The 55857-nt window shown below is 40.9% G+C and overlaps 1 protein-coding gene across 1 annotated transcript; it reads right to left on the reverse strand.

Annotated features, from left to right (window-relative positions):
- Positions 1-972: 972 nt before the first annotated feature.
- ACBD3 (acyl-CoA binding domain containing 3) lies at positions 973-35355 on the reverse strand. Its single transcript, XM_082351933.1, has 8 exons — positions 34998-35355; positions 19028-19169; positions 18242-18382; positions 15132-15290; positions 13222-13396; positions 8901-9087; positions 6680-6964; positions 973-3112 (listed from the first exon to the last, which is right to left on the reverse strand). Exons 1-8 carry the CDS (start codon positions 35281-35283, stop codon positions 2901-2903), a joined length of 1587 nt encoding a protein of 528 aa, XP_082208059.1. The 5' UTR covers positions 35284-35355; the 3' UTR covers positions 973-2900.
- Positions 35356-55857: the final 20502 nt, after the last annotated feature.

The raw sequence follows: 55857 nt of genomic DNA on the forward strand, positions 1-55857 counted from the left end.
TAAGGGTGTTGAAAGGACAATAATCGACTTGGTCTTAAAAAACTTTCAATAAGAAAGTTGAGGAACCCTAGGCAAATGTATGGAGATAAAAGTCCAATATTGATTCATACACATTTTGAAAAGTTAGTGAATGGAAATGAAATTAGGATTTGTGCTACCCCAAGAATACATGCATACATTTTTAGGTTGCTGAACTGTGAAGAAGCTGGGGACACAAACAAAGATGGCTTTGGCTATAGACTACTGCACTCTAAGTCCCAAGGAACTATTAGCAATCATTTGCTATTTTGAACTAATTGTTTAGTCTCTTCCATAAAACAGATGGTCAAGACTCGGTAGCATGGTTTCTAAGACGTGCTCACACATCAACAACTCTCCTTAACTGTTCCATGATCTGCCTTCACGGTAGCAACAAACTACACAGAAAGGAAAAAAAAAAAAAAAAGACGGTAACCTCATCTAGCCTCTCCAAATTTCCAAAGGGGAAAAAAAAAATTAATGTCCAAGTGACCATGCATTTCAGTGGGGTCATTTTTATTTATTTATTTATTTATTTGCGGGGGGATCATTTTTAGAATAGTTTGTGGCACTCCACATCACACTGACTGGGGCATGCCTCTCATTGCTGTTTCCCAGGCGCCACACCTCAGGAGATATTTTAAAGCAGCATATTCCGTCTTCAAGGAACAAGGTATACAAATAGTTTGGAAGGGTAAATACTTTTATAACGTCACTGTCAATAAGAAAAGTCAGCGCTTTCCCTTCCATCAAGAAGTCTGAAAAACTGTTAACCTATTTTAACAAACTAGGGTAATTCACAGCAGAAACTAAATAATTAGCCAGAAATAGTTTGTTGTTGTTCAACTTTCTAAAACAGAAAAGATCATTTAAAACATTTCTTGTCCTACCCAAATGATGAAATATAGAACTAATGCTTCAAAGAGTAACTATATTAATGAAACATCAACAAGATACAGATAAACATTTTAATTGATTAAATATATTATTTTCAAGATCTTTTTGAAATCGCACTTGTAATATACTAATCAACAGCCAAAGGCAATAAAAAAGTTTAAAACCAAAAATGTTCTGACATGAACATGTGACAGGAATTGCCGCTATGTCAAGTAACATACACTGCTCCCAAGAACAATATTTTTAGAGGATAATTCATCTTAACATGTGCAAGGAGAAATCTGTAATCAAAGGCTGGAAGAAATATATATTAGTGCCTGCTTTTTAAAAGTTTATTTTACATTTTAAATACAGTGTTTTCTCATTAAAAAAAAAAGCCAGGAAGTGCCTAACCCCAAGGTTTCTACACCATGTACACATGGGAGCTGATGGACAGCTTGACAAACCTTCTGGTGTAACAGTACGGACATCCATAAGCTGGGACTACTGAAATCAAAATTAAAAAACACACATTAAGCATCGCTTAGGAGAAAATAATCCAGTTTCTGAACAACCAAAAGACAACAGAGTTAGATATGTACAAAACCAGGTATTGAAAAACAGAAAGAAATGCAGCACACGAAAAACAAACAGCCTCATATGTAGTGAATTGTATACGCTGCAGCTAATCAATGGAAACCCTCCTACAAGAAGTGATTTGTGATTTGAAATTTTAAAAATCTAAGTATTTCAGTAACAACATATAATAACAGCATTATGTGTATATTGCCATCTTTGTGATTCTTCTATCTATACCACCCTCCCTTCTGAAAACAAGAATCTCCAGACGAGTCAATCACTTATACAAATTTGAGGCAATTAATCCATATTTGTTTTCAGTAAGGAAAACAAAGATGTACCTCTTTCCATCAATGAAGACATAATACAGATTAAAGCTATAAAAAAATTTAAGTACAGGCATACGCATTTCCAACTCTTTCTCGTAATTCCCCACTGGAATCATGTAGGGTGTATGCCTAAGTAGTATCAAATCAAAAGAAAATGGACTATCTCTGGCAGTGATTTCCATATTAGTGCAATGTTATTCCCCATACACTGAATTATATTTAAATGATTTTATATATTTTAATTCAGTAGGTGTCATTTTAAGTTTACAAAATCCCTAACTATATGCTTGTGTAGAAAACAGTTTCAATTTGAGATGCTCTATAAAGCCAAATCAAGGCAAAAATGAATCAATTTTGCATTGCTACTGGTAGTTATGAATACCAGATGAAGAGAAAAGGGCCAAGAGTTTGTGGAGGCGTGCTAAGATGGATGTTTGAAGTGTTCTATGTATCTTGATACTTCAATTATCAGGTTTGAACTTTCTATATTAAGGTTATTCAGAAAATAATTATCTGTAATATAACTCCAAACTAAACAGCTGCACCCAAAGCAAAAACAATCTGGGTCATTCAGAACAAGATCAAGTTGAGGCAATTTCTTTTTCTATTATAATCCGTGAGGTCTTAAGTTTTTAAGTTTTAAAAATGGTGACCTTCGATCAAGGTCAGATGTACCTCATGTAGACTATTAACACAGGATTTCAACTCAGAGGGCACTGTAAAGGAACTATGTGCTCTCATAAAACACAGACAGAGCAGGCAGCAATGCACTAACCATCAGCCAGGTGGGGTCAATGTGGAGCTGTTTTATTTCGGAGACTTTAAAAATTTAACATGTAGCTCATGTAACATCAGCATCCACTTGTGACTCTGCTGGTCAGCACCAAAGGGCTGGATGAGTCTGAGGAGTCCCTTTAACCCCAAAGTACTAATGCTCAAGAGTTTCAAGGAAATCCTGATTCCCAAGAAGAGTCACAAACCATCAGACCGAAATCAATAGGGTAAACACAGACTGCAGTGCTCCACCAAAGTCAAAAGATATTTCCAAATTAAATGCCATCTTCTGCCCAACCCTAGACTCCAGCCTCTGTAACATCTTTATCTCGTGTAATAGACTCTGTAGTAGACCGATTTTGACCTCCACAAAGAGTAGGAGTTGTCAAACTTGAGGAGGTAGACTCCTCTCCCTGGATACTGGTGGCTGCCGGCATACACCTCTTCATGACAGTCCCGCCGGTACACAGGCACAATCTCGTCCAGTAGAGGCTTGTTGGCATTCTTTTTGGCTTTCTCTTCAGAACTGATGTTTTCTGTGAGAAAGAATGGAGACATGTCAGTGTGAACAGATCCAGGAAAACCACATTTGCCTCAGGCATCTTAAACTCCATCCTTTCTTTGAGAAATTGCTCATTAGGAATTCTCTCAATCCATTCTACAACTTATGTGCAGGCAAACATGTGTTAATTTCTTCTATACCTGAGCAGCTGCTACGTACCACTGTCTGGGCCCTGGGAGCCCAGTGGCAAACATCTGGTGGTGGCAGCAGTCAGCATCCTCTCTCCCTCTCTGTACTCAGACCATTGCTCCTATTTCTGAGCCCCACTTTTTCCCTTCCACATCCGCTCAATTCCTAATTCCTCCTAACAGGTGGAATCTCACTGATCTGAGTGAGACCAGGGAAAATGTTACTCTGATCCTCCTCTTCTCAACAATATGAAAGTCCTCTTTTGTTTTAGGAAGGTGGGAAGGGAGCTTATGAGGACTATTATTTTCTATTTATCTGAAATATAAAGAGTAAAATGAGAAAGCCACACTAGAGAGGTAGACATTCACAGACACTCTGAAAATTCAATTATTTTCACTAGGCCTGTGAAACCCAGGGATGATCTCAGTGGCAAAAAATAAGCTCTGATTCTAGGTTTGCCCCAGTTAATAGTTTTCTGAACTGTAATGATATGAGGTTAGGAAAAAAAAAATACCTGTAGAAACCTATAGGAATGAGAACTATGAACCAGTTTAAAAGTCTCAGTTTAACATATTAAATATAAACAGCCTCAAGGAAAATAAATCAAGGGACTACTCAGCATAGATTTTAAAAGCCTTTCAGGTTTACAACATGGCAGAATGAATTAGAGAGACATGAGTCAATTATGTGACGACTGTCAATGGGCCACTATTAGGAATTTAAACCAGGAAGGTCTAGGAAACTCTTACAGTCTAGAGGAGCTTAAGGAGACGTGATAACTGTAATGTGGCATCCTGGATGGGATCCTGGAACATTAGGGAAAATTAAGGAAATCTGAATAAATATGGACTTTAGTTAATAATATATCAATATTGGTCCATGAGCTATGATGAACACACCACAGTACAATGTAAGATGTTAATAATAGAGGAAACTGGGTTGTCAGGTATACAGGAACTCTTTGTATTATCTTTCCAATACTTCTGTAAATCTGAACCTATTCTAAAATGAAAAGTTTATTTAAAAAAAGTAGATGACACTCTTATAAACGGGCCCAAATCAGATTTGCTTTATCACAGCAATACTACTTGAAAATTAAATGTCCTCCATTTGCAAATGAGAAACACAACCCATTCAAATTATAGACTATTGCCCATAAGAATATCCATGAAACAGATTATCAGGCCCCACTAATTCAAGATCCAAATTTTGTTCAAAATCTATAAAACTAAAGGTTACTGGGATAGATGAACAATGCATCTTTCATCAATCTAAGCAAAGACCTGAGACCTGGAAACAATCAAGTGGAGAATTACAGCAGGAGGATGGATTACCATTATGTTTTCTTCAGAGAAAACAAACTCCTCCATCTTTCAATCTTTCAAGACCTAATGGAGAAAAACTAAAGCAACAAACAAAAAAATTGGACTCCTCTTCCATCTTACACCAAGCTAAAAGGACCCCCCATAAAATAAAATACACAATGTGGATAAGACATGGTGGCACAATAGCCTCCATAAGGAGGCATATGACTAAAAGCCATTTGTGAGATAAATCTTCAAAAAGGAGACAGGCTCACTCTTAGGAAACAATTCTGGGGAGCAATAAATCCTCAGTGTTGCGGGGTTTTTTTTGTTTTTTTTGGCCACACCACACAGCTTGCAGGATCTCAGTTCCCTGACCAGGGACTGAACCCGGGCCATGGCAGTGAAAGCCCGGAATCCTAACCACTAGGCCACCAGGGAACTCCTCTCACTGTCGTTACTGTTAATGTAGAGGTTTTAATGGGTTAGTTTTAGTTGCAAATCATTTTATGATTAGGAACAGCACAAGGATAGGTAATGCCATTTTCCATTTGAGGGCTATCATACATTAGAACAAAGGTCAAGGATGTCTTACCTCTAGTCAGGCACTGGACCCCAGCCATTTTATACCAGTGCTCTTCCCAACAGCAATAACCCCAAAATGATAATCAGCTGAGGGCTCAGACTAGGAAGTAATCTCCTTTAAAAGCTACCTAGCTTACAAGCCAGGAGAAATATTTTACCTCAACCCATTTCTTAACAGAGAATTCTCTCTTATTATTCACAAAGTGCAGTAATTTGCACATGCAACAAAAACTTCCCTTCCCTTGACATGTATACTAATATGTATAAAACAGATAATAAGAACCTGCTGTATAAAAAATAAATAATATTAAATTAAAAAAGAAAAAAAACCCAAACTTCCCTTCCCAAACATTTGCAAACCATCTGATTTTAATGAGTCCCCGTGTGCATCAGAAAGGCTAGTAAATGGCTTAGTTACTGGTCCTGATGTTGCTGAGGGGCACTTAAGACAATGGTAGTCGCACCTGCCCTGCAATCTCAGGTCTCTCTCTCACCTCTTCTTTTTTTCCCCCCATTCTTACATTTTTTTTCTTTCTGGTTCTGTTAGTAGTATTTATGGGCAATGCTTTACCTTGCTGGTGGTACTCAGAAATAAAGATAGCTGAAAACAAAACACCATGTAAGATAAAGTAGCTCCTAAATGACACTGGCCCATGTGTGTGTGTTGCCATACACGACCCTAAAGGGCCTAGACTGTCTTGGTGATATAACTGAACTTGTATATCAAAAGCTGATTGAACTTTTAGCCCCCCTCCATGCACCTTCAACAACTACCTCTTTAAACGTATCCCAATGGAGTCTCTGTGATTACCAACACTCTTCAAGAATAAGCAGTTTGTTTACAAGTCACCTGAAAGGTTAGTTAGGGCCAAGAACTGAAGGTGCTTTTCCATTCTCCCAGTCAGGGCACTCTTTCCATATTACTCTCAGTCAAGTCAACAGATACTTAAGTGCTTACTAGGTGTGTACAAAAGCCCTGCATTCTAACTTTTCTGGATAGTAACAAAACTGAAGAGACCATCTTCTCAATTAGTAAGCAATACATTTCACAACCTACTTCCTAGACCAAGATAGTTTAGACGGTCATTGGAAACACTCTATTTTGTCTAGTTAGAGAAAATAAATCTTAGAATAACAACGTAAAAAGCTGATATCAGAAATATAAATTTAAATAAATTCCAGAGTTGGCAGAATTTCTTGCTTGCTCTTTTAAAATTTTTCAAAATGGCCTTGCACATTTGGCTTTTCAACACACAAGGCTGGAAGTAAAACAGCATTTAGAAAGCGGTAAACTAAACTGTCAAACAGACATTCCTGGTGTTAAAAAAAATTCACGTTCAGGCCCCAGTCCTTTAAGAGGCTAGCTTCTCTCGCAATCTTTTCAGCCCAAGGTCCCACTAATGAAGTGACTGATTCCCATCCAGGAAGTGTTAATTAGGAAGCATATGGCTGGCTGACATCTGAACTGCTACCATGTTTGCCAACACACAACCCAGCTACTGAATATGGACCAACGGCTCTACCTTCTTCCTCCTCGTCGTCATCGCTGGACTCACTGACATGCACGCTGACAGCAGTGTTTGGAGAGTCTGTCCATTCAAAATACACCCCAAACCCAATGTCATAATTGTCTGTAGCAAATTCCCAAAAGAGATATGATCCTTCTTCATGGGTGGGTACTCGAACGGTGACTACTTCTCCTCGGCCCACTGTAATCACGGAATCCGCATCCTGCCGAATCTTCTCTTTAAAGTCTTTGATCTGGGGTCGTGTCCACATGGATGGAGCTGCTATTACTGGAAGAGATTCTAAAGGCAACAGGAATTACAAAGGCTAAAGAGGATGAGCCTTCACCTGTAGGCAGCAACATTTGCATAGGACGACCTGCTCAGCCACATGAAGGCACCAAGTGCAATGTGGTCTACCTTAGATCGAGGACTTTAAAAGCCTCCCCATGGAAGTCACCCCCCAAATTACTACATTTAACAACACCACAGGTATTCAGAGGTCATCATACCACTTTAAGTAACAAATGCAATCCACAGTCTTAAGCAGGATTTTTTCCAACACTCTAATTGCATATGGGCATTGAAGAATGACCTTGGAAACTTCCTAGCTGGAGACAGGGAAACATTCTAACAAAGTAGAGAGATTTGGACTTGAAATAAATTCATTTTTGGATGTAAACAAAGAAAGCTGGGCTTTGACTTCAGTCTCTCTATCAGAAAAAAGTCTTGACCTCAGAGTAAACCAAAGTTCTAGGGGAGGGGCTATTCTAAAAGAACTCAAAGAAAGAGAAAAACTTGGATAGGAATGGAACCGCTAGCGACTGAGTAAAAATGGGTAAAGTCTTGTTACTGAGCAGTATCTATGTGTACTCAACAGGTTTTCCAGAGTTATTCACAGAGCCTTTGACAAAAGATTCATTTGAAAATACTGATAAACTCTTAATAGGAAAAAAAGGGGGGGGGCTGTGTGAACCAAGGTATTTCAAGGTCTTTTCTGAAACTATTTTCTGTTACTTGTTCTAAAAAGAACAAGGAAGAACTCTGAAATCAACTTTCTTATGAACCACACCACCATCTCTGATCACCATCACTGAAATGTTCTCTTCTTCCTTTTTACTCCTTCTTACTTCTCTTTTACTTTTTACTTAGTGAACTCTTGCTCTTGCTTCAGATCTCTCAACTCAAGTGTCCCTTCCCCCAGGAAAACCTCTGGTGACCTCTCTAACTCGGTCATATCCCCCATATTATGTGCTCTCACATCATAATAGATCTTTCTCTCCAGCACAGTACTTACCATAGCCACAATTTACATTCTATGTGTGTTATTTTGCTTCACCATTGTAGCCCAACACTCAGAAAATCTTCAACCAATTGTTGAATGAATGAATGAGCTGCCCATGAAAAGGTAAGCAGACCTTTGAAAATCTAAATTCTTATTGGTAACACGGTACTTTTGTCTCACAAATATATTGTAAATATATGGTAGCCAATCTACAAGATGGTCCCCAGTGATCCGCACCTGTGGGTATTCATGTACTTGTAAGGTTACCACCCAAAATGCATCAGGACCAACAGAATATGGCAGAAGTGCAGATGTATTACTTCCAAAGCTAGGGCATAAAAGACACTGACGCTTTTGCCTTGTTTTCCTTTGCATCACGTGCTCTGGGGGAAGCCAGCCACTGTGTTGAGATCACTCAAGCAGCCCTTTGGAGAGGCTTCATGGGGCAAGGAATTGAGGCCCTCCTGCCAACGGCCAGCACGAACTTGCCAGTCATGGGAGGGAACCACTGTGGAAGCAGAGCCTCTAGTCCCAGTCAAGCCTTCACATGACTGCAGTCCCAGCCGACACCTTGACTACAACCTCATGAGAGACCAGAGCCACCACCACTCAGCTAAGCAGCTCTCAAATTCCTGACCCACAGAAACTGTGAGAGATAATAAATGTTTATTATTTTAAGCTGCTAAATTCAGGTACAGTGTGTCACATAGCAATAGATAACCAATATCTAAAACAAGACAACCCAAAGTGTCCAAAGGACATCTGATTTGCTCTTCTAAACTATTCAAAGAGTCACCAGAAGCACCAGATTCAGACTAAAGAGTGAAAAAGCATTCAACTCTCACAAATATGTAATTGCTCTCAAAAGCTAATTAACCTGACTTCCTGACTTTTGCTTTTCATGAAGTCTGAATTATAGCATGTGGATGGAAGAGCACATATGCCAAACCGTACCTTTTGGTCCATTCTCCAGGGCTTCTTCTGCGGCTTCTGGTTCAAGCTCTTTTTCAGAGTTGTCAGTGTGGGTTTTGGCCTGTCCATTCACTGACATCATATCACTTGGCGTAGTTGTATTCACTTTTGATGATGTAGGCAAAGAAGCCCCAGCTACTGCTACTTCCTGTTGTTTCTGTAATGCTGCCTGTAAGTCAGGAAAAATTGAAGATACACTGACCAGGAAGGCTAATAAACCAGACGTTTGCCCTGAAATGCATTCTGACCCTATGTTTTTGCCCCATCAAGTAGCTCCAAGAAATTACTAATAAACTTTATCAGTTTTTATCCTATCTATAATGAATATTAGTATCACAATATCAAACTGACAGCTAAAAATGTCAAAATATTAACGTGGACAAAAAAACTGTAACTGAGGATCACATTTTTGTGACCTGAGGATCATTAGAAAAACTAACCAGGAAAAATTAAAGTAGGTAGAAATAATCAACCCAAAATAAAATTATTATAGGTAAAAACTGAACACAGTAACATCTGTTCTTAAAATTGATAAAAGAAAATCTTGATAAAATTCAGATACATAAAATTTGAATCAGAAAAATTAAACTTGGTAGAAATAAATGGTCACAGAAGAAAATTCATAAAGGCAGAAGCTATAACTGGTGAAACCTGATAAGGGCCCCCAAAGTAACCAACAAATCAAATATTGACAAAAATAATCAATAAATTAAATCTTCACTCTAAACTATATACAGAAAAATTCTTATCACAATTAAACTAAAAAGTGTTAATCATGTAAAAAATATTGACCTAAAAATTAAATAAGCTTATAAAATGGAGTTTGAGGTCAAAATACTTTCTTAATGAAAATTCATCACTGTTTACATAATTATGATTAAAATATGTATATTCATAAACATGAAATCAAAATGCCCTCTGAGTCAAAATGGAGAATAAAAACATCTTAAATCTAAAGGACAACTACTTTAGGACATTCCTCTCCTATCAAGATGAATAAATATTAATACTACAAGAAATGCCTAAATATTACTTGAGTAACTTCTGGGGGAACTGTGAATTATAATGTACATATAGAAAAGTATACAAATCATAAATGTACAGCTTGATCAATTTTTATTAGCCAAACATACACATGTAACCAACGCCCAGATCAAGACATTACCTGTGGGACTTCCCTGGTGGCGCAGTGGTTAAGAATCCGCCTGCCCATGCAGGGGACATGGGTTCGATCCCTGGTCCAGGAAGATCCCACATGCCGCGGAGCAACTAAGCCCGCGAACCACAACTACTGAGCCTGCCTGCCGCAGCTACTGAAGCCTGCGCACCTAGAGCCCATGCTCCGCAACAAGAGAAGCCACTGCAGTGAGAAGCCCGTGCACCACAAAGAAGAGTAGCCCCCGCTCGCCGCAACTAGAGAAAGCCCGCGCGCAGCAACAAAGACCCAACACAGCCAAAAAAATAAATAAAATTAAAAAAAAAAAAAGATATTATCTGCATGTCAGAACCCTTCCTGGTACCCCTTTCCAGAAAGTCCCCCAAGGGTAACAACTATTCTAACTTGTAATATTACAGATTTGGCTTTGCCTGTTTTTGAACTTCACATACATGAAATTGTATAATATATGCTCTTTTTTGTGTCTGGCTTCTTTTACTCAACATTTGTTTGTGAGGTTCATCTATTAAGTCACAAGTAATTATAACTGTATTTTGTTTGTTCGCATTGCGACAGGATATGCCACTGTGAGAATACAAAATTTATTTATCCAATCTACTGTTGAGTGTTGGGGCATTTCAGTAACTTTTTAAACTAAAACACTAAGTTATAATAAGTAAGCATACATTTACAACAGTTAAAAAAAAAAAAGAAAGAAAACATAGGAAAAAAAGCCTTTATAATATAATTTCATGGTTTAGGGATAATGATATATTTTGGCATATCTGCATATACACTTCATTTAACATCTCATCTACAAACCAGTTACTTAAACAGCAACGCCTCTCTCTGCTGCTAGTGCAGGTTGGCAAAACACTTAAGAGTTTAAAATACCTTCTTCCAAGGCCTAGATTCTCAGTAATTTCCACATCAGTTTTCTAAAAGAGTACCAGCTTCCAGAAGAAGGGCATACAACCAAAACAAGTCAGCACACTCAGAACATTCACTGCATGACAGGAAAGCAAAAAAAGCATTTCTGTTGATGATCAATTGGTCAGCTCAAATGGTCCCTCTCCATTTCAAGCCTTTCTTGAAACTCTATAGCAGAATGAACAACTCCCTACCCTGGGATCCCACTGCCTATGAATATACATCTATTACATGTAATAGATTGTAATTATGTATTTACATAATCTCTCTGCTATACTCCAGGAAGTTTTTAAAAGAACAGAAAGGCACAGGAACAATGTAACAAACACCCATGTAACCACACCCCCAAATTAACAAGTGTTCCCATTTTGTTATTTTGCTCAGTATTTATATAAAAATTAATACTTTATGGGACTGAAGTTCCCTTTGCTCCTTCCCCAGTCCCTCTCCTTCTCTCTTTCCAGAGACAACCAATCAATTTGATAAACTTGAGTTTGTTCACTGCAATCTAAACTATGGCTTTCCAATTCTGTTTCAAAGATTTTTGGTTTTCCCCTATATGACTGACTTTGTTATGACTAAGTGATAGCAACCTATAAGCAGGACAGTGTGTATGAGCTAGCCTATTAAAAAATTATCTCAGTGCCCATCAAAGAAGCAGGAAACAGGGAGTGATATGCTAAAGTAGAAACAGGCTTTAGAGGACAGAAAAGAAATCCCTCCAAAATACCACTTATTATCTTGTAATTCTAGTTTGACATCCTTTTCCTCTTCTCATGGATTATACAAAACCTGCAGCGCCTTTTAGCTGCTCACTAAATGCTAAAGACTCAGGGGAAAATGTATTTTAGGTGAGGATATTAATTTTCAAGGAATTTAAAGAGCTTGGCAAAACAACAAAGATTACTTCACCTAACAAGAAATGTGGAGCGACTATAATGCAACACTTCTCTTCCTTTTTTTTTTTTTTTTTTAAAACATTTTATTAAAGTTACAGAGAAACATAGTTTGTGTTTTTTGGTTTTGTTTTTTTTTTATTATTATTATTTTGGCCATGCCGTGTGGCTTGCGGGATCTTTTTTTTTTTAATTAATTAATTTATTTTATTTTTGGCTGTGTTGGGTCTTCGTTTCTGTGCGAGGGCTTTCTCTAGTTGTGGCAAGCGGGGGCCACTCTTCATCGCGGTGCGCGGGCCTCTCACTATCGTGGCCTCTCTTGTTGCAGAGCACAGGCTCCAGATGCGCAGGCTCAGTAGTTGTGGCTCACAGGCCTAGTTGCTCCGTGGCATGTGGGATCTTCCCAGACCAGGGCTCGAACCCGTGTCCCCTACATTAGCAGGCAGATTCTCAACCGCTGCGCCACCAGGGAAGCCCCTTGCGGGATCTTTGTTCCCTGACCAGAGATCGAACCTGGGCCCCTGGCAGTGAAAGTGCCAAGTCCAAACCACTGGACCGCCAGGCAATTCCCTGCAACACTTTACTTCACTCAGGTATTTGGACAGGTAGTAACTGCTTTATAAGTGAAAATTAATTAAATACGTAAACTTAGCTAGGTTAACTTTAAGGAGGCATTTTATGCCTCTGCAAGATGTAAAAAAAATGAATGTAAAATCAGTTATCTTCCCTATGTACCAAATACTTTCACAGAGTAACTATTTTCTCATTTCATTCCTCTGATAGTCCTGTGAGGTTAACAAGACAAGTACCAGGATTTTATAGCCCATTCTTACTGACTGGGAGAAAAGGTGGAAAAATCAGAGCAATAGGTAACTTGCCTGAGATCAAACAAGATAATGGCGAAGCCAGGACAGAATCCAAGTGGTGTGTGACCTCCAGTCGCATGTCCTTCCCCTCAACCACATATTCCTATGTGGAAGCAAAGCCTGTGGGGGCACGAATCACCCAAGTCCTCGTGGTTCCAGGACCACTATTAGAATCTACGTCAAACTCACTGGAATAACACTAGGTCCATACAAATCCCAAATACATTTATGACAATATAATAGTGGCCACATCATTTGTTGCTTCGATATCATATGCTTCCTTTCATAATTGCCAGTGCAATGTTAAAATCTCCCTTAATAAAGGTCATCTAAAAGTTACATTATACCTGAGAGGCTAACTAAAGCAAAATCCATCAGCAACTGTTAGAAAAGACCTTGCGTTCCAGTGAAAGTGAAACCCTGTGTGAGGCTGCGCTCGGGGTCAGCTGTCGTACCTGCTGCTGTGCAAGCTGGACTTGGTACAGCTGCTGCATATACTGCTGGTAGTGCTGCTCCTGCAACTGGCGGATGAGAAGCTGCTGCTGTTCGTAGTTCCCCGGGTACTGCTGGGCGGCATACTGCTGGAACTGCACGGCAGTCTGCGAGTTTAAGGCTGCCATTATCTGCTGCCTAAAAACATTAAAAAATATACACTAGTCTGACTACAGGAGATTGACTGTGCATGACAAAACAGAATGTCCTTGTTATTGATTTTTATAATGCATAACTCTTAAAAATGCCTAAGGGAGTAATGTATACCAATCAACGTGTGTCCTAGGTCCAGAGAAAGATTAAGAAACTAAACTCGGCCCCTAATTTTTCACATAGGTTTTTCAAGGAAGATTTGGGATGAAGAGGGAGAATAATAAGCATATCATCATCACCATCATCATCATCACCATCGTAACTGCTAACATTTATTGTGCCCTTACTATGTGCCATGCAGTGTTCAGAGCACTTCCATGCACTAACCCACTTAGTTCTCACAACCACCCTCTGAGGTAGGGTTTCACAAAGCGGGAAATGGAGGAGTTCAGTAACTTGCCCGAGATTACACTGCTAGTAGATGCCAGAGCCAGGATTCAAGTCTAGGCAGTCTGGCTCCAGCCTATACTCTTTACACATGATGTTGTAAGAGGATGGGTTGTCATCTATGGCAGAGATGAGATATTTAACTGTTGGCCATGGTTTCTCTACCTAAATATATGAAAAGGCAGAATAGCTAAAAGATGTTACAGATGGCTCTGGTAAGTATTAACGAAAGCGAGTGAAAATCTGAGTGCCCTTGGCATTTAATGTAAAGCCTGCCTTAAAGAGGAATACTGAAGACAATATCTGGGCACACTTGGTTTAGAGATACTGATTTCTGTAAACTATTACTCTTCTTTTTTTTTTTTTTCCAGAGGAACCACATGCTTAACTAAGTCATGTGACCAAACATAAACACCTCAAAGCCATCTGTTAACAGATAATAACAAAGCAGAATCTCACAAACTCCTGAATAGAACATGACACTGGGTCCGTCTAGGGCACCCCTCTCCCCTCAAAAAGAGTAGGAGTCATAGTCTCTCTCCAAGGTAGACTGAGGCCCTGGGGCAGTGTGAAGCTTTTCTGAGGAACCACTCAGAAATAATGGGGAGAAAACAATGGAGCCGCATGTCCTCTGGTTTAATCTATATGCCACGCCACCTCTAGAACCCTAGGCCTTCCTCCCACAGTGTTTTATGGGCATTAATCCCTTCCTCCTATTCCCACGGCTCCCTCTGCAGTCCCTTCTGAGACAGCTGCTCTCACAGCCCTCACTGAATAAGAAATGGCTTCAGCTCCCAAGTTCTGTACTAGGAGACTAGGAACAGACACCCGACACAGGCTGAACCAACTAGATCCTTTGGCCTTGGAATCTGTAACTGGGTCTCTCATATGCCAGCCAGTCTCTGTCAGATGCATGAAAACAAAGACCACATAAATCTTGGCTAGGATAGCCTTGCATATGCCAAAGCAGAGTGACAATTTGCAGAGAACAGGAAGAATGAAACAGAGACACAGCTGAGAGAAGCAAAGGCAAGAGATTGTGTGGACCCAAAGACAGAGAGCAAGCAACCTCAGCTCCTATTCTAGTGCCTGGGTTCTGGGAGCAAATCCCAAATCCTTCTAATACATTCTTCATTCACAACCAAATGATGCTTAAGATGAGGCCTTCCTTGGTAACACCTCATTGGTACAAATGGCAAGTAGCTAATGCTGGTCTACTTCCCAGTCAAACAAATCAGAGAATTAGTCCAAGGCACACAATGGTAAACGGTCAAGCACAACAGTGCGGCAATCCGTCACTCACTGTTAAACACAAGCCACACAACATGCGTACTTTTGCTGCTCCAGCCGAAGCCTCTCTTCTTCTATTCGCCTCCTCTCTTCTTCCTCCCGTCTAAGCCTTTCTTCCTCTTCTTGCCTACGTTTCTCTTCCTCCTTTTGCAGACGTTCTCTTTCTTCCTCTTCACGCCGCCTTCGCTCTTCCTCCTCCTTCCTACAAGGTAAAGGACAGAGAGAATGAACCCTAGACAAAGAATCCCGTTTGAAACTAACTTAAGACTATTTCCCAGTGAAGAGTGACGCAAGCTTTTTAGAGAACCATGTGATAATTTTATCACAATCTGAAACACACGCACCTCACGAGGAGACATTTATCACATGGAGTCAATCTCGCAATACACAGATCACAGCACCTCACGAGGAGACATTTATCACATGGAGTCAATCTCGCAATACACAGATCACAGCACCTCACGAGGAGACATTTATCACATGGAGTCAATCTCGCAATACACAGATCACAGCAAGAACAATGACTGCTGCACAGCAACAGGAAAGGAGTCCAGCAGGAAGGCGCCACTGAAAACATTACGATTCCCTGAAACCTCCCTTCTAAGATATGCTCACAGCACCACAAGCTCTTCCTTCATACTGCCTGCTGTGGTTGAAATTAAATTTGTGTGATAAAGCTAGCAATACATCTGCCTTACTCACTAAAGTACATGCTCCGTAAGGGCAGAGACTGCCCATCTCACACTGCTATATCCTCCGGGCTTACCACAGTGTGGGAAAGAATAAGCACGCAATAAATGTGTAGAGAAATGAATAATCCACCCTGAAATGCCATGTAGCCATAAAAAAAGAATAGGACTACATGGCCCAATATGTAAAGACATTTAATATATATGTTTAATGGAAAAAGCAGGTAAATAAATAGAAGAAGGCCTGGAAAGATATACCTTAAATCTGTCCGCTATTATCTACGGAGAGAAGAGTGAGACTAAAAGTAAGGTGGGAAGGAAGGTTTTCAGTTTGTGCTTCATATACTGACATAAATGGAAAATCATTTATATTGCTTATATTCGTGTATAATTTCTGAAATTTAAAAAAAAAAATTAAAGCTTTTAATTTAAAAAAAGAAAAGAACAGTTGGGGATCTAGGTGCAGCCCTTAGCCACCTCTTGCTCACCCCCACAGTCCCTCTCCCGAGGGAGAGCAGACTCGGTGGCACTAGGAATGGATGCCGTATAGGCTGAGAGTTGCGAGGAGTGCAGGGAGGTTGAAGATGGGATGAAAGAGAAGACTTCTGAGGGGTCTCAGAGAAGACACCATTTCATGGCCCTACCATGAGAAGTGTCTGGGTTACCCCACTTTTCTCCCCAAACTTCTATACGTGATTAACACACCAGAGCCACGACCAAGTCTCAAACTACAGCAATATAACATGATCTACTTTTTATGTGTCACAGATAGTACACGGGGCAAGATGTTCCATAAACCAGAGCTTAAGCTTCAGGATAGAGGAAGTCTAGTCTTAAATGCTTTAAAAGAATTCTACATGGACCTCATCTCATGACAAAGGTATATTTTTAAAAGGAAAAATACAGTTTTACATGTTGAGTAGTAACTTAAATATTCAATTTATCAGTAAAAAAGAACTTAAGGGACTTGACTGGCGGTGCAGTGGTTAAGACTCTGTGCTCCCAATGCAGGGGGCCCGGGTTCAATCCCTGGTCAGAGAACTAGATCCTGCATGCCGCAACTAAAAGAGCTCACATGCTGCAACTAAGACCCGGCGCAGCCAAATAAATAAATAAATAAATAAATTTTTTAAAAAAGACCTTAAAAAGCAATATATCCTACTTCCAAAGACACAGCTACACCTCAATGATCCAATATCACTACACAATGGACTGCAGCACATAAATCAATTACAGTAAAGGAACCTCATTCCATTCTCATAAGAATCAAAAGTTTTTCTCTGGCTAAAAACTATGTTCCTTTGGATAAGTATCTTCTGGAAATGTATTAAGATATTTTCTATTCTCTTAAAGAGAAATAAATTATACCTAATACTCTGTCTCTTGATAACTCAGGAGTTATAACTGCAAGCATAAAAATTGTACACGTCATAATACAGTGATAGAGAGTTTACTTTCACATTAGCCCTGACTGCCACACTTTTATCATTCTTGCATCTATTTTTCATGGTTTCTGTCTTCTCCCTCACTGTTAGGCTATTTTCTCTTCTAATGTTATTTCCAATCCAGGTTAGGGTGGGAAACCAGAGAACCAACTGTTTCTAAAGTAAGTATAATATAATCTGAGGGAAAATTGGTGTTACAGCATTATTTTCATTACCTAGAAATTTTGGACTGTCAAAGTTCTTGAAAATATAACCTCTAGATAAATAAAGTGCTGGGGGACTTTTCTGGTGACACAGTGGCTGAGACTCCATGCTCCCAACGCAGGAGGCCCGGGTTTGATCCCTGGTCAGGGAACTAGATCCCACATGCATGCCGCAACCAAGAGTTTGCATGCCACACCTAAGGAGCCTGCCTGCTGCAGCTAAGACCTGGTGCAACCAAATAAACAAACAAATAAATAAAGGGCTAACTATAATTCTGCTGAGTTCACAATCATGACAGAGAATCCCATAAACATACAAACAGCACATTCAACAGCTCCCCATGCAACCTCTGGAAATAATAAGCCATCTGGAAGCCATAGCCAATATGAAATGCCTATATAAGGTCTACCATGTAGCACAGCTGATAACCATGATATGAAGTATGAATATTCTAGAAACCCAAGGGAGGCAGCAGCAAAGGGTGTATCAGACCAGAGGGTAAGGAGGAGGGGGGTGGCTGAGCTTACTGTGCTTGCTCAGAAACCTAGTGTAGTGACACAAAAGGAATGCTGCCATGATGGATGGGTGGTTAATTTTAAAGGTACAGCCAGACGGAAGCAGCAAACCCTCTTCCCTCAAAACTCATAATAAAAACACCTGCTCACATCGGAAAGTCTGAGCAATTGCCATAAGAAGTGGGGATCCAATGGAAGTAAGACACCTGATTTAAAACAGACATTCCATAAAGCAAAAGCATCAGTATACTATGCAGTAGGCTGCTCAAGGATAAAGTATTCTGTGCCCTCAAACTTCACCTTTTTTTTTCTTGCTCTTCCTTCTCTATTTTGTGGGATGCAACATACGTTGAAAAGAGATGGCAACACCTATTTAGGAGCTTGACAAACTCTACCATGGCATCCTCTTTAGACATGTTTCCCAGGGCTGCCCATTCTCTCCTGTAAAGAATAACAAGAAAAGTTACTTCCCCTTCTTAATAGAATGAGAATTTGATTTCATTTAAACCTAAATATGAACAAGTCTCAATTATAACTAAAATGAAGAATGATTCTACTATAAACAAAAGGTTCAAAACTTCAACAAGCATGTACTGATTTACTAAATTAGATATGCCACATACAAACCAAACTTACTGTCGTAAACCACAATTTAACTGTACTGCTGATAATTTCCATACCAGTAAAAGGTATCAAAGTTTTACTTTTCTTATATCATAGTTTAGCCTTAACTGAATAAAATGCTTAATATATTCTTTCTTGTCACAACTCTGTATGTCCCAATAAGGGAATCAATTACTATATTGTAAATGGCTTTTTAAATATTATTTAGGAAGAATCAAATGAAGCTGTACTTGTCGTATGTTCATAAACAGATGAGTAAACTTCTTCCACAATATTTAGCCATAAACATCTCCGAGCCAAAAACAGATAAACGTCTGAAGACTCCAAAAGCTGCAAGCAAAAATGTTTGTTTAGTTCTTATTCTAAAGCTAACGAGCCAGCTATTTACATCTTAATCAATTTACTTCGTACCCTTTTCAACATTACTCTCATTAAATTCATTATACAATAAAACACCGTTACCTCCTGTCATTGCCCAACACATCAAAGAATCCAACCTCAGGACAAGTGTCTGGATTATATGGACCCATAAGAACCTGCTTAGGCAGTGCCACAAGCTTCAGTTTTTCTTCATACGTTGGATGAAATGCTTTGCCATCTTTTTCTTTAAGAAAAATAAATACAAAGAAAACAATTAGCACTGGCAAAATACCTAATTTTCAGCATTATATGTTGAAATTCTGCCGTAAGGTATATCACAAATTGCCTGTGATATATATAAACACCACTATAGGGAGATTTTAATTTCAAGTACTAAATTTTAATAGTCAAAGCCAAGATAGAAACACTTTATGCCGAATTAATTTTTTTTAAATAAAGCTTAAGTACTGATATTTATGTTAAAACTACTTCAAAGAGTAAATCAACTACAGTTAAATTAAAAAAAAAAAAAAGCCGCTACTAAAGAAAAACCAATCTGTCAAGCTACAGTAGGGACACACATACTAGTATACCACTTGACATATTTTACAAATGTTAAAAATGTTCAGCAATCATTTCTTAAAGTAGTTTAAAAAATAATTTTATATCAAGCACTTTTAACATAAGAGACAATTACATATACTTTGAAAGGCTATATTCAAAAAGTATCCATCCCACTGAGGCACTATGATGTGGTAGAAGGGGCTTTGGCATCAGACAGCCTAGGTTTAGATCTCATCTCAGACACTTCCTAGCTGTAGGACCATTTAACCTCTTAGTCTGTTTACCAATAAAGTGAAAAGTTGCCTGACACTTCAGAGGTAATAGGATAGTATTAATGGTAATAACTGTTAGATCCCTTTACTTCCTTCGTATTATGGCTGGCTCTGGCAGATTTCCAATGGGCAATTACGAGAGAAGCCAATTTGACCTGTAGAGACTTAACTACCACCAACAACATTCCAAAGTAGTATGAAACTGGGTAAATGGGAAGTCCTTACAGAATAGTTCTACTTCTTTGATAAATGGCAGGATTAATTACTGGTTGGTTCTAATGATAATAAGAGATTACCAAATTTCAAAACAAACAAACAAGAAAGGAGGTAGAAAGTAGTATATATTGCCTACAAATTTTATCCATGTACAGAGGTCACCAAAAGAAAATCACTGATGATGGGAGAAGAATATGGTTTAAAGGATATGAACAGGAAACTCAGAGGAGAAGAAAAAACCAGAAGTTGCCAATAAGCATGCCAAGATACTCAATTTCCCTAGTCAAGGAAATGGAAAGTGAAACCATTAGATACTAAGACGCTTTCTGCCATCAGATAGGTTAAAAAAAGTTAAGTAACATCAAGAGTTGTTAAGAACAGGACAAACAGGTACCCATTCTCATACACTAATGTTCAAAGTATAAACTTACAGTTATCTTGGAAGGAAATTTGGCAATATATTCCAAAATTATAAACGTAGATGCCCTATGGTCCAATAATTCCAATTCTCATCATCTACCCTTGATAAGCACTCTCAAATACACAGAAGGAGGTGGATATAGGGATATTCTTGCAGCACTCTTTTCTTGTTACTGTAACCAACTTAAAAGTTCATCAGTAAGGGAACAGCTAAATAATGTGTCATATTCAGCCTGTGGTATAAATGAAGCACATAAAGGGAACACTGTTAAATGAAAAAAGCAAGCTGCAGAAAACTACATACAATCATACACAAAATATATATCCTCAATTCTAAGTACTTCTGCCACCCACACTTTTAACATCTCTAAAATCAGATTAGCTTTTACAATCTACTGTATGTTAGTTATAATTGGCAGTTTTTCTTTCTTAAATTACATAATAGTAAGTCTTAGAATTGATGAAATACATCATGTCAACATACCACATATATATTCTATAGGTACATTTATATGAATGTAAATGCAAAGAAAAAGATCTAGAAGGAGTCACACTAAAAAGATAAGAATGGGAAAGTGGGAGGGGCTAAGATCAGGAGTGGTGATCAGAAAATTGAAAACTGGAAACATTTTATAGTTCTTTTTTTTTTCTTTAGGCCACACCGTGTGGCATATGGGATCTCAGCTCCCGGACCAGGGATCAAACCCGTGTCCCCTGCATTGGGAGTGTGGAGTCTTAACCCCTGGACCGCCAGGGAAGTCCCCAAACTAGAAACATTTTAATCTTTCAAAGGAAAATATGTGGAAGAACAAACTAAACTGTTAAGAGGTACTGCCTCTGGGGAAGTGATTGGCAAAACTGTGGGTGGGAACTGAAGAGAATTATACATATGTACTTCTATCTGCATTTTTTTCAACAAGAACAAACTCATGTAATATTTGGAAAAAAGACAAAACTGTGGCACTGACCTTACTTATGTAATAAAAATCAAAACAACTCAGAAACCTGTGGACCTGCCATCTGTCTTGGCTACTGAGCAAACAGTATCACTAAACAATTCACGAAGAGTAGGAATTTCCCCTAAAGCTTTTAGAACAGGATTATCCATAGGTCTATATTTACCAACTAAAAGGCAATCCTCATTTTAAAATCTAACTCTTAGAAGTCTATTTCAATCAATGATGGAAATTATAAGCCCTTTTTTACATTCATTCATTCAACTTAATAAATATTTATTGGGCCCTTGTATGCAAATCATTGTGCTAGACACTAGGATTCATCGCCCTCCTGGAGTTTACAAACTACTGAGCTCAATTAAAAATGTATAGCTTGGCAATACAGTATACAATTGTGTTTAGGTGCATATTTCAGGTATATATACTGCAAACAAATTATTAAAAATTATATTGAGATAAAGGAACGATTATTTTAGAGTTAAGGAAAAAATAAAATTATGTCAGAGAGGTAATAAAATGACTTGTTCCAACTTTTTAGGTTGGGCCAGTACTTACGTTTAATTCCAACATAGTATATAATCAAAATAAAGCAAAATAGATGAGAGCTTACAAAACCAAAATACATCTTTACAACATCTTTCACGTAAAAACCAACAAGCCTAGGGACTTCCCTGGTGGCGCAGTGGTTAAGAAGCTGCCTGCCAATGCAGGAGACACGGGTTCAAACCCTGGTCCGGGAAAATCCCACATGCTGCAGAGCAACTCAGCCCGTGTGCCACAACTACTAAGCCTGTGCTCTAGAGCTCGTGAGCCACAACTACTGAAGCTCATGTGCCTAGAGCCCGTGCTCCGCAACAAGAGAAGCCACAGCAATGAGAAGCCCTCGCACTGCAACAAAGAGTAGCCCCTGCTAGACACAACTAGAGAAAGCCTGTGTGCGGCAACAAAGACCCAATGCAGCCAAAAATAAATAAATAAATAAGTTAATTTTAAAAAATAAATAAAAAATAAAAACAAGCCTAAAAGAGGTGCTCTTTATTTCATTCACTTCCCAATGAATCTTTTCTAAATACAGCCTTGAACAATTATCTTAGCAAGAAACACGGTGTTATACCTGTTCACTGCTGCATCATTTAAAATTAAAAATCTAATTATTCAACAATAATGCAATGCTTATAGTAATCCACTGAATAGATTATACAGCTATTAAAATGACAATATAAGGGCTATATAGCATTTCAGAGAATATATTTATGATGTATTAATTTAAATAAGTAGAATAAAAAATTAGATACTAGGTTTATAACCATGTAAAAATGGGTGATTACACATATAGATCTTTCTTTTTAAAAATTAGTTTAAGATTTTTTTTATAAAATTAGCTTGCCAGAACTCTGTATTCTAAGATGTTAGGGTGCTAAAAAGTGTGAAACAATAGTGGCAACTTTTTACCAAAAAGCCTTTCTCCAATTTTAAAGATGCCCATAAGCTACCTTTACCATCTACCTTAATTTTGTACATATTAATCACCAAAAGTTTTCTTATGCTAATTATGTCTCAGAGAAACATAGCACAAACAACTTTCTTCTTACTTCCCCCAAAAGTGATGATCTGAAAAACAGCTCCAACCTTGATCTCAGCCTATTAACTGAAAGATTATTATTTAGAAAGTTTTTGTTTTTTAAAACCAAAATGGCACCACCCTAACTATTCATTTTATCTTGAGTCTTATAAAAGAAAAATATGCTGCTGGTCATTCAAGAAAAAAAAGGGTGTAGTGAGTCACTCAAGAAAAAAAAAGGTGTAGTGTACAGTGGGGGTAGAGTGCAGAGTAGAATATAACTTCCTTGTTTTGTTCAATCAGGATCCCTGAGATTTTGTTTTGTTTTTTCCTTTAAAAAAAAAAAGTCTAAATTCCATGAAAGTGGTTGCTTTGACCCAAATAAACGTCAATAAAGATAAAATCAGATAGAAACTTTATTCACTGGAAGACCAAACACTTTTCTGAGTAGTCATGTAATACAGCAATTTTCAAACATACACACACAAGAAAAAATATTTTAAAAATATGACTACTATAAAATTATTCTAATGGAGGGAGGGTCCACTTCTTATGAGGTGATAAATTTGCTCCTTTATTTCAAACTAGAATCAGGGACCATGGGAGAGGGTGAGTCAACAAGGAAACTGTACCCGTTATTCAGCAAGGTGTTAGTCTAACCTTGACCCTAAAAGGTGACTCATCAACAGAGGGAGGGGGGTTTCAGGATTTTTGGATGTCATTTTAACATCTGCCCTTTTTATGCCTGACGGAATTAATTTTTCAAAAGGGCAATATGTTTTTAAGTGTAAGTTTTAGTCAAGCACTCACATAAATTTGTTCACCACCATGAACGCCAGCACTAAGCACACGCTTTGTTAACAGGCACTCACCACACCAAAACCACGCCCAACAAATCTCTCTAAAGAAGAAACTGACTGTACAGGTCAAGTTCTGTGAAAATGAGCAAAACAGTACATCCAATCTTGTGAATTTTACTGGCCTTTCCATAGAATCTTGTATGCATTTGCTAGTTTTAAGACTTGCTCTATAATCCTTCCTTTAATATGTATTACTGAATCTTCAAATTATTCATCATTATTCTAGCTGGGAACTAAATCTGTCTTAAAAAAAAAAAACAAACAAACACACACACACACACACACACAAACCAAAGAAAAGGAAACACACCAAAATGTTAATTCTAATAATTATTTCTGAAAGATTGGATTACAGATTTTTTTCTTTATTCATTTTTTATTTTCTCAGATTTCCGGTGTGTATATGTACTTTTATATCAAATACACATATGTTTTTTCTTTTTTAACAAACATTTTTAAAAGGTCAAGGCAACTTAGCTTTCAGCCTTTGGGATGAGATTAACAGATCAATTATTCTCTCCTGAGGAATATACAAAACCCAGGAGGATATACTAAGAATCCCAACCACCTTTAGTACAGGACAGTCCACATCATGTTGACATTCTAAACTTCAATGAAAACAGAAGATGAAAACCCTTCACAATCAATATCATTAGGCAGACTATTATAGTATTACAAAAAAGTTACTTCTCTCCTACTCTTCAGATGGCTCTAGTTCACACACCACAAAGGTTTGTTTTATTTAGTTTTTCTGCGTTAGATGAGAGTAATTTTCTCCTAAACTATTTCTTTTTTAAAAAATATATTTTATTTATTATTATTATTATTGTTTTTTAACTTGGCCTTGTTTCACGACTTGCGGGATCTTAGTTCCCTGACCAGGGATGGAACCCAGGTCCTGGCAGTGAAAGCACCAAGTCCCAACCACTCAACAGCCAGGGAATTCCCTCTCCTAAAATTATTTCTGGTTCCAAGGGCATTAAACGTAGTTAGCAGGAAAGAATTTATAACTACCATAACTACAACAGACAGAAAAGCCTTGCTGAAACTCAAAGATCTTTAGCCAAGACCATATTCCTAAGGAAAGCTCTTTCAGTCCTGCTGGTAAGGAAGAGCGGCATCATCCTCGGTCCCTGCACTTACAGAGTTAATTAGTACAAAGTCATTAAATTCAATCAATTTGGAAAGGTGCTTTCTATGGTAACCGAAAAGACAAATATAAATTATGCTGGAAAGAAGCTGCAGAGCTATTTTTCAGATGCAAGTGTGTGAAAACACATCAATGAAAAGCAGAAAATGACCATCTCTATTACCTGGAGAAGCGTGAGTACAAAGCTAGCCATTTTCAATCAAATGGACTAAAAGGGATCACTTGTTGGCATCTGTCCAGTAACAATTATATTAAAAAGTTTATTTTCTATAAAATTGAAGACCAAAAGTCAGGTTAAAAATATATTTTACCTAAAGCAGACAGACTAAAGCAGGGATTGGCAAATTAGACCAACTCTGCCCACAGCTGTTTTTTAAGGCCTGTGAGCTAAGAATGGTTTTTATCTTTTTTAAGAATTGTTAAACAACAACAAGCAGAAATAGACAAAAAGCAATGAATATGAACACAGACCATATATGGTCCTTAATGCCTAAAATATTTACTGTCTGCCCCTTTACTGAAAACGTTTACTGACCCTGGACTAAAGGAAGAAGTAAATGCAAAAGCCAAATGATTTCTAAATATTTAAAAAATTCGAATATAATTAAAAGGATTGAAAACATAAAATTCAACTTCCCGTTAAACATGGTGAATTGAACACACACAATTACATCTGATCCTCAATGAAACCCCACTAAAAGGAAAAAGGAAGCCAATTCAGAGAACCCTGGAAAGGCTCAGGAATTGAAGGTACCAGGTCCTTTAAAAGCTGAAGTCTAGATAAAAATAGGGGTTTTGGTTTAAAAACTATCTAGGGACCTCCCTGGCAGTCCAGTGGTTAAGATTCCACGCTTCTAATGCAGGGGGCTAGGATTCGTTCCTGGTTGGGGAACTAAGATCCCACATGCCTCGGGGCGTGGCCAAGAAGTAAAACAAACAAACAAACAAATAAATATATATATGTATATAAATAAAAACTATCTAAAAAGCAGGTACCCCTACCTCCCATTTTGTTTGGCAATCCCAAGCAGGCAGAGGGCTACCCTGCCCCTACTCAGCAGAGATCTGGATGTGTATACTAGAGAACACGAATCACAGATACTCCAGGTGGGAGAACACCAGCCTGAGAGTGAACTGCAGGACTAAAAAGAGAAACGAAATGAAAGTTACGCTAGTAAATGGTAAACAACTTCCACCCACCCTCCCTTCTCCTGTCTAGTGCCTAAATGCTGGCCAACTAGATTCATACATTCCAGGCAGAGACAGGAATATTTCATGAAAAACTAGCCCAAAATAAAAGACCTACACATACTAGTTTGAAAGATACTGATGTTGAGGGTTCCCCGATGAAACTTCTGCCTCATTATCTACAATAAAAGCTTGTACTCAAGGTTACAACTGGCTCTCCAGTGCCTCACCCTTTAACAAGAATGAATACCCAAGGATCACCGGACATTTGAGAAAGCTCCCAACATGGGGGGAAAAAAAGGCTGAAAGAAATTTCCCAACAGAAAAAAAGAAAGTCTAAAAGAAAGTAAGGAATTCCAACACCACAGAGAGGTGAAGGTAATTTTCAGGATGACAGTGGGGAGAGACTCAGAAGGTAGAAAGCTAAGACTGAATCAAAAATTTAAGGATATCGGGCTTCCCTGGTGGCGCAGTGGTTGAGAATCTGCCTGCCAATGCAGGGGACACGGGTTCGAGCCCTGGTCTGGGAAGATCCCACATGCCGCGGAGCAACTGGGCCCGTGAGCCACAACTACTGAGCCTGTGCGTCTGGAGCCTGTGCTCTGCAACAAGAGAGGCCGCGACAGTGAGAGGCCCGCGCACCGCGATGAAGAGTGGCCCCCGCTTGCCGCAACTGGAGAAAGCCCTCACGCAGAAACGAAGACCCAACACAGCCATAAATAAATAAATAAATAAATAAATAAAATTAAAAAAAAAAAATTTAAGGATATCTAGGAGAGATGTCTCTTAAAAAAAAGAGTTTACCTGAGGACAGAGAAAAAAATGATAATTACCTCTAACTACACAAAAGACAAAGAGTTTGCATAAGAACCAAAATATAATCAAAGTGCATGATCTGTCTCAGGTATGAATAACACAAAGAGAAACAACTGACACTGATTTAATCACAAATGTGATATTATAAAATTAAGAGTTTGGGAAGGAGGAAGAGAGAGGCATACATGTGTAAGTTACTTTTTTTCTTTTTCTTTTTCTTTTTTTTAAATTAAAGAAGAAGGGACTTCCCTAGTGGTCCAGACTCCACATTCCCAATGCAGGGAGCCTGGGTTTGATCCCTGGTCAGGGAACTAGATCCCTCATGCCGCAACTAAGACCTGGCGCAGCCAAATAAATAAATATTTAAATAATAATAATAATAATAATTAATAAATTAAAAGCAGCAGCAGGAAAATGGAGACAAATACCAGAAGAAACAGTTAAAATAATGGAAAGTGGTTGCCTTGGGGGAGAAGGTCTTGGAGATGGGAAAAGAGAGAGACGAGGTTGGCTATTTTTCCTTATAAATTTTATAGTACAACTTGACCTTTTAAATTGCCTTGGTTTTCACTTTGATAAAAAGGTAAAAGGAGTAAACTCATATGCTCAATTTCAGTAATCAGCTCATAAGACATTATAACATGTGGTAGGCATAGTAATACCACCCTCCCAAAGATATCCACATCTAATCCCCAGAATCTACATCCCAGTGAATATGTTAGGTTACATGAAAAAGGGGAATTAAGATTGCAGCTGACCTCATCCTGGACTACCCACGTGGGCCCAAAGTAATCACAAGAGTCCTTATAAATGGAGGGAGAGCAAGAAGAGTCACATGGAGATTTGAAGATGTTATGCTGCTAGCTTTGAAGATGGAGGAAGGGGCCACAAGCCAAAGCATGCAGCTGGCCTCCTGAAGCTGGAAAAGGCAACAGATTCTCCCCTAGAGCCTCCAGAAGGAACAGAGCTCTGCTGACACCTGGATTCTAACCCCCTGAGGCCCATTTTGAGCTTCTAACCTCCAGAACTATAAAACAGTATGTGCTGCTTTAAGCCACTAAATTTGTGGTAACACATTTTCCCAATAAAGACAGAAATGGCTTCTAGATTACATTTCTATTAAATTCATAAGTATCTAACTTTACAGTTCTAGTAAGACAGCATAAATAATTTGATAATAGCGTTATAATCACAGTTACCAAGATTATCAAGGGTAATCTGAAAGATTACCCTTCCATCTGAAATTAATTAAACAAAAGGTTATTAGTCTCACATGTCAACTGTTAGAGTAAGTTTACTGAGAAATATTTTTCTCTTCTCTCTGGAGGTAAAGATAGAGGAAGGTAACAAATTATTTCAATGTTCCTTCTAGCCTTTATTTGATGAAATGAAAGCCAATAAAACCTATGGGTTGGAAAGGATATTAAAGATAGACGACTGAACTGCACAACCAAAGTTCAAATCCTCTCTACATAACCACTTGCTCTACAATAATTTGTTATTGGACACACTATATAAAAAGATGTATATTGTAACATCAATAATCTAAAATGTGAGGGAGGGAGAAGTGAAAGAATAGAGTTACTGTATGCTATGGAAGTTATCAGCTTAACCTATAGTGTATTTTTATACTACAGTATAGTATTTTATAGTATAACTATATTATATAAGCCTCACGGTAACAACAAAGAAAAAACCTGAAGTAGATACATAAAAGATTAAGATAAAGAAATCAAAGCATACCCACCCAGTTACTGCTAACGTATGCTTGAACACTTCCTGGTGATGGGAATTCATTGTCTCAAACAGCCTATTCCATGTTTGGATAGCTGTGATTTTTATTTTAGCTCTTTATTCTGAGTAGATCTGTCTCAATTTTATCCACAGGGTCTATTTCTAGTCCCTGGCATTAAATAAAACACATCTAACAGATCAGACCTCAAAAACAGCCACAAAATACTGTACGTCATATTTGCCCTGAGTTCTCTATTCTTTAGGCTAAATATTCCCAGCTTATTCACTCATACATACCTCCTAAAGACCCAGCTCTGCTATTTACTAAGTATATAACACAGACACAGATAACCTTTCTGAGCCTCAGTTTTGCTATCAATAAAATGGAGATAATAACTTCTCACATTTCTTGTGAGGGTTAGAAATAATGTGTTCCAAAGTCTTGATACAGTGCCTGAGTAGAGCAGACACTTACTAAAGAGCAGCTATTATGATAATGATGGCAGGGATTCGAATTCCCACACTATACAAGTTGCTCTCTTCTGAATGAGCTCCATTTTGTCTTTAATCCTAAAGAATGATGCCTCAAACTGAAAGCAGTATCCAGGGATTGTCTGAACTGTGTGGAAGATAGCAGGACCACCTCTCCCTTCTCTCATTCCAGATACAGAATTTCCCCCAAAGCAGCCTAAGCTCAAATCTGTTTTCTTTCATGGCCCTATCACTGTTGCCTGGCAGAGAATACACTTTGAATAAAATCCGTCTTTTGGAAATATTAAAATTAAAACCACATCTCGTCCATGTTCAATTGAGAAAAAAACGGATACATTCTTATACTACTTATAAGAAAGTATAATAAATGCAGTATTTCTGAGTTAATGAGTATGAAACTCTGGAAACTGTCTAGCATGTACAAACTGCTTAATAAAAGTTGATCTCCCCCCCATTAATTCAACACACTCTCTAATAAATTCTTGGTAATCTCTCCTCTTCAACAATATAAGCAGTCACAGAATACCAACTGCTAGGTACTCTGCTAAGAGTTTATATATATATATATATATAATTCTTATAATTCTTACAACAATTTGAGTAAAGGAAGGCAGATTTTAAAGAACTGAGTGGCAAAACTAGGAAAAGTACCCCAGGTAGTGTTCACTCTTGAACTCAACTTCCTAAATACTGAGCCAGAGTAGCTCTTGTTTTAGCTAACTGATGAAAGTAAACATTACCTCCTTCTGGTTGTTGGTTACCAAAGTGTACTCACTTTGTAAAAATTCATCAAGCACCACTTATGATTTGTGTACTTTTCTGCACGTGCAGTAAATAAAGGGGAGGCCTCAGGCAAATGTTAAAATCAGTTACACTAAAATATACACATATACAAAATATATACAAAAAATACACATATACAAACATATATAAACATATCCTTGAATCCAGTATTCAAAGGAAAATTTTAGTTCAGCTCAAATCTAATATGAAATAGCAAATTAAAAAAGTAGATGTTTAAAAGGCATTACTATTCTTGGTAGCTATAATTTTCTTTCTTATAAGTGTCTCTTAGGTCTATTACATCCTCCTACGCTATACATGTATACCTAAAGATAAAGACAATAAAGAAAGAAGGGAAAAATAAACTCAAAGTTTAACAGATATTCAATAGTAACAATTAAACTTGAAATTATCTGAAGCTAGTCCACTTAAGTCCAGGAGGCACACACTAATTATTATGTTACCAAAGAATAAATTACAGTTGTACAGTATTTTAAAACATTAATGGAGCCATTTATAAAAGTTCTTGGAGATGCGTATGTTTCAAGAGGACAAAAGGAAATGGAACTATTCAGTATGTCCATATGATTGCTTCTCTGCTATCAGCAACATAACACAGTGTCATCGACAGCAATGCTAGTGGAAATTCATTAACAATTCCACAGAGAAACTGAGTCCTAGACTTAAGTTCCTCCAAATTCAACAACAGCTTCCTTTCACAAATCACACCCTCAAAAATTTATCACTCTCCTCACACACACACACCCTAGATCTGTCTACTGAAATAACGACCAATCCAGTAGCAATGAGCGCCCACTGCTAACACCCAGATTACGGCTCTTCAAATGCCACTTCCCACTAAAGGAACCATGTCTCTTTGGAGAAATGGCTGATTCCTATGGAGGCAGGAAATGCATAAGATGAATCTGGAACGTCTCATCATACCAGATACCAAGGAAGCTACAGAAGACTACTAGTCATGTCAAAGGAACTTAGGAGCCAATCTTAAGAGGCTACCACTTGCTAAAGATGGTACAATTTGAGCATCAATAATAAGAGCCTAAGTAAAAAAAAAAAAAAAAGGTTTACATGCATGAGTATATAACATTTTGAAAACTGTCACCTTTTGAGGCTGCTAAGGGAAACAACTCATTATTTTGAAAACTAATAATGGGAAAGAAGCATTTATCTTTTCTTTCTTATTTAAGCTGTACCCCAAACCAAATAGCATGTGAGGAAAAGTATTACAGTGAAGGAAAGACAATTAGAATATTACCATTTTTCAATTGCTAATGAATTACACATCCATTTTCAATTTACCAAGAGTAAAACACAATCATTATGTTGGCTAAATGCAGGCCTCTCAAAAGGTCTAATAATATATTAGTAGCAATGAGATTTAGCATTTATCAATATTTTTGATGGGCACATTTACTTCAGTCCTTTGGAGGGGATTTTTTCATAACCACCAAAATTGGAAACCGGGTAACAATGTTATGTAGGAGTTTAGAGTAGATGATTCTCCCACACTTTACCTTTCCAGATATCTGAAGAGATTCTCGATAAAGTGATCATGAGCAGAAAAACAAGATCTTTCCATTAGCTCTTAACATTTTCAAGCAAATATATTAAAGAAGTTCTAAAATGTGATAAGGCAACAAGGTAGGTAGTTTTGAATATTTTCCTAGGAACACCATCAAAAAGCAAGGTTCCTATTTGCTTTTCATCTCTTACAGTGGGAAGAACTGCCTTTGGAATCAGACAGACCCAGGACCAGCTCTGCCTCTTACTACTAATAACTAGTGGGCCTAGGGCAAGTTTCTCAACTAAGAAGCCAGGATAACACCCCCACTGAAGGGCTTGTAGAGGATTAAACAAAACAGTATATATACAGCTCTCAAAATAGTACCTGATATTTAGTGAACATCTGCTCAATAACTAGTGGCAATTATCACTCTGGAATTTTAAATTAATGCAACCATCTACCAGCTTAATGGAGTGAGGTAACAAAGTATTAGAGGAGGAAAAACTCACCCCCAAGAACTCTAAAAACCAAAACACAACTCCCCAGGTTAACTCCATCCAAGAAGTATAAAGGCTACAATAAAGCCAGCTGATTCATTCCTTAACCCAAAGAGATAAGAAAACCAGCTTAATCTTCCTAAACTAGAACTGGGCAACTCTGCTCCTCCTTTTAAAAACCTTCAATGGTTCCTCACTGTCTGCTGTCAAAAAGGCTACTTACAATAGCATTCCAGTCCTTCCACGGATCTGACACCAACTCACCTTCCCAGCTCTCTCCATCAAACTACAGTACCTACTTCCTATTTGCCATTTCCCCGACACACATGCCTTGCCCTTTCATGGCTCTTGGCCTCCCCCCTTCTCTGGAATGACATTTGCTCTCTGGATCCCCCACATTGTATTGCAGTAGCCACTGGGTCTTTAACTCCTCTTTTGGACTCTAAGTTCCATAATAGCAAAAGGGAATATACTATTCATTTACAGTGGTAACCTTATATAAAACTTGATCCATAATAAGGATTCAACAATGTCTGGAGCTTAGATGGTAAAATGCTAACTTACATTTTCCAGTATTTTCATCTATTATTTTACTTTTACCTTCAAAAACTAAGAGGGTTACGTAATTGACACAATGGGTTCAGTCACTGGCCTATCATCACTGTGACAGGGATAGAATGAGAAACAGGGTTCCTAATTCCCAATCCAAGTTATTTTCAATGGAAAAAGATACCCATGCTTTCAAGATTCATATTTATTCCACAGCAAAAGATAAAGTGTAATGTTATTTCTAATTCATGTGAGATACAAAACCACAAAATAGTGATTTATTAAAGTCCTTGCAAGACTGATAAAAATGCCAAGTATTATGCAGGAAAAATTCACACATTAAAACAAAGGCAGCAACACTTGACTCACCCTACTTTCCATAATTCTTCTGACTGTTTTTAGATCCTTCCCCTCCACCCCAACTCAGGAACCTCATACACTAATAGCTTCTTCATTGCTAACATGTAGTGATCCATGCAGAAAGGGAGCTTTTGATTGCTAGACTGTTATTTCTCCTTTTAAGTACTTGGATATTGCTTTGAGAGCTTAACTTAGGAACTTAGTAAATCATAACTATCAATGTAGCTTTTTTCTTTAAGGTGACTGATAACTAGGTCCCAAATTACAGGTTCCCCTAGGAGTCCTACCACTCAACAAACATGTTAAAATAATGTTAGGTTTAGAGCACTAAACCTTAAATCTGAGATGTCAAATTTCATTTAATCCAGCCATATTATATCTCTATATATAAACAAACTGAGTCTGGAAGAGAAAAGTTAATTGTCTAGGAGTACATGGTAAATAGAATCCAGAGGGATTCCCTGGAGGTCCAGTGGTTAGGACTTGGCGCTTTCACTGCCGTGGCCTGGGTTCAATCCCCGGTGGGGGAACTGGGATCACGCAGGCTGCGTGGCACAGCCCAAAAAAAAGAATTCAGAGCTTCCTGACTCCCAAGCAATGCTAAATTTACTGCACATTAAGAGTGTTTTAATCTTTCAAAGAAGACATTACTACCATCTTCAAATAAGACAGACTCAGAAGATAAAATTATCCATTGATTTTTTTGTTAGTTATATGGCGAAAGTTAGGATTAGAAGTTCATTCTTTTCTATTCTTACCCGTTATTCTGCTACAATATACTTTAATCTTATTGTACACCAGAAAAGTAAGTTCCAAGAATAAAAATTTTAAGTAAAATGTAGTTATATGAATTGTACAGAAACCACCAGATTTTTACATAAGTGGTAGTATATCATCACCTCAGGAAACTCTAAATTCAAGCCAGTGACCTAAGGGTCAAGTGATCCAAAACCCATTAGCCATTACCAATTCCCCAAGCTGGCACGGAGGGCTGAACTCATCGTGTAATGATGATGAATATTTCAAGGGTAAACTTTTTAATAAAAAATGCAATGAAAGGGAATGACCAAATATTCTGGAAAATTTATAAAAGACTTTCATTAGTTTGCATAATTAGAGTCATTTTCAGAGAAAACAAATAACTTTCGAATGTATCACTACTTTCAACGACCCAACTTCAGCTAGTAAAATATGTACTCCAAAAGGTACTCCCTCTGGGAAAAGTGTCATAAATATGCTGTTCTGGAATGTATACGGAACCTAGCAACCACGTCTAAAGTTTCATTTGCCGATGTTTCTCCTTGCTCATCTACCCCACAAGATCTAAGTATCTCTTCTCATCAGTTTTCCCCACTGACGAGGTCATGTGACTGGTACCACCACCATCTGACTACGTGAATCACCCAATTAAAAAAACCCACACACCACAATCTAGCTCTAAGACAAGATTTATTACAATTAATTCTGTGAGAAGTACAGAGGGTACTTTTAGGCCTTAATCTGAGAATTCACTCTTGGACATTGCTTATAAGGTAAAATTTTAACCATCTAGAAGTTACTAGTTACATGGTGAGCATCCCTTCTCTTCAGAGTTTGACAAGCCAAGGGGGATTAATACTTTACTTCTTCCTCTCTGCCACATCAATACTGCCAGGTGATCAAGTCCTAGGCTCTCCAGAATGAATGGAAAGTATATGTATGAAACCCATGGAAAGATTTCTTCCACTGTGGAAAAAGGGCAAAAATCGGTGGTTCTGACGTGCCAAGCCATAAGAAACAGGAAAAGGAATGCGACAGTTAAAAAAAAAAAAAAAAATTCCAGAACGGGAACCTCTGGGAAAAAGAGAGAGGGCTCATTCTTCCACCCAGGCTCCTGGAAAACCGAGAAGCTAAATCAGGTAAGATGCCCCGGTAACCTCGGGGAGGCGGGACCCGGACTGCTAAACCAAGGTTCCAGGCCCCTACGGGTGGGACCTAGTGGCCAAGCGGGTAGTGACAAACTTCGGGTAACCCCAAGGACAGAGCCCAGCTCCGGTCACCGCGATCCCGCACGGGTGGGTGAGGACGAGACGGGTCCAGTCTCCCCGGGGCCGGGCAGAGGCGGCGGGGGTGGGGCCTGCCCGGCTCACCTTTGAAGAAGCGCAGCGCCAGGCCATACAGCTCCTCCAGGCCGAAGCCCCAGCGCTGCTCCAGCCGCCGCGCCTCCTCCGCCGCGCCCCCAGCCGCCGCCTCCCCGGGCTCCGGCTGCTCCCCTGCGGCGCCCGGGCCCCGGCCGGACCCGGGAGGCGAGGGCGGCGGCAGCGGCGGCGGCAGCAGCGGGGCGCCCTCTGCGCCGGGCCGCTCCTCCGGGTCCGGGCTTAGTGTGAGCCCGTCGACGGACACCTCGAGTCGCTCTGCGTTCAGCACCGCCGCCATCTCCGCCTGCTGCGCCTCCTCGGCGGGGACAGGCGGCGGCCACGTATCGACTTCCTGCTGACCTCTGACCTCCGCCTACCGACACCGGAACTTCCGCCGCTGAGTAGGATCTAGGGCTCCCGGGCATGGTGCCCCGCCCCCCACCCCGATCCGTCGGTCGGCCTCGCTCTGCCACCACTCGCCCCGACCCTTAGCCCTGCGGGTCCCGAGCGCCCCGCGCCCACCTTCACCCGGTCCCCCTGCGGCCCTCTTTTCTCCCGGAGGAAGGGTACTACGGCGCAGCGGTCCCCGCCCCGCCGTTCTTTCCGGCGGCTCGCGGTGTCCGGCAGGGGAGGGGTCGGGCGGGGTCAGAGGGACCCCGAGTAAGGTCTGTGCCGGGAGGGTGACTGCTGGTGAGCGCCCTACCCCTCCGGTCAGACCCTCCGCATTTGTAGAGAGTTGTGTGGTTGGGGGAACTCTGGCAATTCTAAGGAAATGCCGAGCAACTGCCTTTTTTTTTTTTTAAGAAGAAACTGAGGCTGCAGAGAAATTCCGTGGCTTCTGAGACTGTCGTGGAAGGGCACATCCTGGTTTTTTCGGGAACTGAAGCTCCTACAATTTGTGGGGCCCTCATTAAGTAAAAAACACAAAAATTACGAGCAGAGAGGTAGGAAAGTGAATATATATTTAGAATGAGAAAGAACTCACAAGTGACATTTTGAAAAGTTAACAAAACTCACAAACATCACACAGATAACCATAAAATTTTTATTAACTGCCTGACACTTCTACAGGGCGTCCAAAAATCCAGAACATAATTATTTTATTTATTTTTTAAAGATTGAAAAAGCTCTTGACAACATTATGTATATTTATCTGTGTTCCTAGACTTTATGGGCACGATTTATGATCATTTTCCCCACACTTTTTGGCTGTATACTTTTGATCAGCTTTTCCTATGGTAATTATTTTGTAATGTTTTCTATAAGGAAAACAGAAAAATCAGCCTTTAGCATGGTGATCCTTTCTCTTTTTTATTATTAATTGCTTATAAATTTTAGCTTCACAACTTATTACTGAATTGCTGTGTATGTTTTTAGGGTTATTGTCAAATTTGGGAAAACGTGTCAAGTTTCTCTCACATATGAGCTATAATATTTCAGGACTGTCTGGCTGCTTCAATGGCAATTTTTTGCCTGGTTTTTACTGGATCTCCAGCGATTTTCAGGACAAGATTTATCTGCTATGTTAAGACAGAATCTCCTCCATTACGATGAATAAAACATGTGACTTCACATAAAGACTCACTACAGTACAACTGCAAGTTTGTGTCCCACAAATACAAGAATTCTAATATATTCCATTCCATTCCATACAAACAAAAATAAGTATGGTGCACTTATAATTGTATATATGACATTACTTGGATTCCTGATGAGTGAGAACCTCCATTTTAGGTTAGGCATTGAGAGATTTGATCCCCTACTTAGAGTCGGAAGGACTTTTTACTTCTGATAGTCGGAAGGATTTTCTATGGGCTAGTTTCTCCTTTTCTTTCAAATCTTGTTTCTCCTCTGCTGCCCATGGCATCACATTCCTGTGCCAGGCATCACAGAGTTCTTTTGCCCCCTAGTCCTGCACCTCTGTGACATGGTGCTGGCTGAGCTGGCATAATGGGCAGTAGGTGTATTCCAGAAAACCATTCCTACACCCACGGTGAGTAATAATTTAACAGTAGCCAGAAATGACTGCAAACCATAAATGCACGCCAGTAAACCCAAATGAAATGTATCCCTAATTCAATCATTGTTCCCTTAGCCAGGTCTCAAAAAACCAGTGGCCATTCCTGCACCACTTAATGCAGAAGAGAAGTGATGGAAGTCTGAATACAATGTGACAGTGGTCTTAAATATCTTACTTTAGAACTTGTACAGAAACATTTGATCTGGTAAATATATTGCCAGGGCCTCTCCAAGGGCCTTGGAAGTGGCCTGTGCAAGTGAGGGGCCCTGAAGCTTAAGCTTCATTGATCTACGGTAAACCCACATCTCGAAACAAACTCTAGTATTCTAAACCCAGTGATTTTCCTTCACTTAGCTTGGATCTTTAGATTTAGCTTTAATTACTTTATTTTTTTTAATGTTTTGTTTTGTTTTATATTTTTGGCTGTGTTGGGTCTTTGTTGCTGCACATGGGCTTTCTCTAGCTGCGGCGAGCGGGGGCTACTCTTTGTTACGGTGCATGGGCTTCTCATTGCGGTGGCTTCTCTTGTTGTGGAGCACGGTCTCTAGAGCGCAGGCTCAGTAGTTGTGGTGCACAGGCTTAGCTGCCCCACGGCATGTGGGATCTTCCTGGACCAGGGCTTGAACCCGTGTCCCCTGCATTGGCAGGAGGATTCTTAACCACTGCGCCACCAGGGAAGCGCTAATTACTTTAAAGATATGCATATCACAAGGCCTAACCTCCAAGAGGTCATAAATACACTACATTTTTGTATTCTATCTTTAGTACTCAATAACTTTTGAGGGTGATAATGAGATGGGTAAATATAACTCTACTTCCTGGAATTACAGATTCTGTTTTCCAAGTTTTCTACAGTAAGCATTTCTTTTGTAATCAGAAAAAAAAATTTTTTTTTTAATTTAGTGTAAATATTAAAACCTACAGAACACACCTAGGAAGATGGACAGGTAAAATATGATACAGTGGTAATTATTGACATTTTATTGTTTTAGAGTTTAACATATTGAATATTCTTGAAAAATCTGCACGTCCTCTAGATCAAGCGCATAAACCTCTTCCTAATATAACCATCAAAGAATGCCCTGTAGGTAGTTGCTCTTAGTGACCTAAAACAGATTAGGAAATATAATTTTCCTTTAACAACTCATGGTAGGAAATGAGTTCCAGACATTCACTATAAGAGGTCAAATTTAATGTGTATGAGAACCACGCAAGGGTATCGTTAAACTGCAGATTCTGACTCAGGAGGGAGGCCTGAGAGTCTGCATTTCTAATAAGCTTTCTGGGCTGATACTGCTGTCCACAGACCACATTTTGAACAGCAAGAGTCTAGGATACTTTTTCCACAGCTTTATGGAGGTATGACTGACGTCAAATAAACTGCAAGTACTCGAAGTTTACAATTTGATGAGTTTTAACATACACGTATACCTGTCAGACCCATCACCGCAATCAAGATGACATGTCCTTCACCCTTTCTGTAATGCCTCCCTCCCCCAAGCCATCTCAATAGGTATTTGTTTGAATGTGTTTGTCACAGTAGAATTTGATTTCTATAAACAGTTCAGAGATGCTACCTCTATTTCCCCACTCCTGTCTTTTATATGTGAGGAGACACAGAGTCAGCAAAAAGGTATATTTTCTGAAACCTTTCAAATATCTTCCCCAAGTCTGTTCCTATACAAAAGAGAGTGCTTTTCAATCAACCAACTTTGTTGTGTGAATTTCAGTTAAGCTCCATCCCTTTCAGTCATTTGCCAGATGAAGTATTACCATTGCTGAAATGCTTCTGAAGTTTCTTCCCTAAAATCAACCTTTCCCTTTGTTCCCTCCACATATTTTCATCTTCTCTGAAATACGGTTAGATCACCAGACAGAGACTGGGTTGAATTGTACACTCCCTGCTTTATCTCGTGAATTCATAATCGGTCCTTGGTAAAATTTTGCAGTTAGTCTAATTTAGTAATGATAATTACTGCACTTTAGTAATGATAATTATTTTGTGCTCCTTGACTGGAAGCACCTGGAGAGCAAAGGCTATGTCCCTGGACTCCCATAGTCCCTAACACAGGACAGGAAAAATGGTAGGCACTCCAAATGTCTTACTGAGTGAATGAATGAAGGTATAATTACATCTATTACATGCAATATCAGTTCAGCTCAATGTACATTTAGGGAGTGCCCCCTATACTAGACATTGTAGGAAATACACAGATGAGAGGCTGTGGACCACAAAGGAATCAATGGTCCAGTAGGTGAGATCACGAGAGAAGCATTTATATTACAGGCGGGCTGCCAGTACTGGAATGCACTCACCAACTCAGTGACCTTGAGCAGGTTACTTAACTTCTGCTTCCTCCTTTGTAAAATGGGGATAATAATAGTAACCACCTCTCAGGCTGTTGGGAAGACTGGATGCACGAATACACGTAAAGCACTTAGAAAAGGATCTGCCAGGCACATAGTGAGTGTTTAGTACCTTTTGGCCACTGTTATGTACAATGTTCCATTAAAATGTAGATAAAAGGGAATTCCCTGGTGGTCCCGTGGTTACAACTCCACGCTTTCACTACCAAGGGCTCAGGTTCAAACCCTGGTCGGGGAAGTAAGCCACGCAGCCAAAAAGTTGTAGAAGAAAGATTGCACACTGGAGGCCCACTGGATGAACCCTGCCCACTGTCTTTTACTTGGCTTGCAAGAGTTGGCCCCTGTAGTGCTTTAAATCTGAATGGGTTGCCAGCATTTCAAAATCTGGAATATTTTTTTAACAGAATTATTACTTTATTTTATTTGTTTATTTTTTGGCCTTGCTGCGCGGCTTGTGGGATCTTAGTTCCCTGACCAGGGATGGAACCCAGGCCCATGGCAGTGAAAGCGCCGAGTCCTAACCACTGGACCGCCAGGGAGTTCCCCCCAAATCTGGAATTTTAATGTAAAAGTCCAGATTTCTGAGTTACCTTTAAAAATTAAGAAATTTGGTGACACTGGGCCTGGCATTGATGCTAGACATCCATGAGCTGGAATTATGTAGAGGCTGCCTTCTTAAGAAGGGGCACGTGCTCTCGAGTTTGCGAGAATCCCCCCAGCCCATTGTGACAGACACTGTCCTTGATGTTTATCATGGGCCTGTAGCTGGTGCTAGTGATCATTTTACACCAACTCTATTTATATTGTTACCTGCCTGGCCACTGTAGGCATTTGTGTTTGGAACTCCCTAATGCAGAAGAAAGAGAATGGCATATTGCCAGGAGGGTTTAGAGATGGCTTCAGAGAGGAGATAAGTATGATCATTGTGCATGTTTACATTTGAAGAAAGTAGAATTCTAGGCAGAGGGAATACCATTTGCTAATTTCCTGAGGGTTAAGAGAGACCAGCATGTTTGGTTAGCCTTGGAGGAGTGATAGGAGATGAGCCTGAAGAGGTAGGAGGGGTCAGATGTGCAGAGCCTAGAAGGGTAGGCCAGAGATGGTCCTGAAGGTGATGGGGAGCCACTGAAGGATTTTATGCAAGGGAGTTTCACAAATAACTTGGGCGGCGGTGGAAGGAGAATCTGGAGGGGAGGCTGGCAGTAGGGAGCTCAGAAAGAAGCAGTTGTTAGCCCAGGAGAAGACCATGTGATCCTGAAGAGGAGCAGCATAGGGAGATGACAAGGAAGAGATGGATTCCAAAGAGATGTGCAACAGAGCCGGCCAGAGTAGGTAAGGGCAAGGGACTGAACCTGTCACTTTTTAGGTGTTGTGACCTTAGGACCATTTTCTGGACCTCCATCTCTTTATCTATAAAAGGTAGAAGTTGTTTCTGCCTTGGTTCCATCACAAGATGTTGAAAGGCCTAAATTAACTTATATTTGTGAAAGTGCTTTAGAAACTGTAAAATTCCTGAACAGATAAGATATGATTAGTATAGCTGCTGTTATCATTCCTCTCAGGCCTTCACACCCAAAACACTCTTAAGGGCCACTTTCCATTATGAAATGATATATATTTCTTCAGGTTCAAAAGTAAAAGTGAGTCTAATAAAAGAAGTCAGACAGGGATGACTAGTGTACAGAGTAAATCTATCAACTGTGGCAGTGTGTATACGTTTATGCGCCAGACACCTAACATTCATGTAACAGCTGCAAAGATATTTAATGGACATCAGATTAATAAAAGAGCATTTTTCCTTTATTATAGTCAAAAAAAAAGAAGTCAAAGACAGACATTTGTATCTAAAAAAAACGCTTCCATAATCCCATTACTGAGATCTAATCAACATTAGCAATGAAAGACAATTTTCATTTGTATTGCAAATAATCATATTCATATAATAATAATGATGATGATGATTATAAAGTAATATCCTTCACTTACAGTAAGAAGAAGTTAAATGTTTAGGAATGGAGGCCCCTGATTCCAAGGATCTATTCAAAAGATGCTCCGAGACTAAGGCTTCTGCTTCAGGGGCTTTTCAGCCCCACCTGCTGGCTGGAGGCGGTAGCGCTGCCCCAGCCGGGCTCACTCTCCACGCGGGGTGCTCCTGGGACTGCCAGGCTCGCCGCCACACCCGCGGCCCTGTAGCCATCTCCTGGGTCGGGGGAGAGGGATGCGGGCAGCGAGACGAGCAGCTGCTGGGGCCCCGCCTGGGAACTGGAGAGCCAGGATGAAGCCTGGGGCTTTGGGCAGGTTTGCCCAGATGATGAAAGTTTTCGAAATGAATATAAAAACCAAATTTTGATCAGCCATGCTAGAGGAAAGACTGAATTATCTTTCCATTCTCTCAGTAGAAAACTAAGTTATGAAATTGGTATCATATGGCGAACAAGAAGTATGCAGCCAAAAAAATGTAGGAAGAAAAATAAGCATAGTGATGTATCGGAGAATCAAATAACAGTAATAGCTGTTGTTACAACTGTGTCATTTCAATTTTGTCTCACTAATCAGCTCTTTTAGCATTTGTGATTCATTGTGGTTTCATTTCTCATTCTAATTAAGCATTCATTTTTGTACCTAATTTTTTTATCCTTTTTCTTTAAGAGCTCCCCTTCCCCCCATAACTGAACAAGCTTCAGGCCTGGACGTGCCCTTGCTTGGGTGTACTGGAGGACTGCTCTCCAAAGAGCATAGAACTAAAGCCGGGAGACCAGACTTCCGGGTTGGCTTGGTCACTTGTGGTCCTGTATCTCGGATCCAGCCTGAGCCTCCTTCCAGCTCCAGCACACACTCGTGCAGCGCAACCTTCCTTTACCTGCACGTGCGCTTCAGCTCCCTGGTGGCCAAGCCAAAGACTGCCTGAGGTTTCCTGAGGGACACTGGCTGTGGCTCGGGACTGCTGTCTTCCATTTCCTTGCACAGTGCCTGGAAGCCTTGGGTTGCTCTCCAAAAAAGTGGGAACACACCAAAAAACTGGCAAGTGCAAACAAATAGGAAGAATGGAAACTGGGCCCCCAAGGGCTGACAAGATAACTGGGGCAGGGGGACACGGTTGCTTAGTGCGGTTTGGGAAGACTTCCTGGAGAAGGGATAATTTTGAGCCTTGATTAAAATCAACAAGCAACAAGAGCAAGAAGTACAGCTAAATGGATGTGGGAGAGGGAGGCTGAGCCTGGGAAAGAAGTATGTCAAGGAAGCAGTGATTATTCTCCTTACATATCCCAATGACTCTCATGTGGAGGAGGGGTACTTCTCCCACATACAGGGACTGGTCTTTATTCTCAGTTGTGCTCACAGGCCTGGCCCAGTCCCTGGCACGAGGGAAACAACCAATTCATGTTTGTTGAATGACTGAAAGAGCATGCAAAAATAAAAAACATTATAAAGAAATTAAAAAAAAAAAAGAGCATGCAGATTTCATAGCAATGCAAGGAAGTTATAGGAACAAATTTTAGCTCAGTAAGAGGAAAAACTTTCTAAAAATTAGAACTTATGATTGAAGGACACCAATAATAGCTACTGAACATGTTGTACGTGTCACGGACTAGGCTAAACTCTTTATGTACATTTCTCATTTAAGCCTTACAGTAGCTGCTTGAAATAAGCATCATCGTCCACATTTAAAAATGAGGAAACTGGGCTTCCCTGGTGGTGCAGTGGTTGAGAATCTGCCTGCCAATGCAGGGGGCACGGGTTCAAGCCCTGGTCTGGGAAGATCCCACATGCCGCGGAGCAAACTGGGCCCGTGAGCCACAGTTACTGAGCCTGCGCGTCTGGAGCCTGTGCTCCACAACAAGAGAGGCCGCGATAGTGAGAGGCCCGCGCACCGCGATGAAGAGTGGCCCCCGCTTGCCACAACTGGAGAAAGCCCTTGCACAGAAACGAAGACCCAACACAGCCAAAAATAAAAATAAATAAATAAATAAAGAAGCTTTCATTAAAAAAAAAAAAAAAAAAAAATGAGGAAACTGAGTTACAGAGGTTAAGCTACGTGCACAGAGTCACAAACCCTCGTTCAGAGCCAGTGGAGGAGCCTTGACTTGCAGACAGGTCTGTCTGACCCCAAAGCCACAGCTGACCGCACCCTGAAGGTTTGCCAGTGCTTCAAGCATCTTGCTGACCCGTGAGGCCCTTGCATTTCATATGCAGAATATGCACAGCCTTTCCCCTGAGGAGGCCCTGCCTGGTAAGATCTGCCAACAGGTACAGGAAAAGGTGCTCAACATCACTAATTATCAGGGTTTTGCAAATCAAAACCACAGGGAGATACCACCTCACATCTGTCAGAGTGGCTATTACCAAAAAGGCAAGAAATAACAAATGTTGGGAGTTCCCTGGCGGTCTAGTGGTTAGGATTCGATGCTTTCACTGCAATGACCCGGGGTTCAATCCCTGGTGGGGGAACTGGGATCACACAGGCCGTGAGGCACAGTCCAAAAAAAAAAAAAAAAGAAGAAGAAATAACACGTTGGTGAGGATGTGGAGAAAAGAGAACACTTTTGCACTATTGGTGGAAATGTAAATTGGTGCAGCCACTACAGAAAACAGTATGGAGGTTCCTCGAAAAACTAAAAATAGAACTATCATATGATCCAGCAATTCCACTCCTGGGTGTATATCCGAAGAAAGTGAAAACATTAATTCGGAAAAATACATGCACCCCAATGTTCATAACAGTATTATTTACAATAGCCAAGATATGGATGCAACCTAAATGTCCATCAACAGATGAATGGATAGAGAAGATGCACACACACACACACTCACACACTAGAATACTACTCAGCCAAAAAAAAAGAATGAAATTTTGCCATTTTGCAACAAAATGGATGGATCTAGAGGATATAATGCTTAGTGAAATAAGAGAAAACTGCTGTATGTTATCACTTATATATGGAATCTAAAAAAAAAAAAAAGCGAATGAATATAACACATCAGAAACAGACTCTCAGATGTAGAGAACAAACTAGTGGTTACCAGTGGGGAGAGGAAAGGGGGAAGGGGCAAGATAAGTGTAGGGGATTAAGAGATACAAACTACTATGTATAAAAGAAATAAGCTGCAAGGATATACTGTACAGCACAGGGAATATAGCTGTATTTTATAATGACTTTAAATGGAGTATAATCTATAAAAATTTCGAATCACTGTGTTGTACACTTGAAACTAAAATAATATTGTAAATCACCTATACCTCTATAAAAATAAATTTAAAAATTTGGAAAAGAAGCAGCAAAGATACTGCTACCTCCCTCCAGGACGTGCCATAAAACTATTTAAGATAAAGTCGAGATTGCTTTTTTTTTTTTTTTTAACTTTAGAAGTACATGTTTGTTATAGAAAATTCTGTCAACATATAATAATATAAAGAATAATCAGGCAGAATTCTGCCACCCAGAGAACCACTATTACACAAGTTCTATTAACCGTATTAGCATTATCTCCTAATGGCAGGCTCTCCTGACCCAGCCCAGCAGAGGCTGCTATTTGAGAGACAAAATCTCCTTTGCAGTCCCCTTGTTTTGCCTGGGGCAGGCCAGGTGAGACAAGATTTGAACGTGGCCTCCCATCCAGGTACTAATGAGGTCCGACCCTGCTTACCTTCCAATTTCAGAAGAGATGAGGTATGCTCAGGGTGGTATGGCTGTAGGCTGAGCCTGGCCTCTTGATAAGAGACACAGAGCCCCTCAAAAGGATACCAAGACATAGGCACAGGGATGTTTATTACAACAGCATTTATAATAGAAAAAAAATTAGTAGTAACCAAAGTGCCCAGCAGTAAGAGGCAAGCAACATACGTAATGGTGCATCCATTCGATGGAGTTTTAGTAGCTACTTTAAAAAAATGCCCCAAAATGGAAAGATCTCAAAAATATGTTACTATGTTACAGAGCCACATTTATAGTATGGTTCTTTTAGGTTAAAATATTTATATAGCTAAAGAAATCAATATATATGAGATATATGAGGGAGGTTTTAACCTTTCATTTTCTACCTTTCTGTACTGTTTGAATGTTCTAATCTTATATGGGCATTATTTTAAAATATCACAGTGAATTCCCTGGCAGTCCAGTGGTTAGGACTCCACGCTTCCACTGCAGGGGGCACGGGTTCTATTCCTGGTCCGGGTACTAAGATCCCACAAAACCCGCAGCTAAAAAAAAAAAAAATGTCACTGAGGATTATCTGGGAAGGAAGGGTTACGGCTAATTTTTAAAATCTTTTCATTGTGTATTCTTATATTAAAAAAACACATGAATCTTCTACTCCTGTATTACAAATACTCTTTTTTTTTTTTGGCCACGCTGCCCGGCTTGTAGGATCTTAGTTCCCCAACCAGGGATCGAACCTGGGCCCCCAGCAGCGTAGTCCTAAGCACTGGACCGCCAGGGAATTCCCTATTTTTGTATTTTTAAAATTAACCTTTTGTATATATATGTATCACTGAATCACTTTGCTGTACAGCAGAAATTAACACAACATTGTAAGTCAACTATGCTTCAATAAAATAAATTTTTAAAAAATTAGCTTTTTTTCAAAGCCTAATTTAGGAATTTTTGAGGGGGCACCCGTTATGGCTACCAGGACTGCCAACCATCCTCATGCCTGGCACATAGTAGATACTGAATAAATTATTCAGTGGATGAATAAATTTGGTGAATCTGTTGGAGACAATTCACTGTACTCATAGAGCTCAGCCCCTGAAGTTCTCCCACAATCTCTGAAGAGCAGTTTATCTTAAATGTAACCTCTGCAGCCTTCCTCTTCTACCCAAAAACTCAAACATTTTCACACATTCAACCAGGAAATATTTATTGCTCACTTACTATATGCACAAGGCAGAGCAAGGGGCTGGTGTTAACTTCCCCAAATTATTTTCATAGCTAAATAGTTATTAAGTCAACAAATATTTATTCATCACCTATCATGTATTCCAGGTGGAGGGGCAAACAGATGTGATCCCTGCTCTAAGGGACCTAGAGGTCCGAGGGCCATGGATCTCAACCTTATCAGACCCCGAGCCTCTTCATAAAACAGATCACTTTTAGTATCCCCCTTGCTATCTAAAAGAAATCCATAGATAAAACATCAAAGCTACACAGTCATTTTTTATGTCCTAAATATAATATAAAGGAGAAATGCAGGAAAAGCAATTAATAACAAAACTGTGGCTGTTTGAGCATGCCTTCTAGGGCAATAATGAAGTGGTCAGATGCTTGCATGCATACATGGAACCACCTTGAAAACATCTGCTATAAATGCAGATGGATAATGCTGTTGCTGTTGGTAATGTGCTTTTTGAAATGGTGAACAACTCTTGAGAAAAAAAAATTAGCTCATACATAGATACTCCCCTGGAAATTTTAGTGCAAAAACTCACTGTGTTTCTTTGTAAAATTCAGGTTCTGTGCTTGGATAATTACAGACTGGCTTTTTGTCTCCGTGACCATCCAGCGGGATGTGGGAGTTGGGTAACCTGACCGTGAGTGGCAGGACATCGAGTGTACCCGCCCTGCCCACGGATCGCCAGGTTCATCGCCCCCATGGGTGAGAAAAGCAGAAACGCTCGAGGGGAGATACTAAGAATACCAGGTCCAGAGGCTGCCACGGGAGGCTTCAGAGGCAGAAACTGAAGAGTCAGAACCAGCCCAATCACACTGCATATCTTCAAACAACAGGAAGTCCCGACACCCAGGAAAAATGTGGTGTGCAAGCCCCAGAGCAGGGACTAGGGTGTCGGCTTTCCAGGTGCCAGACAGCAGGATTCCGGCTGAGGCAGATATAAAGGTGATAATCAAATAAAACCCCCATTATAAAGGGCCTTAAAATAAGTACCAAGAGTGTGCCAGCTATACCCTCCCCCATGGCACAGGGCTGTGTGCAAGGCTGTATCTATTTATTTTTTAAAAAGCAAACTTTTGGGGGATTCCCTGGAGGTCCAGTGGTTAGGACTCCGTGTTTTCACTGCCATGCCCAGGTTCAATCCCTGGTCGGGATGCTGGGATCCAGCAGGCCACATGGCATGGCCAAAGGTAAAAAAAGAAAAGGAAAAAGCAAACTTTTAAAAAGCTGCCTGGAAAGCAGGGCTATGGCAGCTCTTGTGTAAGGGTGTGTAACAGGGCGAGAGGCCCAGAGAACATTTCAATAGTCAAAAGGTAGTGGGACCAGGCAATATTTTCTTCTTCTTACTTTTTACTCCTTCTGAATTTTATGTACTAATCCTTACTAACATTAATTATAATTTATAAACTTCAATATATGGTATATCTTTTAAATATAAAAGATAAATATATCATATGGTTATAATCATTAATATAATTATATAAATACCAATAATAATTCATTCTTAATAAAGGAATATTCTTTATTCCTATTGACTTCTTTCTAATATATTTACTTTTAAATTAATCAAAAATAACACAGATTTGTGGTGAAAAATATTCACACAGCACTGCAGGGTATAAAGTGAAAAGTTAAATTCCCCTGCCCCACTCCTAAACTCCCCAGTCCCACCTCCTAGAGGTCAGAGTTTCTCAAGTATCCTTCCCTGAAATTTTTTCTATGCATATGCAAATATATACATGTAAATACAGTACAGAGCCTCTTTAAAAACATACACATGTGCTTAAAGTAGCAACTCGTTTGGCAATTTGCTTTTTTCATTTCACAATATCTTGGGGACCTCTTTCCAGATAGTATATTTAGAGCTACAAATTCTTTCTGCTTGGGTCTAGATCTCCTTTGAACCAACATACCCCAGTTTATTTAAGCAGGGTGGAGGGCACAGCAAACCAGACAATAGGCACTCACCCATGCAGTCTCTCAGGCTCACCTGGGGAAGGGCAGAGGGGCCGCATTCCAGAAGGCGGCTGTGCTGTGTCATTATCCCCTCTCCCACTGCAGGCCGGGGAAGGGTTTGAGTCCTGGAATAGCAAGGGACCTAAGAGTCCAGTGCCCACACTATATGGATGAGAAACCTGAGGGCTTGTGTTGACCCAGGTCACCGCCAGCTGGTGGAAGATCCCATACTTGACCCAAAGTCTCCCAGCCCAGCTGACACACCAGCCCACCCTATGGGATCAGTCCCTCCCTGCCTCACACTCCACCATCCAACCTCCTGGTCTGGGAGCACCTTTGAAAACTGCTGAGAGGGGCCTCCTCTTGTGCCTCACGGAGAACTGGGGGTCAGGGCAGCAAGCGGCCTTTGATGTAGCTTCTTTGGGGAGTGAATCCATCTGTCTGATGGATTTTTAAAATAACAGATTTCTTGGAGTATTTCCCCCCAAAATTTAGTAAGTGTGTACAACCTATGATCTCATTATCTAAAAATAAGCAGAGTTAATTTTCGAGAATGCCCCTCCAGAAGCTTTTCTGCGAATATATGTTTGTGTATTTTTTTATTTTTAGAAAATGGTATATTTTCCATTTTGTTTGTCATGTAGCTTGCTTTTCACCCTCTGTGGAGGGGGGCAATATTTCATTTTCTCATGACAATGAATGTTACTTCGCATCACAGTTTTCAATGGTTGCATCACATTATATCTTATGAATGTACCATAATTTATCCAGCCAATCGTCTGCTGGTGCTGGTTTGTAATCAAATCAACTGTAGAAGAGTCAAGTTACCAACCAGCCTGTATTTCCTTCTGTGTCCAGCACTCGCTGAGGGGAGGGCAGAAGTGTGGGTCTCAGCTCCTGTCCTCCGGAAACCAAACATCTGCAAACACAGATCAGAAATGACAGGAGGGACTTGCCTGGTGGTCCAGTGGTTAAGACTCTGTGCTCCCAATGCAGGGGGTGCAGGTTTGATCCCTGGTCGTGGAACTAAGATCCCACATGCGGCTCGGCCAAAAAAAAAAAAAAAGACAGGAGACCGTGTATCGCTATGCTGGGAGGTTATAAATGTGCTGGAGTTGAGAGAAGGGAGGGATGGAGGCTTGTCATGGTGAGGAGGTTAGACTGTGGTGTCTGGCAGACCTGGGCTTGGGTCCAGGCTGGGCCACTAAGCAGCTTGGGTAAGGAGGTCTTGAGCAAGTTATTTGGTCCTGTGCCCAAAGCCACAGTTTCTTTTTTTTTTTTTTAATTAATTAATTAATTTTTGGCTGCATTGGGTCTTCGTTGCTGTGCACAGGCTTTCTCCAGTTGTGGCGAGCAGGGGCTACTCTTTGCTGTGGTGCACTGGCTTCTCATTGCAGTGGCTTCTTTTGTGTGAAGCATGGTCTCTAAGCGCACAGGCTCAGTAGTTGTGGCTCACAGGCTCTAGAGCGCAGGCTCAGTAGTTGTGGTGCACAGGCTTAGTTGCTCCGCAGCATGTGGGATCTTCCTGGACCAGGGCTTGAACCCGTGTCCCCTGAATTGGCAGGTGGATTCTTAACCACTGGGCCACCAGGGAAGTCCAAGCCACAGTTTCTTCATCTATAAAATAACTGGTGACAACCATACAATGGGATATTCTCCAGCCGTGAGAAAGGAATGAAGTGCTGATAATGCCACAGCATTAGATGAACTTTAAAATATTACACTTAAGTGAAAGAAGCCAGACGTGAAAGATCACACACGGGATGATTCTGTTTTTATAAAATATCCAGAAAAAGCAAATGCATAGAGAAAGAAAGTAGATTGGTGGTTACCAGAGGCTGGGAGAGGCGAGAAGGAGTAGTGACTCCTTAGTGGACATGGCGTCTTCCCTGAGGGTGATGAAATCCTTTGGAACTAGAAGCGATAGTTGCACAACACTGTATACGTACTAAATGCCACTGTATTGTACACTTGGAAATGATTAATTTTGTGTTCTGTGAATTTCACTCCTTAAATAAAATAAATGGTCACAGTGATTGTACTTACCACATAGGGCGGCTATGAGAATGAAGTGAGATAAACTGTAGAAAGCATTAAGACTTCCCTGGCAGTCCAGTGGTTAAGACTCTGCGTGCTGGGGACCTCCCTGGTGGCGCAGCGGTTAAGAATCCGCCTGCCAATGCAGGGGACACGGGTTCGAGCCCTGGTCCGGGAAGATCCCACATGCCGCAGAGTCACTAAGCCTGTGCGCCACACTACTGAGCCTATGCTCTAGAGACCGCGAGCCACAACTACTGAAGCCCGCGTGCCTAGAGCCCGTGCTCCGCAACAAGAGAAGCCACAGCAATGAGAAGCCCTCGCACTGCAACAAAGAGTAGCCCCTGCTCGTCTCAACTAGAGAAAGCCATGTACGGCAACGAAGACCCAATGCAGCCAAAATAAATAAATAAATAAATAAATAAATAAATAAATAAATAAAAAGAAGAAAGCATTGAATGCAGAACTCAGCATAGAAAAGAACTCACTATCAGCTATGGTTACAAAGTCCTTCCTCTGAGCAAAGCCTTCCAGGGCTTGGGCCCCCAAGAAAAGCCAAAGTCATTACTCTGTGTCTACTAACTAATCTGGGCCCATCACCTCCCTGGCCTGTTTTCCTACTGCTTCCCCTGCTTCACACACTGGACTTGGGGTTCCTGCCACCCACCAGGCACACTGCCGCCCTAGGACCTTTTGCATCAGCTTTTCCCTCCACAGCCATCACCTTCAGCGTTTGTTCCAGGCCTCTCTGACCGTCCTATTGAAGAGTGTCATCTCCACCCTATCCTCCTTCCCTACTCCTTATAACACTTCTACCAAACTATGTAGTTAACATCATACCAAATTCCTATATAATGAATCACTTATTTTGCTTATCGTCTGTCGCCTCTCAATCAGAGCCCCATGGGGGCCAGGAATTTTGCTGTTTGGTTCGCTGCTGTGTTCCCAGTGCCTGGGACGGTGCTGAACTGATGGTAGGTACCCCCGGAACACCTCTGGATGAGTCAGGTCGGGAGGCCAGAATGTCTCCCATGAGATTTGTGCTGGGAGTGGGGACAGGGTCAGAGAGTGTCTGGGGCTCACGAGGAGCCTCGTGGGTTCAGAAATCCTAAACTTCTGAGGCGAGTGTGCCGGGAAAGGGCAGGAGGGAGGGCACGCTGACCAGATGGCAGGCTCCAGAAGAGCCAGGGAACATCTGTTTTGTCCCCAAATTGGTTGTCTGAGGACCGGGTTGTCATCTCAAGACTCGGTCCCTTTGGGGTTTGTGCGAGGGAACACCTTGATTCCCAGATGCTCCCAGATGGGTGAAAGAGGGCAGGGAAGCTGAGGAAGAAGGCTCTGGCTTTCCCATCGTCTAGAGGGGAGTGCTGGGTGCCGCAGAGTGGTGGTGGGAACTGCATGGGGTTTGGAGGTGTGGGCAGACCCCTCCCCACCACATACAAGCTGTGGGTCCTTGGGCTGGTCATCTACATTCTCAGAGCCTCAGTTTCCCCACCTGTAAAATGGGAGAAAAGGCACATGAAGAGTGGATTATTGGGGAAACGACTAAGGTTATATGCACAGAGCAGTTAGAAAAGTGCCTGGCCCAGCATGGATACTCCTTCCTCCCCCTTTCAGTGAGGCTGAAGAGGGCTTAACTGGATTGTACTGAGTCTCCGTTGGTTTCTAAGTAGATGTGTAAGAGAGCTAAGTCTCATAAGAGGGTTTAACACGGGTCTACGTGAAGTGCACTATTGGTCAGAGGCCATGAAAAGATTTTGCAGTAAAAGCCCAGTATGTTGCGTCCCAAGGGTTTTTATTAGCAGTCTGATAAAACCATGGCTGTATCTCCCAACAGAGGGGTGGGGGTGAGGGTTGCTGCCTCGTGTCTGCCAAGCCTTGTCGTAGGGCATGATGCACAACTAGGGCGGGACTCAGGGCCTGCTACAAAGCTTCAGACAGTGGGGTGGGATCAGCAAGGGGCACACGGTGATCCTAGCACCATGAGGGGCCAGGTGCCAAAGAACTTGGTACAAGTGAAAAGCCCACTGGGCATCTGGCCACCTCTGTCTGTCCCCTCTGTCCCTGCAACTCCAAACCCAGCACTAGCTCTTTGTCCATTTCCCTTAGGTGTCTGGGGTGATGGCCTGAGTCCGGAGGCCCCTGAACAGTGCACAGCCGTGGGCAGACCCCTGAGGTCCTCTCCTCTCTGAACGGCCTCTATGTTAAAGAAAAAAATTATTCATGACACTTGTTAAACATGGTAATGCCGACTTTATTCAAGACCATCTTGATAGAAATAGGGACCACTATGATCGAATTTTGCAGGGGAGGGAGAGAGATTGGTCTCAACTCCAAATACGGCATGGGCAGGGGGGAAATTACAGCCAAGGAGCAGGGTAGGAGTCAGTGGATGGAAAATTACTAAGAAGTAATTACTAATATTACATCAGGGGAAAGGGGGATTCTGGCTAAACTAAGCTAACAAGATTCTTGCCAAGACAGGCCAGGGTGACCGGACATCACCTGGGGATGGTGAAGGATGAAGAACCTGATCAGACATTTGAAGGGGGGGTGGGTTCCTGCTAAACTGACTTAGCAGGGTTCTTCCTAAAACTGGATTCTACGAGGAGGTGCACAGACGAGCCTAGGAGAAGCTTCAGGAGTCTGACTAAAGTTTGGTCAAACAAGGAATCCTTGTCACCCTCAGGCACTACAGTTTCCCTCTCCACACACAGGGTCCTGGGCCAGGTCCAGAGCCCCCTCATTGGACTTGGTGAGAACCTGAAACCCCCCAAGTCTCTGCTGGGCAAGGATGATGCCTATGGACTTGGAGTTCCCGGGGCAGAGAGTGGGAGAGGAGCTGGCATCAGGCGGAAACCCCTCCTACCTGTGATGATTTGAGAGTCTGTGGGTCATGCTTGCTCCCCTTCTCCTGGCTGCTGGCTTTCGGACCCTATCTCACTGTTCACCAAGGTTTCCACCAAAGAGGGTCAGGAGAAATGGCAGGAGATTGAAAACTCAAATCGTCTAATGCGATGATCTACTTGCAACTCTGGTTTTAAAATTAAATTAATTAATTATTAAAAAAATTTTTAATTGAAGCACGGTTGCTGTACAATATTGTAGGTTACAGGATTACAATATAGTGATTCACAATTTTTAAAGGTTATGCTCCATTTATAGTTATCATAAAATATTGGCTATATTCCCCATATTGTACAATATATCCCTGTAGCTTATTTTATACCTAATAGTTTGTACCCCTTACTCCCCTACCCCTATATTGCCTCTCTCCACTTGCAACTCTGTTTTTAAAAAGAGAATTTTTTAATTTTTATTTTATACTGAAGTATAGCTGATTTACAATGTTGTGTTAGTTTCAGGTGTACAGCAAAGTGATTCAGTTATACATATACATATGTTTATTCTTTTTCAGATTGTTTTCCCATATAGGTCATTACAGAGTACTGAGTAGAGTTCCCTGTGCTGCATAATAGGTCCTTGTTGATTATCTATTTTATATATAGTAGTGTGGGTATGTCAATCCCAACCTCCTAATTTATCCCTCCCCCCGCACCTTTAGTAACCGTAATTTTGTTTTCTAAGTTTGTGTCTTAGAAAAGAATTTTGAGGAAGAGAATAAAACCTGACCAAAAAGAGTACTAGAGAAATCTTATATTTGAGAAGTGGTTGGAAATGGGTTCTGCACATAGAGGGGGCTCCAAAAGACTCAGATAGGGCTTCCCTGGTGGCGCAGTGGTTGAGAATCTGCCTGCCAGTGCAGGGGACACGAGTTCGAGCCCTGGTCTGGGAAGATCCCACATGCCGCGGAGCAACTAGGCCTGTGAGCCACAACTACTGAGCCAGCGCGTCTGGAGCCTGTGCTCCGCAACAAGAGGCCGCGATAGTGAGAGGCCGGCGCACCGCGATGAAGAGTGGCCCCCACTTGCCGCAACTAGAGAAAGCCCTAGCACAGAAACGAAGACCCAACACAGCCAAAAATAAATAAATAAATAAAATTTTAAAAAAAATTCCTAAAATTCATTAAAAAAAAAAAAAAAAGACTCAGGTACATGGTTGAATTTCTCAGTCCCTCAGAGACTCCTCACTGGTGGGAAGGTGGGTTATGATTAGCGAACCACAGAATTCTAGAAATCCTTTATTCTAGTGCTCAAACTTGGCTGCACATTGGAATCACCTGGGAGCTTTAATAACTCTGATGCCAGTGTCCCACCACAGAGGCTCAGATTTATTCCATGTGAGGTGCAGTCTGGAGTCAGGATTTTAAAGATTTCCCCAGGAGACGACAGTGTGCAGCCAGCTTGGGGGTCACATCTCTCCTCAGTTTCCTCCTTTTACACATCAGGAAACTGAGGCCCAGAGAGGGGAGAGCTTACTCAAGGCTTTACCTTTCTGGGCTTTGCCCTTGGGCCCAGTCTCCTCAGCATGTTACCCAAAGCCCCCCTCCTCAGGGAAATGACAGATTTTGCCCCTGATAAGGGCCCTGCTCCCCGCTGCCCTCACGCCCTAGGTGTGGCTGATTGGCATGCTAATTCTCCCCCGGCATCACCCTCTGGGTGGCTTCACAAGTCCCTGTCAGCTGACCACTTCCTCCAGCCCCTCCTCTGAGGCTTCAAAAACTGTGGAGAAACTTAATATGGCCCCAAGGTCCTTTCATCCCATCAGTGCCTTTCATCTGAGCCTTTTAAAAGTGAAAAGTTTCAACTATCAAAGAACCCCTGGGAAGAAGGTAGGAGGCAGGTACCACTTTCCCCATTTCACTGCTGGCAAAACTGAGGCTCTGGGAGAAGCTGTCAGTTGCCCCCCTGAGCCCTCCAGTTCCTCTCGAGATAAATCAGTTGACAGAAACCTGCAGGGGCTGAAAGAAACCCCACTGAGTCTTCCAGAAAGAGACAGCCGACCAGACAGTTGCTTCTGCATGGACAGCCTCCCCTGTCCTCTTGTGTCTCAGCACCTTGGGTGGGTGCTATACTCCTTACCTTTGTACCCTCAGGAGCTCAAGGCCCCGGACTCATACAACCCCAGACACGTCTGAGCTGGCCCTAGAGCTCGGCAGACACCGGGGGCCCTGCCCACCGGGAGCTCGCAGGCCAGATGGGAGCCGAGATGAGCACACCTGAGAAAACACTGACTTTGCAAAGCAGTGGTGAGACGTGATAGACCCGGCAGTGAGGGGCCACGGAGGGCGGGAGGGCGCACGGGCAGAGCCAAAGTGAGTGCACGGTGTCCCTCCACCTCACTTAACCCGCAGCACTGCCAGGAATGTCGTAAGGATCAGCCAGATGCTCCACGGGCAGTGTTGTGCAGTGTTCATTGCCGCATCAGCTGAGACTTGCACCTGGCCTGGCCTAGCCAGCTTAAAAAGCCCTTTCGGGGGTAAGCACCTCTGCTCTCCACAGACACACCTTGCAGAGGAGAAAACCAAAGCCTGGAGACGTTAAAGCCCTCGCCCAAGGTCCAACAACTAATCGAGGACTCAAGTGAAGACAATTCAAGAATCTGCACCCTTCTGGGGCTGGAGACTTGACCCCGAGTGGGCGGGAACCCCGAACTTGTGCAGCGTGCCAGCCACAGAGACCCCCTGACCCCCGCCTGTTTATC

This window comes from Balaenoptera borealis (genome assembly GCF_965194805.1).
Source record: "Balaenoptera borealis genome assembly, chromosome: 1".
In the NCBI taxonomy this organism is placed as follows: domain Eukaryota; kingdom Metazoa; phylum Chordata; class Mammalia; order Artiodactyla; family Balaenopteridae; genus Balaenoptera; species Balaenoptera borealis.

Coding starts and splice junctions, on each gene's coding strand:
- ACBD3 (XM_082351933.1), bottom strand. CDS start 35,283: ATGGCGGCGGTGCTGAACGCAGAGCGACTCGAGGTGTCCGTCGACGGG. Junction 19,170..34,997: donor GGCGCTGCGCTTCTTCAAAG/GTGAGCCGGGCA, acceptor TTTTTCTTAAAG/AAAAAGATGGCAAAGCATTT. Junction 9,088..13,221: donor TCCAGCTTGCACAGCAGCAG/GTACGACAGCTG, acceptor CCTGACTTACAG/GCAGCATTACAGAAACAACA.